We start from the raw sequence: 72,089 nt of genomic DNA on the forward strand, positions 1-72,089 counted from the left end.
GAGACTCAATATAATGCTGGCATGTTAAGTCTGCAACACAAGAAAGCGAGTGAGGAGGAAGGAATTTGTCAGAAGTCCATAAGCACATGAACGAGATCCTGATGCCAGCATTATAAGTGAGTAGAACTTTCTGGAGCCTTCAAGACGCAGGGAAGGTGGGGGTGAGAGTTAGCAGAGCTCCTGGGTTTTACAGGAAGGCCAGCCAAGCAACAATGACACAGTAGGCTACACTAGGAGAGAGGCAGAGAAAGACAGAGTGAGAGAACAAAAAATGAAAGAGAGAGCAAGAAGGAGAGATGGATAGATTAAGTTTGTAGTGGGATAATTTGTTCGCATTTTATATGCATATCATATATGTTATGTATGTGACAGTGGGTAGCAACCAGTTAAGGAAATATATGGAGGTACAGTAGAGAGAGAGGAATTAATGGAAGACCATGCCCGATAAGGTTTTCCAGTGTATCTGCCAGAGGGGAAAAAAAGAGGTCAGTCCAGATGCTCACTGTTAACATGTGGTCCGTCTTTTCTTCGGAAGACAGGGGAGGGAAAGGGGGAGGGGTGTTCATGATGAAGATAAAAGGGGAGATATGAGAGAGAGGTGAGGAAGGAGCTAGCTGGGTGCTCCCTTACTGACTTGGGCAGGGTGAGTGATGGGGAGAAAATCTGATTTTGGTTCCCAGATGTTGGACAGGTGGGAACTTTTTACTGGGGTGGGTGTGAGGAGGTTGGGGATCACTAAGTTACACTACATAATAATAATAATATGCCATTTAGCAGACGCTTTTATCCAAAGCGACTTACAGTCATGTGTGCATACATTTTTACGTATGGGTGGTCCCGGGGATCGAACCCACTACCCTGGCGTTACAAGCGCCATGCTCTACCAATTGAGCTACAGAGGACCAAAAGATTGTTGAATATCTCATTCCAAAATCATGGGCATTAATATGGAGTTGGTCCCCCCTTTGCTGCTATAACAGCCTCCACTCTTCTGGGAAGGCTTTCAAAAAGATGTTGAAACATTGCTGCGGAGACTTGCTTCCATTCAGCCTCGGGCTGTGGCGGTCACTAAATTTCGTCAGCCGGTGATTGTCAACCAAATAACTGTCGGTCTCACAGTAATTGACCGTTAATTAACATAAACACATGTAGCATCTCCTGGCTTCCACACATAGCCTACAAGCCATTTTAAACATTCTAATAAATCCATGTAATATGCCCTACACCTTCACAATAAATCCATAATTTATTTTAGACAGGTCTAAAGAAACATGATATGAAGTATATGTAGTCTATTTCAGAAGAAAAGAATAGCATAATCTGAGTTGTCCATACGTAAAAATGTATGCGCACATGACTGTAAATCGCTTTGGATAAAAGCGTCTGCTAAATGGCATATTATTATTATTATTATTATTATTATTAAGGTCTGGAGACTGGCTAGGCCACTCCAGGACCTTAATGTGCTTCTTCTTGAGCCACTCCTTTGTTGCCTTGGCCGTGTGTTTTGGGTCATTGTCATGCTGGAATTCCCATCCACGACCCATTTTCAATGCCCTGGCTGAGGGAAGGAGGTTCTCACCCAAGATTTGACGGTACATGGCGCCATCCATCGTCCCTTTGATGCGGTGAAGTTGTCCTGTCCCCTTAGCAGAAAAACACCCCCAAAGCATAATATTTCCACCTCCATGTTTGACGGTTATTTTGTGTTTCTTCCATTTGCGAATAATCACACCAACTGTTGTCACCTTCTCACCAAGCTGCTTGGCGATGGTCTTGTAGCCCATTCCAGCCTTGTGTAGGTCTACAATCTTGTCCCTGACATCCTTGGAAAGCTCTTTGGTCTTGGCCATGGTGGAGAGTTTGGAATCTGATTGATTGATTGATTGCTTCTGTGGACAGGTGTCTTTTATACAGGTAACAAGCTGAGATTAGGAGCATTCCCTTTAAGAGTGTGCTCCTAATCTCAGCTCGTTACCTGTATAAAAGATACCTGGGAGGTCAAATACTTATTTCCCTCATTGAAATGCAAATCAATTTATAACATTTTTGACATGCCTTTTTCTGTCTCTCACTGTTCAAATAAACCTACCATTAAAATTATAGACTGATCATTTCTTTGTCAGTGGGCAAACGTACAAAATCAGCAGGGGATCAAATACTTTTTCCCCTCACTGTATATATTTTGATTTTTAATACATTGTAAGGCTGCATGATGAGACTAATGATGATTTGAAAAAAGTCGCTTGAAAAGGCATGAGCTCTGCATTGTTTTTTGCGCAGGCTGTACACACTCCAATAGTCTCTCATTCACAATTTGACAAGCACTTGATAATGCCTCGAATTTCATTAATGCACCCTAAAAGAATCCCGGGGTGCTGCGTTGTGCCCTTCTCCCTGAGTGTGCTGCGCAATCCGAAGCGTCTATCACTCACACCGCTCTCCGTCACGTGATCGGGTCTTTCACGTGATCGGGTCTGCAAGTTAAGACAGCCACATCCAGGACGCAACTGCGCGCGTCCTTATCCAATTCCAAGGTGCATATTGAAGATATTGGAAGAACTGTCCACATTTACTTTTCGTCAGCAAACAAGATGAGTAGGCCTAACGAACAGCAAAAGCACTAGCCTATGTCAATCTACTTTCCCCCATTGTATAAAAGTCGAGCTATTCTATTCTGTGCGAGTGATTAGAGGGACAATAGAGTGCTGAGTACCAGGCAGTTAGCAAGTTTGGTAGGCTACTAATGACCAGCAACAGCATCAGAGCTTGGAGAAGCCTAATTACCGTGACTAAACGGTCATGTGGAATTTGACTGCCTTCATGACTCGTGACCGCCGGTGTGGCGTTAATACGGTCACCGCAACAGCCCTAATTCAGCCACAAGAGCATTAGTGAGGTCGGGCACTGATGTTGGGCCATTATGCCTGGCTCGCAGTTGGTGTTCCAATTCATCCCAAAGGTGTTCGATGGGGTTGATGTCAGGGCTCTGTGCAGGCCAGTCAAGTTCTTCCACACCGATCTCGACAAACCATTTCTGTATGGACCTCGTTTTGTGCATGGGGGCATTGTCATGCTGAAACAGGAAAGGGCCTTCCTCAAACTGTTGCCACAAAGTTAAAAGCACAGAATTGTCTAGAATGTCATTGTATGCTGTAGCGTTAAGATTTCCCTTCATTGGAACTAAGGGGCCTAGCCCGAACCATGAAAAACAGCCCCAGACCATTATTCCTCCTCCACCAAACTTTACAGTTGGCACTATGCATTGGGGCAGGTAGTGTTCTTTTGGCATCTGCCAAACCCAGATTTGTCCGTTGGACTGCCAGATGGTGAAGCGTGATTAATCACCCCAGAGAATGCATTTCCACTGCTCCAGAGTCCAATGGCGACGAGCTTTACACCACTCCAGCCAATACTTGGCATTGCGCATGGTGATCTTAGTCTTGTGTGCGGCTGCTCGGCCATGGAAACCCATTTTACAAAGCTCCCGACAAACGGTTCTTGTGCTGACTGCTTCCAAAGGCAGTTTGGAACTCGGTAGTGAGTGTTGCAACCGAGGACAGACAATTCTTAATGCGCTACGTGTTTCAGCACTCGGCGGTACCGTTCTGTGAGCTTGTGTGGCCTACCACTTCGCGGCTGAGCCGTTTGTTGCTCCTAGATGTTTCCACTTGAAAATAACAGCACTTACAGTTGACTGGAGCAGCTCTAGCAGGGCAGAAATGTGACGAACTGACTTGTTGGAAAGGTGGCATCCTATCACGGTGCCACGTTGAAAGTCACTGAGCTCTTCAGTAAGGCCATTCTACTGCCAAATGTTTGTCTATGGAAATTGCATGGCTGTGTGCTCGATTTTATACAACTGTCATCAACGCGTGTGGCTGAAATAGCCGAATCCACTCATTTGAAGGGGTGTCCACATACTTTTGTATATATAGTGTAAGTTACTAAATACAGTAGCTTGACTTACTAAAGCATGGTTAAAAAAAGCAAGAGCATTAGGATTCAATTAGGGGAAAATCAAGACACTACTCTAGACTATGAGCCAAAGAAAGACAAAGAAGGCCAAGGCTTTCGACTCTGTCAACCACCGCATTCTTATTGGCAGACTAAATAGCCTTGGTTTCTCAAATGACTGCCTCGCCTGGTTCACCAACTACTTCTCAGATAGAGTTCAATGTGTCTAATCGGAGGGCCTGTTGTCTGGACCTATGGCAGTCTCTATGGGGGTGCCACAGGGTTCAATTCTTGGGCCGACTCTTTTCTCCGTGTATATCAATGATGTCGCTCTTGCTGCTGGTGACTCTCAGATCCACCTCTATGCAGACGACACCATTTTGTATACATCTGGCCCTTCATTGGACACTGTGTTAACAAACCTCCAAACGAGCTTCAATGCCATACAACACTCCTTCAGTAGCCTCCAACTGCTCTTAAACACTAGTAAAACTAAATGCATGCTCTTCAATCGAACGCTGCTGGCACCCGCCCACCCGACTAGAATCACCACTCTCGACGGGTCTGACCTAGAGTATGTGGACAACTACAAATACCTAGGTGTCTGGTTAGACTGTAAACTCTCCTTCCAGACTCACATTAAGAATCTCCAATCCAAAGTTAAATCTAGAATCGGCTTCCTATTTCGCAACAAAGCCTCCTTCACTCATGCTGCCAAACATGCCCTCGTAAAACTGACTATCCTACCGATCTTTGACTTCGGCGATGTCATTTACAAAATAGCCTCCAACACTCTACTCAGCAAATTGGATGTAGTCTATCACAGTGCCATCCGTTTTGTCTCCAAAGCCCCATACACTACCCACCACTGTGACCTGTACGCTCTTGTTGGCTGGTCCTCACTACATGTTCGTCGTCAAACCCACTGGCTCCAGGCCATCTATAAATCACTGCTAGGCAAATCCCCGCCTTATCTTAGCTCATTGGTCACCATAGCAGCACCCACCCGTAGTCTGCGCTCCAGCAGGTATATCTCACTGGTCATTCCCAAAGCCAACACCTCCTTTGGCCGCCATTCCTTCCAGTTCTCTGCTGCCAATGACTGGAACGAATTGCAAAAATTTCCCTCACTATCTTTAAGCATCAGTTGTCAGAGCACCTTACCGATCACTGCACCTGTACACAGCCCATCTGAAATTAGCCCACCCAACTACCTCATCCCTATATTGTTATTTATTTTGCTATTTTGCACCCCAGTATCTCTATTTGCACATAATCTCTTGCACATCTAGCATTCCAGTGTTAATACTAATTGTAATTATTTTGCACTATAGCCTATTTATTGCCTTACCTCCATAACTTGCTACATTTGCACACACTGTATATATATTTTCTGTTGTATTTTTTGACTTTATGTTTTTTTACCCCATATGTAACTCTGTGTTGTTGTTTTTATCGCACTGCTTTGCTTTATCTTGGCCAGGTCGCAGTTGTAAATGAGAACTTGTTCTCAACTGGCATACCTGCTTAAATAAAAGGTGAAATAAAAATAATAAAATAAAATAAAATAAAAGTTGTTGAATATCTTTCACCACTAACAGTTTTTCAAATAAAATTTGGTGGATAGGCTACTATCCCTGTAGTCCCTGCACTGTCTTCTTTCTCTAGATGACGGTTGTGATTCGATAGACCAGTTGTTCTTGGCTTGGGCTGGGGCTTCAGTTTGGCTCAGAGAGGAGAGGCGCAGCTTATAGCTGCTGGGCCGGCCCTCTCAGCACAGCCACTGGGAGGAGGTGATCTCTGGAACGGGTATAAAATACTGTCTGCGGATATACAGTATTTCTGGTATGAAATGGATTGGAGCCTGTGCGCCTGGATGAGGTGAGCGGGAGGTCACAGCTCACATCGCCGCCACAGACTTGGCGGCAGTCCAATGCTGGAGACGCAGCAGCAGGTCTCTCCCTTCCCCCTACTGTTATCGCCTTCCTAGTACTGTAGGCCTGGTTGCGTGCAGATGACATGCGAGAGCCATTTGGTGTGTATCTGTGTTGAGCGCTGGACTTGGCACTCTGTGCAGGGAGAAAAGTTTAGCTATAAGCTTGATAAGTGAAGGAAATGAAAAACGTAAGTGGTTCAGGAATGAGGAGTCGGAGCAACAAGAGGGTGTTTCATTATTATGTTTAATTGGCATTAATGGAAGCATAGTTCATCTCTCAGAATCAGAAACCTCAGCACCATTCTACAAAGTTGATAGGAATGTGTACTCAGAAAGACACTAGACTGACTAGAGTACCAAAAGTATAGGATAGAGACAGTCACACCAGGGCACATAGTTTTTAGGTCACGAAAGGCCAGGGAGTGCAATTTAGAGATATACAGCTAGTCATATTAGCCTGGGTACCAGTCTGTTTAGGTAACAGTCCACTCCCTGTACTCCATGTCATTTCCAAAAATGTTTTGACACAAGCTTCTTATCTAATCGAGCTACACAATTGTTTGGCAATGTCACAGAGTATAAGGAGTTAAATGTTAGGTAAACATACTGGTACCTAGGGCTATAGTCATATATACTGAGTATACCTTTACAGATAAGTCCTCTATCTATCTCTATGGAACTGCCTCAACTCCTATCTGACTACAGACTCCATCACTCTCCATGTTATTATCATCTGAAGTTGTGCAAGCAATCATCCAAGAATCTGTCAGATCACCTTGAATTAGTGTTTTTGTTTTAAAGGGGAACTGCACCCTCTGATTTGGCCTAGTTTTTTGGCTTTCTCCTCAAGAAATGCTGGTGGCCATGACAGAAGCTGCACGTGAGTTGGCTTTGGGGTGTGGTTTGATGTGAGTGTTTTTTGGGTGTGTCCTTGCCACCACCAAGACACACTCATATGTCAAAATCTTGCCCTGTTTGCCCCCACTCAATCACAACAAACAAACCTCCTGCAGGTTGAGTTCAATAACTACAGGCAGATGTATGGTGAAATGCCGGAGGAAGCTTTGAATAGGTCACCACTTGACTTTCTCCCACATTTTGTTGTGTTACAAAGTGGAATTAAAATGGATTTAATTGTCAACGATCTACACAAAATACTATGTCAAAGTGGATGAAAAATTCATTTTTTTATTTGTATCATTATGGAAAATATAATACATCTTGATTAGATAAGTATTCAAGCCCCTGAGTCAATACATGTTAGAATCACCTTTGGCAACAATTACAGCTGTAATTGTCTCTAAGAGCTTTGCACACCTGGATTGTACAATATTTGCCCATTATTCTTTAAAGAACTCTTCAAGCTCCATCAAGTTGGTTGTTGATCACTGCTAGAAAGCCATTTTCAAGTCTAGCCATAGATTTTCAAGCCGGTTTAAGTCAAAACTGTAACTAGGCCACTCAGGAACATTCAATGTCATCTTGGTAAGCAATTACAGTGTATATGTTGCCTTTGTTTTAGATAATTGTCCTGCTGACAGGTGAATTTGTCTCCCAGTGTCTGTTGGAAAGCAGACTGAACCAAGTTTTCCTCTAGGACAGTGGTATCAAACTCATTCCATGGAGGGCCTAGTATCTGCTGGGTTTTGGTTTTTCCTTTCAATTAAGACCTAGACAACCAGGTGAGGGGAGTTCCTTACTAATTAGTGACCTTAATTCATCAGTCAAGTACAAGAGAGGAGCAAAAACCTGCAGACACATGGCCCTCCATGGAATGAGTTTGACACTTCTGCTCTAGGATTTTGCCTGTTCTTAGCTCTATTCCGTTTCTTTTTATTTAAAAAAAACTCCCTAGTCCTTGCCAATGACAAGCATACCCATAACATGAAGCAGCCACCACCATGCTTGAAAATATGAAGAGTGCTACTCAGTGATGTGTTGTGTTGGATTTGACCCAAACATAACGCTTTGTATTCAGGACAAAAAGTTAACTTCTTTGCCACATTTTTTGCAGTATTACTTTATTGCCCTATTGCAAACAGGATGCATGTTTTGAAATATTTTATTCTGTACAGGCTTCCTTCTTTTCACTCTGTCATTTATGTTAGTATTGTGGAGTAACTACAATGTTGTTGATCCATCCTCAGTTCTCCTATCACAGCCATTAAACTCTGTAGCTGTTTTAAAATCACCATTGGCATGGTGAAATCCCTGAGCAGCTTCCTTCTTCTCCGGCAACGGAGTTAGGAAGGCCGCCTGTATCTTTGTAGTGACTGGGTGTATTAATACACCATCCAAAGTGTAATTAATACCTGCACTATGCTCAAAGGGATATTCAATGTCTGTTTGTTTTTTTACCAATAGGTGCCCTTCTTTGCGAACCATTGGAAAAACTCCCTGGTCTTTGTGGTTTAATCAGTGCTTGATATTCACTACTTGACTGAGGGACCTTACAGATAATTGTATGTGTGGGGTACAGAGATGGGGTAGTCATTCAAAAATCATGTTAAACACTTATTGCACACAGTGATTCCATGCAACGTATGTGACTTGTTAAGCACATTTTTACTCCTGAACTTATTTAGGGTTGCCATAACAAAAGGGGTTGAATACTTATTGACTCAAGACATTTTAATTAATTTGTAAACATTTCTAAAAACATAATTCCACTTTGACATTATAGAGTGTTGTGTGTAGATCAGTGACACAAATTCAGGCTGTAACACAACAAAATGTGGAAAAAGTCAAGGGTTGTGAATACTTTCTAAAGGCACTGTACTATGTTTGAAGTTTGAACAAGTCCGACTAAACCTACCTAATTCTGTTCTCCCCATCGACGACCGTTGGTGAGCAGGCAAGAGGTGAGGCTGGAGGTGAGGTCTTTGCCAGAGCCCCATTGATGTCCATAGCAGCGTAGATCAGCTCCTGGCCCCTCAAAGTTACTGGTCGGTTACACACAAACACAGCACTGATTACATTATCAATAGTGGTTATGATTAGCCTAGTGGAACCAAGCTGATCGCTGCATTCACTTTTCTATTTCACTTCAGATTGTAGAAGTGAAATAGAATGGTGAACACAGGGTTCAGGCTGGTTCCACCAGGCTAGGTTATACCCGGACATTATATGCATCTAAGAAGTAGAAAATAAGTAACAAATAATGTCAGCTTACATAAATTATGTTTCACAATTGGGTTATCAAAGTAATGAAGTGGGTTACCTTCTGTATTTGTACAAATAATGAGCCGCTGACAGGTGAAGGTTGCTGGCCGGATACTTGCCAACATGTGGCTGACTGTTCCATTCATAGGAATGCTCACAGCGAGGGCATGTCTGCATGATGCTGATGAGGGCCCCCTTGCTGGTCTTCTCTATGCTCCATGTTCGGCTGCAAACTGGACAGCTCCCTAACAACTACAGAAGGCAATCTTATGAGGTGGTGTTGACTGGGAGGGCCTGTGACAGGGTGATATAATAGACAGCCAAGTGGTAAATTGCATTTTGTTCTAAAGAAAGGACAAAGCTTACTTCACAACCAAAATTACTACTAGTTGTATCTGCTTGGCTGGGGAATTAGCCTACTAGTTTATCAAGCCTGGTATTTTTTAATACAACTTTTCACATAACACACATTACCTGTTGTTGTTGTTGATGAAGCCGTCTGTGTCAGGGCAGTAACTCGGTTCACAATCAGAGGCCTCATGATGGCGTGTCCTTTTCATAGGAGTCAAAGGAGACTGGCAACAACGGAGGTGTCACAAGGATACTTATGTCGCATGACACACTTTTATTCTGAGGTCTTGCCTGACAAGCTGTGAAAATAGCAAGTGAACAGTAAATGAAATTCTTTTTGGAGATCACTAAACCTAACTTCTAAACTTAACCCTAACTTTAGCCACCTAGCTAGAATTCGTAACACATACGTTTTGCAAATGTATAACATATTGTACGTTTTGCAAATTCTTAACATATAATACGAATTGTAATTCGTGACATATCATACGAAATGGGTGATGGACATCCACAAATTAATATATACCATACGAAATGTAACATATCATACTACATGGAGTGTCTCAGATTAACATACAAATCATACCAAACGCTCCGAGATCAGGTTGGGTGACGCCGTTACACTATGCAACCAACTAACATGTTTTGCTATCGCCCTGGGTTGGGTTTGTTGCTGCTAGTTAATACAATGTTGTAGTCAGACGTGAGATAGCTAATACCACCCTAAGTGCATGCAATATTTATTTGTGCCCTGAACCAGTACCTGGGTTTAAGGAGACGAGATCTCCTCTGACGCCCAGGATCCTTAAATTCAAAGTACGTTCGGTACTCACCAAAATATGGAGTTTCGCAGAGCAACTATCGTCATTACTGCCGTTTCGCACTACCTCATTCCAGTAGTGTCTTGTTCCAGCTCAGGATTCCACAACTTATTGGAAATTCCCAGAGCGCCTTGTGGTATTTGTGGCTGAAGGCTGAAGCTTTTAAGGGCCTGAGGCAGGTTTACAAGTGAACTTGATGTTGGCATTGGTATTGTTATAAAAGCAGAGCTTGAGTCTCAGCAGCACATTTGATGGAGATCTGCCTGCAGCAAGGTGCTGCTAAGAATCACTGATCTAAAATTCACCTTAAATGCCAACTAACCGCTCATTATGTGATCAAGATAAGCAAATCTGTGCAGCACCTTACGCAGGGCAATCACCTCAAACATACTGTTGGAGAGGGATTGTGAGAGCTTTGTGCATGTTCAGGTATTATGTTGAGGTCTGTTGAGGTTTTGCAACAGGTTCAAGCTTTTGAGTCACACCCTGCAAGCCTACAGAATGCTTCCTGTCTTCCTGTACTTGCTTGCTCACCCTCTCTCCCGGTCTCTCTCTCTGGGCGAGCTTCAATTATTTTTAAGTCGGGTAGATAACTGGAAACTGATAACCCACATGCTATTTATACTTTATTTCAAGGAACAAATACTGAACGATCGGGCCGTGCTTGCGTCTCCAGCCAGCTACTGGTAGGCCCTGGTGGGTAGGCTCAGGCTAGCCCTGGGTGGGCCGGACCAGAACAGAGCAGCAGCCAGTCCTGGGAGGAAGGGGTGGGAGCAGGGATAGAATACAGAGAGGGGGGCGATACATGCAGTGCTCTCCGGCTAAACGGAGTGGGCTGGCTCCAAAAACTCCTACTGATCCCCGTGTCCCCTGCTCACTAGCTAGCTAGGCTAACTCAAGTCCAACAGTCAGACTCCCCAAACCAAATCTTGCATACCCTCATTTAAGTTTCAAGGTAAACTTGACTAGACTACTTTAAAATGTTAGGAAATGTTCAACTAATTGTCTAATTTGAGTGAATTATCCCTTTAAGGTAGATCAAATGGTGAGAGGTAAGACTACTTTAAAAGGTTAGGAAATGTTCAACTAATTGTCTAATTTGAGTGAATTATCCCTTTAAGGTAGATCAAATGGTCCTCTGTAGCTCAACTGGTAGAGCACGGCGCTTGTAACGCCAAGGTAGTGGGTTCGATCCCCGGGACCACCCATACACAAAAATGTATGCACGCATGACTGTAAGTCGCTTTGGATAAAAAGCGTCTGCTAAATGGCATATTATATTATTATTATAATATGCAGGACAGGGAGAAAGAGACAGAAGAACGAGAGACCTGGAATCAAACAAAGCCCAATGTGGATTACACTTAACAGTTTTATTTGGAATATTAAGACAATGAAGCATAAGCCAAGCACCAAGAGTGACAGCTACAAGTGTCGCATCATACGGTTCTTTAAAATGAACAGGTTATACTGGAAATAAACAACTGTCTGAATGGTGAAGCAGATACACAGAACAACAAAGACTGAAATGTGAACATGATTACATCACTTACACTCTCCAAATCCTTCCTGACAGCAGTAAAAAAAAAAGAAGAGAAAATGGAAAGGCGATATTCGTCTGACCCAAGTTTGGTAAGCCCGTGGCAGTGGCTGCGCCCCCAGATTTAAGAGGACTCTTGTGATTGGTCAGAACGAATAAGGCAGTCTGGGAACACAACGGTGCTGTAGAATGACAACCATTAGTCCCAATCATTGTCAAGTCCTGTCGCCATGGCACCCACATCCACACAGCAACCAATGTGTACATACAGCATTAAAGTTACAGAGGATTGCAACCATTGTTACAGTACACTCATTTGCATATTAGGGAGAAGAATAATAAAAAATAATAAACTTTAGTCATACATCTTTTTATTTATTTTGCATATAGCATTTTTACCCAGCTTTCCTAAAAAATAGGGGAAAGATGAGAATAAAACTGTATTTTTCCTCTAAGAGCTGAAAACTTGAGCCGTACCAGGGACGTCCAGTACTAGATCCAAGCCAGGGGTCATGATGTGGTCAAACAGGGACAGCTGGTGATGACCTGCCGGTCTCAGATTTATAACAAGACCCAGTGGTTTCTTTCCACAAAAATTTTATAGTGCAGCTAATAGTGTCTTTCTACCACTGATAGTTTTTCAAAATAGTAAATTCACGGCGTCTTTTTTAAATTATATATATATTTTTTTACATACAGAATATACATGTAAACACCTTTCTTTGTTTTCCCGTTCTGGGGCCACAGACAGAGGTGGTGCTGGCAAAATGTGGTCCTTCTTTAGACATCCCTGGTATTGGGCAAGTGTGTATTTCAATGTGGGTGTGGGTGTGTGAGAGTGTGTGTGTGTGTGTGTGTGTGTGTGTGTGTGTGGGGGGGGGGGGGGGGTGTATGTATATGCAAAAATGAGTGCATGTGTTCCAGACATTTTATGCACCACAGGTTAAACAAAAAAATATATTCAATTTATCCTTAATAATCCAAGGGGGTTTCTTCTACAGGCCATATGGCAAACATGTGCTAGTAGTGTAACTGTCACAGATATTTCCCATGGGGAAAACTGGGGTGGAGAATAGATCCTGGAACTAGCCTGCCTGAGAATAGGGGGGCAAGAACCATTGTTCATAGGGGTTCACCCCTCACAGCAGACTCCACATACCCTCCACCAGACCCCTCTATGTGGCTCTGTCCATGCACACACACCTGCGAGTCTGCAGGTCAACAGAACAGAAATCTGCATGTCCTTCAACATTGCTTATAATGTACGAACACAAATGAAATACACCAGGACCACCACCTTCTCCTGACACACCCACATTCACACATCCCTCACCATGAACAAATAAACAAAACGCACACACAATTAAAGTGCAATTACTTCAACAAATCCGTAGACCTCCCCCCATTAGCACAGCAGGAAACTGGGCATTCAATGGTACATTGTGTGACTGAGGCGCTACTCTTTTAATGCCAACTTTAGCCTGGCTCCCAAACAGGGATGGGGCTGCAGCAGCATCTGGAAGGGAAGCAGACCGCAGCACAAACAGGCCCCAAGTTCCCACCACATATCCCAGCAGCATCTGCAGGGTGATGTTGATGATGTGGTCTGAGAGAGGCAGGGGGAGAAAAATGTCACAGCACCCATTAGGAAACACACAGTGGCCCTTTTAGCACCCTGTAAATTTAGCCAGTGATTAGCGCCCACGGGTGGGATGTGGTAGTGCCAGTGGGCCATAGCCGTAGCATGATAGACAGGTGGCAAGGTGTAGGCATGTGCGAGTGTGCGCAGGAGAGTGAGTTAACAGATATCCCATACAATATGTCAGGGTGATAGAAAGACAATGTGGATATAGAACATAAAAGTGCACATGCAAGTGACTTATATGCCAACATATTTCTTTCAAACAGTCCCCCACAGCCCTTATGTAGTGGTCATAGATCATACAAATGGGTCATTTTAACATGCAATCTTCAAGCTTTCTGAAAACAAAGTGCAGGGGGGAAATGTTACTGACTCACTGTAGTAAGTTGTCTGATTTTTAGGAGACAGGGTTTAGGAGACAGGGTTTAGGAGACAGGAGAGAGAGGGTGGGGATATGAAAAAAAGCATTTAGTTGATTGAATCATTATACTATCAACCCTTGACAATTAAACACTTTCCTGCCCTTCTGCCTCCAAACCATAACCACACAACACATTACCTTTCATTAGTACACTGTGATAGTAGCGCAAAGGGCTTGGCAGAGGCCAGAGGGGAGTTAGTCATTAAAAGCAGTTCCAAGACTGAGGTGTGAGGCGTTGGGGGCTCGTCTCTGTTTCTACCTAGTAACATCGCCTGTCCTGTAGACTTCAGCCAATCATCATATGGGCAATTCCACGGAAACTGAATTATGGTGAAACTCACTTTAAAATGTATGCCAAAGAAAAACCATTGATTTAACAAACCATACAACTCTATGCACAATGACTCCTTTGAACAATTTACACAGTAAAAAAATATGAAAACATTTACTGGAAGAACTGTGCAGATGCAAAGTTTGGTAACATAACGGTAAAATCTCCATCAGTTTTAATCTGTTACCAAACTTTGTATCGGCACAGTTCTTCCTACAAATGTGTTTTTGTAACATTTTCTGTGGAAATTGTTAAAAGTAGTCATTTTGCATAGAGTTATATGGTTTGTTAAACTTTGAAATCAATAGTTTTTGTTTGGTATACATTTTATAGTGAGAAATCTGAGTCTCAGCTTAATTCTGTTACCATGAAATTGCCGTATCCATCCCAAGCTTCGATTGCCTGCCATTGAAATGTTTGTTCAGTTTCGTAATTTTAAAAAGAGCCCTAGACAACAATACAGGTTGTGTGCAACACCGTTCAATAACAGCGCTTTGGTCACAGACACAGAGATGCTCATGAATAAGCTAATCATATGCATTCATTCCACATTTTCATTCACTATCCTTCCTCTCGGATAACCCTCCACACACACACCTGATTTGTGTCTGGTAGTTAAAATATCTTCCCTGCAAATCAGAGATGGGATTCGAGAGTTGCCTTTCCGACCAGGATAAAAAGAATCACTGATATCACACCGATAATTCGTTAGAGTTATATTAGTATACATTGTCAGATAGTATTTCCAAAGTGTTACATTGATTTTATAGACTGGTGCCTATGCAGGTCTCTGTGTGCAGTTCTAAAACATGTCCAGTGTCGAAGTCCTCCAGGACCTGACGCTGCCTTGCCCCACACTTCTAGTCACACCTATTAAACCCAATGAGTTTTATAAGTGAAGCCCACTAATTATTCTAGCTAACAGATTGACAAAATGTTCTTGATGAAATGAAATTGAAAAATATATTTTTTAATCAAATGTGCACCAATGAACATTAGAGAGCAAGCTTGGAGCTCACACATCATCAAATGCTCTTCATCATTTGTTTTCCTCCTCGTCCTCATTTAAAAAGGGCTACATGAATGGGAAGTGCTGCTGGAGTATTCCATGCACCAGGCTCAAGAGTTTAAAGTAGATCAAAAGACCCTAAAAAGCATGGATTCAAACAGGAGGCTCTATGAAAGGCACACTGGTTACGCTTTGTTGTATTTGTCTTCCTGATGCCAGCTCTCACAACATGCTGGGTTATTATAGGACATGGCTAGCAGTGACAATGTGAAGCAGGCCCGGTCCTGGCCATTATGCCGCCCTAGATGAGACAAAAATAAAAATTGCCGCCCTCCCCTACAGTGTTGGCCCGCAATGTAATTTAATGAATGCCCATCCATGTTAGGCCCATCGTTTGTAAAACAGGCAGTTGCATTGTCTTTATTAGTCCTGATTCCTGTGACTAATCATTTTGGCTATTTAAGCTCTGAATAAAATACCCAACTTTATCAGGAGGTATCCTGAGCATACTTGCAATGAGAATCCATGTGTTTACACAGCGGGAAATGCAGAAGTCTTTCCTTTTTCGCTATGATGCAGCTCGTAAAAAAATGGATGAATACACCACTTGAAATCACTGATTATCATGACAATTTAGCCCACGGGGTGAAACTCCCAGACAGTAGTTGTGAGGAGCCTGATTTCCCATTCCAGATATTGTCCATTTTACTTTGACCTGTCCTGTTTTTGGATATATTGATTGTTAACATGTCATATTCACATCAAAGCAAATTTTTGATTTGATTGGTCGCCATTTAGGTTAGGCTATTTGATCGGAGAAACCTGCATAAAGTAAAGTGTCTGTCTCATGACATTGACATACATTTGATCTCCAGCACGTAGGCTACAGAAAACAGCACTTTCTACTGTAGGCTATAGGCTACATGATTTATGTTAGATAATATTTTGACTGAACATTGGTGGAGTGATGCACCGGTGAGGCGCACTGGGTATGGACAATATTTTGCACCCCTGCCTTTGATAAAGTGGGTAGGCCTACTGCTTATCATGGGGTGGCATCAGCGCTTACCTAAATAGCCCATATGCCACTGGGTGAGAAACATTTTCATTGTTTTTGGGAAGAATTATGTAAGGTAGGTATGTGTATATATATATACACACACACACACACACACACACACACACACACACACACATATATATATATACACACACTACCGTTCAAAAGTTTGGGACAAGTATTTGATACACTGCCGATTTTGCAGGTTTTCCTACTTACAAAGCATGTAGAGGTCTGTAATTTTGATCATAGGTACACTTCAACTGTGAGAGACGGAATCTAAAACAAAAATCCAGAAAATCACATTGTATGATTTTTAAGTAATTAATTTGCATTTTATTGCATGACATAAGTATTTGATACATCAGAAAAGCAGAACTTAATATTTGGTACAGAAACCTTTGTTTGCAATTACAGAGATCATACGTTTCCTGTAGGTCTTGACCAGGTTTGCACACACTGCAGCAGGGATTTTGGCCCACTCCTCCATACAGACCTTCTCCAGATCCTTCAGGTTTCGGGGCTGTCGCTGGGCAATACGGACTTTCAGCTCCCTCCAAAGATGTTCTATTGGGTTCAGGTCTGGAGACTGGCTAGGCCACTCCAGGACCTTGAGATGCTTCTTACGGAGCCACTCCTTAGTTGCCCTGGCTGTGTGTTTCGGGTCGTTGTCATGCTGGAAGACCCAGCCACGACCCATCTTCAATGCTCTTACTGAGGGAAGGAGGTTGTTGGCCAAGCTCTCGCGATACATGGCCCCATCCATCCTCCCCTCAATACGGTGCAGTCGTCCTGTTCCCTTTGCAGAAAAGCATCCCCAAAGAATGATGTTTCCACCTCCATGCTTCACGGTTGGGATGGTGTTCTTGGGGTTGTACTCATGCTTCTTCTTCCTCCAAACACGTGAGTGGAGTTTAGACCAAAAAGCTCTATTTTTGTCTCATCAGACCACATGACCTTCTCCCATTCCTCCTCTGGATCATCCAGATGGTCATTGGCAAGCTTCAGACGGGCCTGGACATGCGCTGGCTTGAGCAAGGGGACCTTGCGTGCGCTGCAGGATTTTAATCCATGACGGCGTAGTGTGTTACTAATGGTTTTCTTTGAGACTGTGGTCCCAGCTCTCTTCAGGTCAATGACCAGGTCCTGCTGTGTAGTTCTGGGCTGATCCCTCACCTTCCTCATGATCATTGATGCCCCACGAGGTGAGATCTTGCATGGAGCCCCAGACCGAGAGTGATTGACCGTCATCTTGAACTTCTTCCATTTTCTAATGATTGCGCCAACAGTTGTTGCCTTCTCACCAAGCTGCTTGCCTATTGTCCTGTAGCCCATCCCAGCCTTGTGCAGGTCTACAATTTTATCCCTGATGTCCTTACACAGCTCTCTGTTCTTGGCCATTGTGGAGAGGTTGGAGTCTGTTTGATTGAGTGTGTGGACAGGTGTCTTTTATACAGGTAACGAGTTCAAACAGGTGCAGTTAATACAGGTAATGAGTGGAGAACAGGAGGGCTTCTTAAAGAAAAACTAACAGGTCTGTGAGAGCCGGAATTCTTACTGGTTGGTAGGTGATCAAATACTTATGTCATGCAATAAAATGCAAATTAATTACTTAAAAATCATACAATGTGATTTTCTGGATTTTTGTTTTAGATTCAGTCTCTCACAGTTGAAGTGTACCTATGATAAAAATTACAGACCTCTACATGCTTTGTAAGTAGGAAAACCTGCAAAATCGTCAGTGTATCAAATACTTGTTCTCCCCACTGTATATGTTGTTGGCGGAGCGTCTTGGCCTGCCTAATGAGCGGACCGGCCCTGATGCGAAGAGTAGCTCATATCAAATGTAGCTCCTTCAGGTGCTGATAATATAAAGCCAGGACTGTGGCTGTAATGTTACGGGGTGGGGGGGGATCAAGTTAAGCTGGGCGTACACTACACGATTTTGGCCCCAATTTAGCTGTCCCAGACAGGTTTTTGAGATCAAAGACAAAATCCCCATGTCGTTGCCTACTTGGGGCGCACGGCTGTCACCAACGCACGTTTAATGTGAGCGGGTCAAAGATGCAATCTGAGGGCTACCGATCCTGTCTTTGAGCCGTCCCAGACATCCCAATATTTTTCAAACCGTTCTGATTTTATTGGCACTAAATCTTCAATGCTCTTGTAGTGTGAGATGTGCAAGTTGAGAACGCTGATCAGCAATAGCTGAGATGATGACGTTGTATAGCACATAGAAATCCTCTTAAATTACTAGCATTCCTAATTCTATGATATCACATCACCTAGAATGTAGACTCTCGATCAGGAGCGATGACTACTACTAATATGCGTTTGTCCTTGTCTTTTTAGACAAAACCAAATCGTTACAGCACTGAAGTTCACAAGCAACATTATTCAATTCAAAATGTAGCCTATTCCCTAGATATTTCAACTCTGTATGGCAAGCATGAATGCCTGACTGAAACGTTTATGAGGCTGCTTTGAGCCACAGCTCGTTGTAGCTAATCTAATCACATCATCACTGTATCACATCATTGTTTTTGTGACACGGCGTGGTATCGAAAATCCTCACGACCAAGTGGAGAACCTTGTAGTGTGTGACCCCTGTACTGTGCCACATCATTTAGTGTGCACACCACTACATTGTCAAGACATAAAACTACAGGAAAGTCTGTCGTCTATTGTGAGAGGCTCAGTGATGTTAGGATTTTGAAAGTCGTGTAGTGTACGCCTGGCATTAACTGTAAAATATCAATGGGATGTGGAGGGTGCAGACAACTGACTCCACAAATAGTGCTATGAAAAAGTCTTTGCCCCCTTTCTAATTTTCTCTACTTTTGCATATTTGTGATACTGAATGTTATCAGATCTTCAACCAAAACCTAATATTAGATAAAGGGAACATAAGTGAACAAATAACACAACAATTACATATTTATTTCATAAACAAAGTTATGCAACACCCAATTCCCCTGTGTGAAAAAGTAATTGCCCCCTTACACTCAATAACTGGTTGTGCCACCTTTAGCTGCAATGACTCCAACCAAATGCTTCCTGTAGTTGTTGATCAGTCTCTCACGTCGCTGTGGAGGAATTTTGGCCCACTCTTCCATGCAGAACTGCTTTAACTCAGTGACGTGTCGGTTTTCAAGCATGAACTGCTCGTTTCAAGTCCTGCCACAACATCTCAATTGGGATTAGGTCTGGACTTTGACTAGGCCATTCCAAAACTTCCAATTTGTTGCTTTTTAGCAATTTTCATGTAGACTTGATTGTGTGTTTTGGATCATTGTTTTGCTGCTTGACCCAGCTGCGCTTCAGCTTCAGCTCACAGACGGATGGTCTGACATTCTCCTGTAGAATTCTCTGATACAGAGCAGAATTCACGGTTCCTTCTATTAAGGAAAGTCGTCCAGGTCCTGAGGCAGCAAAGCATCCCCAAACCATCACACCACCACCACCATGCTTGACCTTTGGTATGATGTTCTTACTGTGGAATGCAGAGTTTGGTTTTCGCCAGGCATTACTGGAACAAAAAGTTATACTTTTGAATCGTCTGTCCATAGAACGTTCTTCCAAGAGTCTTGATGATCATCCAGGTGCTTTTTGGCAAACTTGAGTCAACTTTTTGGACGAGATGGGTCCCATTATGCCTGGCGAAAACCAAACACTGCATTCCACAGTAAGAACATCATACCAAAGGTCAAGCATGGTGGTGGTGGTGTGATGGTTTGGGGATGCTTTGCTGCCTCAGGACCTGGACGACTTTCCTTAATAGAAGGAACCGTGAATTCTGCTCTGTATCAGAGAATTCTACAGGAGAATGTTAGACCATCCGTCTGTGAGCTGAAGCTGAAGCGCAGCTGGGTCATGCAGCAAGACAATGATCCAAAACACACAATCAAGTCTACATGAAAATTGCTAAAAATCAACAAATTTGAAGTTTTGGATTGGCCTAGTCAAAGTCCAGACCTTATCCCATTTGAGATGTTGTGGCAGGACTTGAAACGAGCAGTTCATGCTTGAAAACCGACACGTCACTGAGTTAAAGCAGTTCTGCATGGAAGAGTGGGCCAAAATTCCTCCACAGCGACGTGAGAGACTGATCAACAACTACAGGAAGCATTTGGTTGGAGTCATTGCAGCTAAAGGTGGCACAACCAGTTATTGAGTGTAAGGGGGCAATTACTTTTTCACACAGGGGAATTGGGTGTTGCATAACTTTGTTTATGAAATAAATATGTAATTGTTGTGTTATTTGTTCACTTATGTTCCCTTTATCTAATATTAGGTTTTGGTTGAAGATCTGATAACATTCAGTATCACAAATATGCAAAAGCTGAGAAAATTAGAAAAGGGGCAAATACTTTTTCATAGCACTGTATACACACATACACCCCCATGCAATGAACAAAGTAGAGCTTTTAGTCATCACTCACTGGGCTCAATCGTTGACCTAACAATGGGCACGAATGATAATAAGTTAACCCTGAGAACACAGAGGATGCCACAGTGTGACACCATGAAGGCAGAACGCAGGTCCAGAAACAAACCAGACCAAGTTAAAGTGCCTGTTCTGTTGCCAGTTTGAGCCACTGACAGACGTGAGAAAACAACAAACAGGACAAATATTGTTAGTATTGTTCCATTAGAAGAACCACACTCCTGTGCCAACACAGTAGTGGTGGGAGACAATGATTATGCTTCGAGAAATCACAGTGAGGATATCTAAAAGCCCAGGAGTCGCTGTAACCACACACACACACACAATCCTGTGTATCCCTATAGGTGTACGGAAGCAGGATGTAGTAGCAGCACCTTTGGACATGGCCGCGTTCCGCATTGCCCTTGGGGTGAAGACCTACAGGAAAGCACCTCTAAACAGCACCTTTGGACATGGCCGCGTTCCGCATTGCCCTTGGGGTGAAGACCTACAGCACAGCACCTCTAAACTACACCTTTGGACATGGCCGCGTTCCGCATTGCCCTTGGGGTGAAGACCTACAGGAAAGCACCTCTAAACAGCACCTTTGGACATGGCCGCGTTCCGCATTGCCCTTGGGGTGAAGACCTACAGGACAGCACCTCTAAACAGCACCTTTGGACATGGCCGCGTTCCGCATTGCCCTTGGGGTGAAGACCTACAGCACAGCACCTCTAAACAGCACCTTTGGACATGGCCGCATTCCGCATTTCCCTTGGGCTGAAGACCTACAGGACAGCACCTCTTTTATTTTAGACATAGGCCTACTCAATGATGCATGATGATGTCTGGGTGTGTGTCTGTATGACACTGTCCACCAAACGGGCCCTAACGTACTGCAGTAGGAGTTGTAGTCGTAGCAACCCCCCCTTCCAGGAGAGCGATGATTAACCTTACACCTGAGGCCTAACGATGCCCGCCAGGCAGTATAGTCGCTTGATCAAGCAAATGGAAAAGAAGGAAGGTTAGAAAGTATGAGTGAACTGTACAACATAGCTAACTAGCTAATAGCTAGCTAACCATGTGAGCCTAGATAGAGACTGGGGGGATGAGGGGGGGCATGCAGGCAGCTCATGCTGTGAGATCAGGCAGACAGAATGAAAGAGGAGCGAGAGAGACAAAGTATGAAGGCTTGTGCTCTCCCTTCCAGAACCTGTTCAACATTAAAAACATGTGCTTGCCAGACAGCATTATACTGAATATAATCATACATATGTATCCCAAGTGATGTAAATGATAACTAAAACAAAGAGATTAGAATGAATCTTGGATAGCTCACTTCACCTAACTCCTCTTCTCCTGTTTCCCCTCCCTGCCTGACTGAGTAGTGCTATGTTCATTCAGTGTGGCCTCTCCCGATTGGCAGGGATTTTTCTGTTTCGACTCCGTCCGCGGCACACAGGCCGCTATTTGACCTTGAGTGGCGGCTCCCTCTCCAGCCAGCGCACGCGCACTTTCTGTTTGTAGTGATACTCCTTGAGGAAGTCCTGCAGGGCCGGGGGCAGCGGCAGGGCGCCGATGCCGTCGTACGTGGTCTGGCGGCAGATGGCGGCGCGGGCCAGGTGCTGCAAGCCGAAGGGGAAGGTCCGGTGGAGCTGCGCCGTGAGCAGCGGCTCAAAGAACATGCAGGCGCTGGGGTCTTTGTAGTGCTCCAGCAGGCCCGTGACGGTGGATGAGTGGAACACGCAGGGGTCATGGGCGTCGAAGCTGAAGTTGTGGTTCCACTGCTCGATGCGGGCGTGCAGCGAGCGGTTGTAGCGACGGAAGCTGACCGAGAACAGGTAGTCCTCCTGGGCCGAGTCGCGCAACAGGAAGGTGCCCTCGGGCCGGCCGTCCAGCAGCGCCTCTGCCTCGTAGCGGTCCATCACGCCCCAGTAGCAGGGCAGCGCAGTGATCTGTAGCAGGTCCGGCACCAGGCAGTGGATGTAGTCGATCTGGGTGTGCACCTTCCAGGGCCCAGGCTGGTTCCGGTTCAGATGGCCATCCCCGGACGCGTGCCGCTGCTTAGGCCTCCGGGCCTGCAGGCAGAGGGTGGTGGAGTCCTCCTCCGAGTCGCAGTCAGCCAGCTGGGCTGTAGCCCCTCCGAGCACCTGCACCGACGAGCCCAACGACCCAGCCACCCCTCCTGAGCAGCTGGCCGTTGTGCCCCGGGCCTCCCCAGAGGCCTCTGCAATGCCGGGGGCCATCTTTGGTCCCAGTTTGTACAGAGAGGAGCACTGCGCCAAGGCCTCCAAGGTGTGGATCTGGGCGTTGGGTGGGGGGTCCACTCCCTCCTCAATGCTGAGCCTGCGACGTTCGCGCAGACGCTCCTCCTCGTCCTCGGGGGAGGGGTGGGCCGGGTCAAAGGCGTCTAGCAGAGCCGTGGAGGAATGCGGGCTGATGGGCGCTGTGTGCTGCTTAATCAGGTGCCACTTGTTGGCCAGGTCCGAGCCCTGTGGGAAGGGACAGGTCTCCAGCATCAGCTCTGTGAGGTGGATCTTGCGCTTGGAGATGGTTGGGGTTTGGGAGGAGAGCGAGCGGCGGCGGGGGGGCAGGGGGAGACACAGGCCCACTGTGTCGCTAAGCCGCTGGCGCAGGGAGCGGACGCTCAGACTGCGCCCCCCGTCTCCAGAGTCATCCATCTCCTGGATGGAGCTGACCCCGTAGCGACGCTCCCTTTGCCCAGCGGCCCTGTGTGTGCATCCCGACCGCCTGTCTGTATCCATGGAGCTCTGGGTCTTAGTAGAACATGAGTGTTTTTTCTTGCCCCCCCAAGGTGCATGGCGCGAGTACGAGTCTCTCCGGGCCATAGGGACTCCCCCAGGAACCCCCCTCGCTTCCTCACTGTCTTTTCTGTCTATGGTTCTCTCTACTATCTGGGGGATGTCCGACACACAGTTGTGACGTCGTCCTCCAGTAACCATGGGAAGCGGCAAGAGGCTTCGGGACAGGCTGGAGGCCCGAGATGCCTGGGCCTCGCCTGAAGTGCCTCCCCGTCCCAGGTCCACCACACAGTGCATACTGTCCACCTCCACCACGCTGTTCTCTGTACTGGGTCCCGCGCCGTCGCTGTGGAAGAGGGTCTGGCATCGGCTCCTCAGGTTGCTCCACATCCTGCCCACTTTCTCCATAGATAGTGACCAAGCCCTGCCAGACATGGATAGATATCAGATTAGACCAATCGTAGGGTACAGGAATCTCACACAATCCATGACCTACATTACTATACAATTGCAGAATGAAACATAAAAAACCCTTAACATTTTGTTAGGCCTAGACAATGCAGCAATTCTGCTAATTCAATGGTAGTGATCCTCGAGACAAAAGCCGGGTGTGGGGGGAAATTGGGTGATTCTTGCGTGTGTGTGTGTGTATGATAAAGTGTGTGTGTGTGTATGAGAGAGCGAGCGGGTAGTTGGAGTAGTACAGTGAGTGAGGAGTTGCCAGGCAGACATGCAGAGACACAAGGCCATGGCTATAAATGAACCCAGGGATCTGCCTGCTCCCAGCTGATCTGCTGGTATGTACTGTATTACAGAGCCAGTCTGGACCTGACCAAGAACTTTCCCTGTCACAAAAGTGTAGACAGCAGACAGAAAGCCAGCCCACACACACAAACCAATTAAATCAGTGTGCATGAGTTATACTAGGTTCTTGAGAGCAGTAACCCCAAACTGCCTCCAAAATAGTTTGCTTCTCCAAGATCATGTTTAGGCTAATAGAATCAACTTGTGGCAGGCAGCTCTCTTCCCTCCTTATCAAAGGTAATGGATATGTTTAACATTACATTTCCTTCAACTGAACCCATTGATTGACTTTAAACCTCTAGTAGTGGGAGATCTCGTCTGCTCTCCAAACTGCCATGTTGTACTCCCTGTCTCCCTCCCACATTTGCTGAGATAACATAGTTGCCCCAGTTACATAACATAGTTGGCCCAGTTAGATGAGCCAAGCAGAGCAGGCTCTACAGTCTGTCCTAGCGTCAATAACTAGGCCTAGCTAGCTACAACAGTGAAATACACAGAGTGAAACCTCTGTTTCAATAGACATACAGGGATCAGTTGCAACTGAGGTAAAGGGCAACTATACCACTTTTCAACCTCATTTTCATTATCTCCAGCGCAATGCTAGTGTCTACATGTGTGAAAACGGCACATTTCTACATTTTGTAGAAAAAAAATACATGAAAAAAATGTTTCTACCGAATGAAATCAAGATTTCTAACAATACTTTTTTAAAACCTGCTACGAGTTTCTAGCCAAAGGGAGGGTATTTTCTTGCTCCCCACGTCACAGCGAATCTCAGTGTTTGAAAATCACAGTTTTTCTTACTTTTAATCCTACCCTGTGATGTCACAGAATCATTTTTTAAGACCTGATCATAGAGAAACATAATTTTCACATACACTGAGTGTACAAAACATTAGGAACACTTGCTCTTTCTATGATCCCTTATTGATGTCACCTGTTAAATCCACTTCAAATCAGTGTAGATGAAGGGGAGGAGACAGGTTAAAGAATGATTTTTAAGCCTTGAGACATGGATTGTGTGTGTGCCATTCTCTCTCAGCTCCATGGCAAAACGTATAGAATTCCAGAACATTAGCTTTAAACTTCAACATTTTCTTTCAGCTCCTTGGTAGGATGTGTGGAATTGCAGGAGATTAGCTTTGAAACTTCTAAATGTTCTCTCCGCTGCCAAGATAATATTTTTTACTTATTCTTTGGTCTGTGTTTTTTCACCGCTCAACCCTTATCGTGGGTCACAACTCAAAAGACACCTCAACTGGTGGGTCACGAAGCGAACCCCTGATCTAAAACGCAGCATAACTCATAAGGCTGCTCATGGAAGGCTAAAGGCGCCAGCATGCTTCAGTTCGGCTGTCACCTAGACAAACTGAGTGTGCTCGCATGCGCCCTAAAAAGACATTTGCTTGAAAAAAAACCTGGCAATATTACCCCGGGACAGTAGAGGACGTAATTGCCATCTACGGCCAAACAAGGAAGTGACGACACACCCAAACAAGGAAGGCACCCGCGGGAGAATAAAATAGTGTACACAGAGACACACTTGACTGGCGAGGAAATTAAATTTGTGCGAATTGCCCAGGATCTACTAGATTTGATGTACACCACATGACCAAAAGTATGTGGACACCTGCTAGTCGAACATCTCATTCCAAAATCATGGGCATTAATATGTAGTTGGTCCCCCCTTTACTGCAATAACAACCTCCACTCTTCTGGGAAGGCTTTCCACTAGATGTTGGAACATTGCTGTGGGGATTTGCTTCCATTCAGCCACAAGAGCATTAGTGAGGTCAGGCACTGATTTTGGGCGATTAGGCCTGGCTCACAGTCGGCGTTCCAATTCATCCCAAAGGTGTTTGATGGGGTTGAGGTCAGGGCTCTGTGCAGGCCAGTCAAGTTCTTCCACACTGATCGACAAAACTTTTCTGTATGGACCTCGCTTTGTGCACAGGGACATTATTATGCTGAAACAGGAAAGGGCCTTCCCCAAGCTGTTTCCACAAAGTTGGAAGCACAGAATTGTCTAGAATGTCATTGTATGCTGTAGCGTCAAGATTTCCCTTCACTGGAACTAAGGGGCCTAGCCGAACAATGAAAAACAGCCTCAGACCATATTCCTCCTCCACCAAACTTGGCACTATGCATTGGGGCAGGTAGCCTTCTCCTGGCATCCGCCATACCCAGATTTGTCCGTCGGACTGCCAGATGGTGAAGCGTGATTCATCACTCCAAAGTGCAAATTTGTGCACCAAATCTTTGAGAAATAAGCTTTTTGTGCATATGGAAAATGTCTGGGATCTTTTATTTTCTCTCATGAAACATGGGACCAACACTTTACATGTTGAATTTATATTTTTGTTCGGTATATATGCATTGAGGTTGTCTGATGCTTTAAGCTTACTTTTTGATATAATAAGATAGCCAGAAGAAAAAAAAACTCCCTCTCTCCTGAAGTTGCCGGTAATAGGCTACACAAGGAGTCGGCAACCTTTCTCATGTGAAATGCCAATTTATCTGACAATTTCTAACTATCTGTGTGCCAGTTATGGTTTTCATATTTCATTTATAATAATTTCTTCATCTCAAAATCATTGTCATGTGGTTAATCAAAATTCTATCCAAATCTAAATTAAAATTATACAAACCTCAAAAGTAACTTCTATTGCCATCTATGTAAAAATAGCCTACATAAGGCCAACAAATAAAAACATTGCAGCCTGCAGGTAGAACATATCCTGATAAAAATAAATATCCTATAAATGACATTGACTACACATGGCCTGTCTGCAACAAACTTAAAACATTGTATCAACTATTAACTTGGGTCTGGCCCTAAGCTTGAGCTAGCGAAGTTGCAACATTGTATAAAATATTCTGTGCCCTCAAGAGTTTCCCGTGCCAGTGAACTCTGGACAGATACAGCTGTAGGCTATTTGTGCAAGGGATAAGAAGCAGTGCTTGACTTGGGCAGGAGCTCACTGGAGCTGAGTACCGACACCTCAAATTTTCTAGTGCTTGAGCTCCTGTTCCTCTTTTAGAATATTAGCTCAAAAGTATTGTGGCGCTACTGCACCTAAATGTGACTTGTTTCAGGAAACGGTGTAATTCGCGCATCACTACTTCACAGGAGAAAACTTTTTTTGTGCCTTGATAACAAACTTCTATGCCATCTGTAAATACGAATTAAATTGTTAAATTACGAGCCTAGTTGGTTTAGCCACAGAAAAAGACAGCAACCTTCCCGCTAGCCATGATTGGCTGAGATGAGTGGGCTGGACATGCCGAGAGATGAGTTTGGATTGGTCTGCCATGTAGCACGCTTCTGTCTATTTGAGCTGGTCAGTATGTGTAGGTAATCTTGTCTAACGTGGCTTTTGAAAAAATATCACGTAGCAGAACTGCATAAGTGTTGCTCTCCACTTTCTGGAGGACCGAGTTTTGAAATTTACATTTTTCATTTACATTTTCATCATTTTGCAGACGCTCTTATCCAGAGCGACTTACAGTTAGTGAGTGCATACATTTTTTTATTTCATACTGGTCCCCCGTGGGAAACGAACCCACAACCCTGGCGTTGCAAACGCCATGCTCTACCAACTGAGTTACATGGGACTACATCAGAGGAATTAGAGTATGATAGCTAAGGAGATGGAGAAAACACCTGTCTCCAGATTACATCTTCAAACTAAGGGCAAACATGGCATCTGTGACAGTGAGGGAGAAGCGTTCATCCATGTATACGGGTAAGGTAGTCTAGCTAGCTACATTTTCAGTTATTATACGTTTCTAATTTTGTCAAAGTTGTTTTGATTTCAAGTTAAAGTGTGCTGTTAGCTAGCTAGCTAACGTTACGTGTATGATCTGTGTAGTAATATTATTCGTATCTCAGTCATTTGCTTTGCTAGTTATAGCCTAATGTTAACTAGCTAACATTGAACCTGGTTGGTTCGCTACCTGCAGATCAGTGTTGCCAACTTAGCCAACTTGAGTTTTCAGACCCCGCTTCAAAAAAGCGACTAGCGACAAATCTAGCGACTTTTTCTGGTGTTATTGGAGACTCTGACGAGCAACGGGTGCTTTGTTACCCCCGTCCCAAAGCACTCACAGGCGGCCCAGTCCTCGCGCAGCAGTCCCTCCAGGCTGCTGTCAGAGCAGGAGATGTTCACCCCTCCGCGTCCAGACTGCAAATGAATCGCGCATGCGGGAAGCTGCCGCTGGCTGATCCCGCCCTGGCCAACATTATTCCTCTCTCCTACAGCGTCCATCACAATTACATGCGCATCGCCAATTATGCAAATTAGTCAATGACGTCATTTAGCGACTTCTAGCGACTTTTAGGACAGCCAATAGCTACTTTCCTTACTGAAGAGTTGGCAATACTGCTGCAGATTCATGCAGGGTAGTAACGTCATGAGTTGGGATTATGGTTAATTGTTTAGCTAGCTAGCTACATGTCTTAACAAAAGACTCCACTATGCAAGTATCCATTTCAATAGAATGTTCATGATGATGTCACTGCAACAGCTGTTGATAGACGTAGCTGGTAAATTCGCTCTGGCTATCTACTCCGACTTCAGAGCACTCTCGTCAGTGTGCAGAATAACTGACGCATTTACGAACGCTCAACACCCGTTGAATATGGCCGGTGTCAGTAAACGTTGGCAAAAAAGCGTAATTAAATTGTTGCCAGCAGCACAGTTGCAGTCACCAGTGCTCTGGATAACATAAAAACAGCCTAACCAGCTCTGATAGGGCGAGTAAAATGGTCAGAGTGAGCTGTTCTCTCATTTGTGTCTGGAAGTAGCTAGCCAACGTTAGCCAGTTAGCTTGGGTGCTTGACTGCTGTTAGGTCAGCTAGCTGACGTTACGTGTATGATCTGTGTAGTAATATTAGGTTTAGGTTTAATATAAAGAGTACCAGTACCCAAATTGAGCACTGAAACCAATTTCAGTCCAAGTCAAGCACTGATAAGAAGTAATCAGGTAGGCCTTTTTATGACGTTTCCACTGGATCCGAGCATTCAAGTTTTTCCTTTCACGCCGAGTGGTTATCGAAAGGGAGAGAACTGGAAATATTTTTCAAATATATTGAGGAACTATTGTCATTCTCAATGGATGTAAAAACAGACTTTGTTTGCTTGCTGTTTGAGGTGAAGAAAACATTACTTTGAGAAGCTCCACAGCTCATTAGTAGTGGTGCATTAAGCCAATCAGAAATACTAATCAGATCCCCAAATGGGCACATTTATATGCCTTTTCTACATTGTAGAATAATAGTGAAGACATCAAAACTATGAAATACCACATATGGAATCATGTAGTAACCAAGAAAGTGTTAAACAAATCAAAATATATATATTTGAGATTCTTCAAATAGCCACCCTTTGCCTTGATGACAGCTTTGCACACTCTTGCCATTCTCTCAACCAGCTTCAGCTGGAATGCTTTTCCAACAGCCCTGAAGGAGTTCCCACATATGCTGAGCACTTGTTGGCTGCTTTTCCTTCACTCTGCCGTCTGACTCATCCCAAACCATCTCAATTGGGTTGAGGTCAGGGGATTGTGGAGGCCAGGTCATCTGATGCAGCACTCCATCACTCTCCTTCTTGGTAAAATAGCCCTTACACAGCCTGGAGGTGTGTTGGGTCATTGTCCTGTTGAAAAACAAATGATAGTCCCACTGAGCCCAAACCAGATGGGATGGCGTATCGCTGCAGAATGCTGTGGTAGCCATGCTGGTTAAGTGTGCCTTGAATTCTAAATAAATCACAGACAGTGTCACCAGCAAAGCACCCCCACACCATAACACCTCCTCCTCCATTCCTTACGGTGGGAACTACACATGCGGAGATCATCCCTTCACCCACACCGCGTCTCACAAAGACACGGCGGTTGGAACCAAAAATCTCCAATTTGGACTCCAGACCAAAGGACAAATTTCCACCGGTCTAATGTACATTGCTCGTGTTTCTTGGCCCAACAGGTCTCTTCTTCTTATTGGTGTCCTTTAGTAGTGGTTTCTTTGCAGCAATTCGACCATGAAGGCCTGATTCACACAGTCCCCTCTGAACAGTTGATGTTGAGATGTGTCTGTGACTTGAACTCTGTGAAGCATTTATTTGGGCTGCAATTTATGAGGCTGGTAACTCTAATGAACTTATCCTCTGCAGCAGAGGTAACTCTGGCTCTTCCATTCCTGTGGCGGTCCTCATGAGAGCCAATTTCATCATAGCGCTTGTTGGTTTTTGCGACTGCACTTGAAGAAATTGACTGACCTTCATGTTTTAAAGTAATGATGTACTGTCATTTCGATTAGCTTATTTGAGCTGTTCTTGCCATAATATGGACCATCTTCTGTATACCCCCCTACCTTGTCACAACACAACTGATTGGCTCAAACGCATTAAGGAAAGAAATTCCACACATTTTTGAGAAGGCACACCTGTTAATTTAAATGCATTCCAGGTGACTACCTCATGAAGCTGGTTGAGAGAATGCCAAGAGTGTGCAAAGCTGTCAACAAGGCAAAGGGTGGCTTTTTGATTTGTTTAACACTTTTTTGGTTACTACATGATTCCATGTGTGTTATTTCATAGTTTTGATGTCTTAACTATTATTCTACAATGTAGAAAATAGTAAAAATAAAGCAAGCACGATAGCTACATTTATCTGTCTTTGATTAGAATTATTTTTTTCCTCAGATGAGTTTATTGAAATATTTCCAGCCACAGCAGCGAAAGAGAAAGGGGGAGCAGGGACAAGTGTGTCAGGTAACGTTAACTTGGCTAGCTAACGTCAAATCAGCCTGAATTAAATGAAACTTTATTTAGTTAGCTAACTCTTTAAAAGCTGTTGTTTTTATAACAAGTATATGGCTTACTTTACTAGACAGAGAAGAGGCAGAATCCCGGGAGTGAGGTAGGGATGCATAAGGGACAGAATGGAGCAGAGGAGAGTGTCAGGAGGGGAGATGGAAGGAGAAAAGGAGAGAGGAGAGCAGAGAGGAGGAGTAGATAAAAGCAGAGGAGAGGAGGAGAGAGGAGTAAGGCCAAGTGCGCACCACCGGCAATCCGGATGGGACCCGAAGTGGCTTATAATTGACAGACTGAAGCCGTGGCTATATAATACGCCACATGGTTATTCAAATGTCCTTTAAATTAGGCTAAGGGCAAAAGATGTTTGTGCATATTTAGTCTGTACTAGTCTACAGCATTATGTGTTTATTTCTGAGCCAACTCCACCAGGACCTCGCTGACCCAATGGGTCTGGGCGCATTCAACATCAAGGAGGAGGAGGAGAGAGGGAGAGGCCAGGTGGAGAAGACTAAGACCAGGGAGCAGTTCTGGGCTCGGTTCAGAGAGGAGGTAAAAACATTTGTTTTCAAATGCTGTGATGAAACCAATGTTACATCATGTGTTTTGGACAAACTATAACAAACAGCTATTAATCACTTATTTTCTGTTTTGTACTGTAATTAGGTCATGGATCCATATCTTGTTGGCCTCCAGGACAGCCTAGACCGGAGGTTCCAACACCTGGAGATTCTGGGGGCCTTCAGTGTGTTGGGCCCTCAGGCTGCATTCTCTATTGAGAGGATAAACACCTTCAACGTGACCCTCCTCTCCAGGCAGTTCTTGCAAGCGCCAGAGGCTGCTGTGCTGCAAGAGTGGCCCTCTTACAAGCAACATGTGCTAGTTGGAGCATTCAAGGTATGGCATGAGTGTGACAATCTTTTGAAGAGAACATTTTAGGCCAGTGTTGCCCAACCCTTTTTCCTGTTAAACTACCACTCTGTTGGCTCTTCTTTAAAATGTTGTACATCTTTTTGTTTTTCATGCATTTTAGGGGTTGGACCAGCTGACGGCAATGACAAAGCTGGCCTCGCAGTTTGAAGAGTGGGGGCAGTCTACCCCTACCTTAGCCAGCTGGCAGAAATTGCACTAACTATACCAGTGTCTTCTGTTAATTGTGAGAGGGACTTCTCTGCAATGAAACGAGTAAGAACATTTAAATGTGAAAGTAGATCCTCTTTGTCCCTCTCCCTTCTCTTATTATTATCATTATTATTATTATCATCATAATCTCTGTTATTGCAGGTCAAAACAGACTTGAGGAACAGACTGCAGGGAGAGCATCTAGCCGCCTGCATGCGGCTCTCCATCAACGGCCCCCCATCAAGGAGCTCAATTACAGGAGGGCGTTGGAAATCTTTTTCCAAAAGCCCAGAAGAATAAAAGTGGTCTGACAAAGGCTGTAAACCATGTCAGAACTAGGTTTTTTGTCAGATCCTGGAAAGAGATTTCCAACGCCCTGAACATGAATGAGTGGCCTCTAATTCATGTACAGTCAAATGTTCCTCTTAATTTTGTCAAGATCACATTTTTTATTTCAGAAAGGAGGTCTCTGTTGTTTCTTTAGATAGCTGCAGCACTCAATCTTCAATTGCATCCCGTATACTATAATAATTTTACCAAAACGTCATTGAGCTCATTTCTGGGGGTGGAAATTATATTTTAGATGGTTTGAGTTTTTTCCTTTTAAAAAGTCACCAGAACCAAGCTTTACAGTACTTATATTTTGTCAGAGGAAACACTGATATGCACGAACTGTACCAAACTGTTTCGTTTGAGAAGCATGCGGCCGCCTTAAATAGTGAGAGGGAGGAAGGAACGAGCGTTTCAAAACAGCCAAGAATGGAGCAGTGTGACATCACTCACTCACTTAATCTAGTGTTACAGTCAGTCTCCCGTCCCCGAGTAACACCTCGATCAAACCGACAGCGTCACTGCATCAATGCTGCGTAATAAATTCTGCAGTCAAACTTCATTACAGTGCATTAGGAAAGTATTCAGACCCCTTGACTTTTTCCACATTTTGTTACGTTACAGCCATATTTTAAAATGGATTCAATTATTTGTTCCCATCAATCTACACACAATACCCCATAATGACAAAACGAAAACAGGTTTAGAAAATGTTTGCACATTTATTAAAAATAAAAAACAGAAATACCTTATTTACATAAGTATATTATCTGCTTTGATTAATGTTCTTGTGAAGTCCAAGATGAACTCCTTTCTCTCAGTTGTGAAGGGGGTTTTTGCCAGACAGGAGGCCAGGGTCTGTGTTCTTGTTTGGACTGAAAAAATAAAAATAAAGAACAATGGTTACATTTGGTAAATTAAGAATTTTCAGGTTGAGTTCAATAGCAGGCCTACAGTAGATCTCAAGCTTTGAAGCTAAGCACACACTCTCCTGAAGATTTTCAAACAATGATTGTTAACTAAAAAAGTCACTAAATAGGTCTGTGACTTGCTGCTTTTGTAATTCCTAACTTGTCACTTGTTTTGATAGCCAAAGTGACGTTGTGGAGCTAACTTGTTAGCTAGCTAACATTTCCTCAGCTAAGTTAGCTAGCAAGCCTAAATGACGTGATGGAGCTGAAGTGACAACGTGGGAAGCGTGCCAGCCTAATGTTAGCTAGCTAGCTAACTTGCCACTATGTAGATACAGACAAAAATGTAATTGTCAAGAACAGATATTAGCTAGCTAGAGCAAACCTACTAGCTAGCTAAAGCATCAGAATGCTTACCTGGTCCACAAGCCCCTCTTTTTATTTCGGAGTGACCTCAGGTGCTCCACCGCTGTTTGATGCCATATGTAGTCGATTGAATGCTGACAGACTTGCAGAAAAGTACTCCTCCATCCTCGTACAGTTCAGATGTAAACAACCTGGCCCTGTCCATTATTCTGGTCGCTAAGTGTTTATGCCTCAGCTCCTCTGCTGTAAATCAGGGCATTTTTTGCTAGATCCTTCTCTCCTCAGACAGCTGTCATTCACTCACCGTGCTGTATGCACCCTGCACCTCTCACACAGGGGAGGGGCTACACATCTGGCTACACTTTTCGGTGATTCAAATACATAAATGAAAACAGAGGAAAATAAGTAAATTCTACAAGTACATTTAACTTTGCTATCAGTTGGCCGCTTATTTTTAGCTTTAGAATCCTATGCATTCTATTTGAAATTCTTCAGATTTTTGGCAAAATTCTGCGTGCGCAGATTACGTGCATGTCTGGTTATGATAAGGCATTTGCAATTACACGAAACTATCCATCACGGTTGTCATGAGCCTTATGGAAAAACTCACTATCTTATAAAAAGTGTACGGTTAAAATTACTTAAATATTTTGTCCAGCTTTGACACACTTGATATAAGGATTAAGGCTAATCCAATTCAAACAGCAAAGTCATTCACTTACACACCTTAGGTTCTGATACGCACAGACATTCCCCCACACAGTAGTTTCAGACAGGGGTGGCCTCTACTACCTCCATTATAACAGTCCCACGCACAGCTGTCCCACCAAGGCAAGCGTCATCCCACTCACAGCAAGACTAACTATGAACATACTGTACGTGCATGGCTAATCTTTTGTGTGAGCTAATTGATGCAGAGTACTCGGCTTGAACGTATAGTTCAATTCCATTCACAGACTGACTGGGAACAGTTTTCTGAATTAGGCCTTTCACACACACAAGCAAGGTGGTGGTGAAATAAATGACTCTAGTTCACTGGACAATGCAGCTTTCAGAAAATGCACTTAATAGGAGAAAGGTGCATGAGAATTAGCATAACATTTGTTATTTTCTTTTGTTCACACCCTCCTTTTCCTTTCGTATTTCCCTCCATATGGACTGGTTGGTAATGTGAAGTAATATCAAAACCATCTAAAAGGAGGCCATGTTTTTCCATGTGGGTTGGCGGATTTGATCCTTACGAAGGCTAATCACGTCCACGAAAACAAACAAAGAGAAAAGTTAGTTTACAAGAGAAGAGCATTCGAGGATTTACTTTCCAAAACCAGCTTTAAATTGTGCCCAAGAATAGCTAACCCATGTGGTGTTTTACACAGAAATAGATATTGTGATTGTGCAACTTCAACAGTGGTTATGTTGGGCCGGTGACGAATCTGAATTTTGGTGAGCGCCTGCCCGCACTGCCTGGCACATAGCCTACATTTGATTGAGATTTAAAGGCTACGTTTTCCAAAACATCAGAAGGACAACAGCCCATCCATTCTTGCAACATATCAGAGGTGTAACATGTAACATGGGGTGTTTCAGAATGATAAGGCGGTAGGCACTAGGATATGGGATGTAGCATAGGCTACATGCACTGCCACAATGCTGTAATGCGGTAGAATAGTTTTCCAGGCCTATAAGCTACTGTGGTTAGGCCGTCCATCCTGTGTCCTCATTAGCATGGCTGCATTCTGATTAGGCATCAAAGGGACTTGGGGGAGCGTTCCAAATGCAGCACCCAAAATAATTTGGCAGATGTGAATCTGGTATAGAAAGAACACTAGTAGACAAGTAGTAGGCCTACAGTGCATTCGGAAAGTATTCAGACCTCTTCACTTTTTCCAAATTTTGTTAAGTTACAGCCTTATTCTAAAATGGATTAAATTGTTTTGTTCTCCTCATCAATCTACACACAATACCCCATAATGACAAAGCAAAAACAGGTTTTTAGAAATTTCTGCAAATTTAAAAATAAAAAACTGAAATAAAACATTTACATAACTATTCAGACCCTTTACTCAGTACTTTGCTGAAGCACCTTTGGCAGCGACTACAGCCTTGAGTTGTCTTGGGTATGACGCTACAAGCTTGGCACACCTGTATTTGGGGAGTTTCTCCCATTCTTCTCTGCAGATCCTCTCAAGCTCTGTCAGGTTGGATGGGGAGCGTCGGTGCACAGCTATTTTCAGGTCTCTCCAGAGACGTTCCATCGGGTTCAAGTCCGGGCTCTGGCTGGGCCACTCAAGGACATTCATAGACTTGTCCCAAAGCCACTCCTGAGTTGTCTTGGCTGTGTGCTTAGGGTCGTTCTCCTGTTGGAAGGTGACCCTTCGCCCCAGTCTGAGGTCCTGGAGCAGGTTTTCATCAAGGATCTCTGTACTTTGCTCCGTTCAGCTTTCCCTCGATCCTGACTAGTCTCCTAGTCCCTGCCTGCTGAAAAACATCCCCACAGCATGATGCTGCCACCACCATGCTTCACCGTAGGGATGGCGCCAGGTTTCCTCCTGACGTGACGCTTGGCATTCAGGCCAAAGAGTTCAATCTTGGTTTCATCAGACCAGAGAATCTTGTTTCTCATGGTCTGAGAGTCCTTTAGGTGCCTTTTGGCAAACTCCAAGCATGCTTTTATGTGCCTTTTACTGAGGAGTGGCTTCCGTCTGGCCACTCCACAACAAAGGCCTGATTGGTGGAGTGCTGCAGAGATGGTTGTCCTTCTGGAAGGTTCTCCAATCTCCACAGAGGAACTCTGGTGCTTTGCCATTATGGGGTATTGTGTGTAGATTGATGAGGGAAAAAAATAAATTGTATCCATTTTAGAATATGGCTGTAACGTAACAAAATGTGGAAAAAGTCAAGGGGTCTGAATACTTTCCAAATGCACTGTATATGCACACCTCCCTGTGCAGCATCTCAGTGCATTCAATGCAAAGCTACGAAGACAAGCCTAAGTCGTGCAAGAGACAGATGAGAAAGTTAGAGAGGGTTGCAGAGATCAACCTATTGGAGAGGTGACGACAAACTGACAACAATCAACACCACAACAAACACCCTCTTAAAACAACTAATACTGCAGCAATCTGCAATTCCAGCTTTGCCAAATGTAATTGAGAACCCCAATTTCACATAATACACACCAACAACAGCCCATATAAGACCATTATGGATGGGTCATGTTACTTCAGATATAGCAGTAAGCAGGCATACAAATTTGCCAGCCAACCAGCATCCAGGACCGAAACTGCCCATTGAATAATGTGCCAATAATGTGCCTTTCAGTGATGTCTGACCGATCTTGACCTGTGCTACAATTAGTGTAGATAGGCTATCAAATAAATAAATGAACAAAGCTAGAAGTAATTATTAATATCAGTCAAAGTGCGTCTAGCAAGTGGGGCCTAACAGATGCTATGGTAGTGCACTGTGCTGATCTAGTTACTACAATTTACTACACGTATCATCAACTAGCCTAAACTGACAATAAGTGCAACTCTAGCCCATAGAAAACCCTGGCTGCATTAAAACAGGACTGGGCTACTTCTGCTTCTCAACAGCCTAACACACCAATTCTCTGGGGATCCTATTGATCTAAGAGAGGGTTGGAGAGTGGACAAGATTAAGGGAGGAAGCCTTCACTCTACCCAGACCAGAGTAAATTAGATATTTGTGGTTGAGAAGCAAAAAGAATGGTGTGTGGGATGGCCGAGAGCCATGGAGGGTCTGTTCTGTTCAAGGCACTCACATAAGACCTTTCGGTTTTCCATCATTTCCATCTAGCCAGACAAGGGGCTAATAATAAAAGGCTAGTTAGGCCTACTTGTTTCTCCAGAGTTATGAGAAAGGCTTAAAATCAGATGCATCTATAGTGGGCATCCTATGTGGGCATTTCAAGTGCTCAATCATGATGCAGTAGGCCTAGGGCTGGGCGATATGGACAAAATATCATATCACAATATTTGTCAAATCTTATGTTTTTGAATAATAAATGTTCTAAATATGCTTTCTGAGTAGTTCATGGCCCTAGGGTTGCAACACATAAATAAGTGATTTCAATGGGGCTTTCTCCATTTATACTGTTCAATCCAACTCAACAAAAATAATTCAGCATTTGCATAAATTTTATTTTCATTTATCATTTCCACACTGTGCCACGCAGCATGATATGGGCAAAAAAAATCTAGGCCTAGTTAATTGGTGAACTGTTGGAACCATGAAAATATAATGATTATTCTAATTCTATAGTTGGAATATAGTGGGCAGCACCTAGAATACATTGTTGTTTGACATGACAATGAATGAATAAGCCATTGAGGAATTATTGACAGGGTAGGAACCAAAGTGTTGGTCAGTGTTTCCAGGTGACCCTAATTAGATGTTACATGACATGTAGATAAGCATGTCATGTAACATGCTTATCTACATGACGTATCTTACGTCATGTAGCTAGATAGCTAGCCAACATATTCATACTTCGCCTATTCCTCTCCGATAAGATAACGTTGCACAAACATGCTCATCTAGGCCTACATCAGCACTGGTACCAGGCAGTATTAGCTAACTAGCTACCTTTGCTCTGACTCTTAGTACATTTAGCAAGCTAGCCAGCTAACTAGCGATTAGCATTAGTGGCAAAAAATATATTTTAGCAACACCACATCACCAAGGACTTTTCATGGACCAACAACACCACCACTCGTCAAGAGGGCGCAACAGCGTCTCTACTTCTTCAGACGACTGAATAAATCTGGCATGCCACCCCCGGTCCTCGCCAAATACTACCGCTAAACCATCGAGAGCGTCCTCACCGGTTGCATCTCGGCCTGGTACAGGAATTACTCTGTCCATGACCACAAGGCCCTCCAGCGGGTGGTGAAGAAGGCTGATACATCACTGGGACTGTGCTTCCACCCATCCAGGACATCTAAACGGTGCCTGAGGAAGGCACACAGCATCATCAAGTACCCCTTGCTAAGAAAAGACAAACTAGCAAACAATAGTTTGCAGACAGTAAGATACACAAACAAATAGTGTAATTATAGAACGCTTGTGGAAAGCAGCATGTCACCAACATTGTTGCATCCATCTTACCATGCAGAGTGAACGGCAAGAAAGTGCTTGTGACTCCGTGGTTGAACAACTGCTCTCTCCTTGGTGTGGATAGCGGCATGCAGCAGCAGCAGGAGGAGAGCAATGACTCAAGTAGCAAACGGCGTAAACTATAAAAACTGATATTATACGAGTTGCTTATCACATTTAACAAACCAAACATTGAAATATCGTTATAGAAGGTGAAGTAAAAACAAACCGGGTCCGTGCATCAATATACCGCCCAGCCCTAAGTAGGCCTAAATTGGTCAACCCTCCTCCTGGTTCCAGGAGAGCTACCTGGTATGCAGGCTTTCGCTACAGCCCTGCTGAAATAGCCTAGCCTACACCTAATTCTGCTACTCATCAGGACCTTCATTTGCTGAATCGGGTGCATTAGAGTAGGGAGAGTAGGGTTGGAGCAAAGCCTGCATACCCAGTCACTCTCCAGTCTGAGGAAGATTGGTCACCCCTGCATTACAGTAATGCGTAGGTCTACATGTCTCATACAACATTTAAATTATGAAAACAAATTAGCCTTGACAAAGCCAACATGTCTAAATCTTATTCACGGACTTCTCCTCAGCCTTTAATATAGTGCAACCACACTTGCTACTTAAAAGCCTTTGTGACCTAAATGTCAACTCGGACCTAGTGCTGTGGATCCGAAAGTCCCTGAGGGAACCCCAGAGGGTCAGTGTTAAAGGCACCGTAGTCCAGGGCTATACAGTGCGGCCATTTTACTTGCATTTGCACCTAAAAATAGATGTGTGCGAACTGAAAAAGTCAAGTATGAGCACATGTGCGAGGTGTGATTTTATTAGCCCATTCTCAGCCTATTGAGTCCACTGGCCCCACTCTCACAGAACTACCCTACCCCTTGACCCCTTTCTCGCCTCTCTCTCCAGATGAAATCCTGCGACTAATGACGTCTGGCCGCCCGACCCCATCCCCTCCTCCAGACCATCTCTGGAGACCTCCCATTCCTAACTTCCCTCATCAACTCATCCCTGACCACTGGCTGTGTCCCTCTGACTAAACAATGACCAGAGTCGCAAATATGTGGACGATATGACTCTGGTTGCTTGCCTGGAGGGCAAGTCTAGCTCAAGCTACTCCCAGTTCATTGACTGCCTTGTGACAATAGCTTCATTGACCTTAATGTCACCCAGACTAAAGAATTGTGTCTTGGAGGTAAGCTGGGGAATTTCGGCATGTCACTATGAAAGCCCAGGACGTGTACAAAGTCACACATTTTAAATACTTGTGGACAATTTTAGACCACAAACTTAACCTGGAGGTAAACAATTACCTAATTTACAAAAAGGCAGTGTCTTCCTACTTAAGAAGCTAAGACGTTTTAAAGCAAGCAAACACACACACCGACTTTGGTTTACAGATCCCTGATCAAGAGTGTTCTGACTTTCACCAGCTCCTCCTGGTATGGGAACTTCTCAGTCAGGAAGAGGAGTAAACTGGCACAAGTCATCAATCAGGTCAGCAAAAGTAGGCAGGAAACAGCCACAATTCCAATAAGTGTACAGACAGAACATCGCCAGGAAAGCACTCCAGGTCTTCAACAACAAAGCCCACCTACTGCACGCAATACTGCTGTCAGGTCGGAGACTAAAGGTGCCACTCGCAAGGAAGAATGGCCTAATGAAATCCTTTATCACCTCTGCCGTGACAATCCTAAATAAGACTGATTAACTGACATTTAAATGTTTAATGTGTATGTTTAATGTCCGGTTTATCATTTTACTGTAGGCCAGAGTGCCAAAGACATCTCCATTCTGTGCAAACTTAATGGACAATAAAATTGTCTTAAATAATATGCCAGTATAGCCTTGGGATAGGCTAGCCCTACATTAATCAGTCGCATGACAATGACAACGTGGAAGACAAACCTGGGACACAGATAAGGAAACAATTAGCAAGGCTATTCTTCTTGGATTGAGTCCATTCATTGTTATTATATAAGGACGAAGTTAAATACTTCATAATTACATTAATTAGAATATGGTGCATGCACAGAACGACAACAGCTATAACGTTACTATAATTTGGACCATTCATTGCATTGGTGAGGTAGCTAGCTAGGCTATAACCTAGCTAACTTTAACTACCAACATTACTGCTGAATATTTTCAAGACAATATTCATGAGTTAGATTGAGAGATTAGTATTGGACATGCTAATATTTAGGCAATAAACTAATATTTTAGCATTGCATGCGAGATAGAAGAGATAGGGCCATTTAAAACGATGTAGTAGTGCCAAATCGAGGCCTATCCTCGGTCAAGACAGCACTAGTAGCTAGCTAACTCAACTAAGCTAAACTAGCTAGCCAGCTGCTACTACTACCACTGGACATTGACAATAGTTAGCATTACATCATGACCTGTAAGGATCTGTCTAATGCGAATTGGTTTTAGACATGTGGGGGAGTTGTGATAATATACATCGCTAGATCAATGGTTACGTTAACGCCATTATGCAAAAAACCTTCACCGACAGATCATCCCCCCTCTTCCCAAAAAAACGCTGTATTTCGCAAATAATGGTGGCTAGCTAACTAGCTGGCATGATGCTAATGTGAGCTTCAACATCGAGTTGGTCTGCTTGCATGCTAGCTAGCTAGTTAATTAGTTAGCTAGCATGAACAAATCTGACACGAAATTACACAGACAGACGTATCTACACAATACAGTTATCTAGCGATAGAAACTAGCTAAATAGCTAACATGTATTCGGTAATTAATCATGGTTATAAGTATTCTCAACTTACCCTTTTGTCTTTTATAACCACTACTCAGCAGCTCTCTTTGTCTGCAAAAAATGGCTATAAGTCAGGCACATACCCCCTTGAGCTCCACGGTGTCGACGAAACACAAAAACGTATGCGGCCAGTTTTCAATTTCATTCCGAATGGTCTTTCTAATCAAATATCTAAGACAATGTATATGTTAATTAAAAATTATAAAATGTATCTTGGCCGACACTTCTATTCGGCCGTGGTGGTCGTTCCTGTTAACGCCGAGAAAAGAAGAGGCGTTCAGTAGCTTGCAGGCGGGTAGAGAATGGCAAGTTTGGAACTCCAATGAGTAAAGGCAGAACCGGAGAGAGCTTCAGATGGTGGATAGGGAAAGTCCATGCTAGTGGCCTAGCATGACAGGCACTGCATATCGCCAATGACAGTAGAGTAGACGATCAAGTGGCCTGTTGGCAACAACTTGGAAACGTGGAGACTGAAGAGGATGCTGTGGGCACTGGGTGCCTCGGTTGATTCGCGTCAATTAGCTCGAGTTTGTATATTAATTTTAATTGTAAAAAATCTTACATTTTCAATCCGGCGTCGTTTTGTGTATCAGTTCATAAACCATGTGCCATCGAATCGGTACATCGAAAATCTCTTCCCAACTATTTTGCAATCTACTTAAATGATTAACCTTCATTACTAATTGTTGTCAAGTGTAAGTAGTTCTGATGAGTATATTTCAGTGGTCATGTCCTAATGTTTAACTTTGTTTTATGTAATTGACTATTTGAACCCACCTTAGCATACATTGTTGAGCACAGTGCTCATTCCAGTAGGCATCTGTCATAATGTTTCAAGCAGACCACCATAGTCCCTGTGCCCAAGAACACTAAGGTAACCTGCCTAAATGACTAACGACCCCTAGCACTCACGTCTGTAGCCATGAAGTGCTTTGAAAGGCTGGTCATGGCTCACATCAACACCATTATCGCAGGAACCCTAGACCCACTCAAATTTGCATACCGCCCCAACAGATCCACAGATGATGCAATCTCTTTTGCTCTCCACACTGCCCTTTCACACCTGGACAAAAGGAAGACCTATGTGAGAACGCTATTCATTGACTACAGCTCAGCGTTCAACACCATAGTGCCCTCAAAGCTCATCACTAAGCTAAGGACCCTGGGACTAAACACCTCCCTCTGCAACTGGATCCTGGACTTCCTGACGGGCTGCCCCAAGGTGGTAAGGGTAGGTAACAACACATCCGCCACGCTGATCCTCAACACGGGGGCCCCTCAGGGGTGTGTGCTCAGTCCCCTCCTGTACTCCCTGTTCACTCATGACTGCATGGCCAGGCACGACTCCAACACCATCATTAAGTTTGCCGATGACACAACAGTGGTAGGCCTGATCACCAACAACGACGAGACAGCCTATAGGTAGGAGGTCAGAGACATGGCCGTGTGGTGCCAGGACAACAACCTCTCCCTCAACATGATCAAGACAAAGGAGATGATTGTGGACTACAGGAAAAAGAAGAGGACCGAGCATGCCCCCATTCTCATCAACGGGGCTGTAGTGGAGCAGGTTGAGAGTTTCAAGTTCCTTGGTGTCCACATCACCAACAAGCTAACATGGTCCAAGCACACCAAGACAGTCGTGGATAGGGCACGTCAAAACCTATTCCCCCTAAGGAGACTGAAAAGATTTGGCATGGGTCCTCAGATCCTCTAAAGGTTCTACAGCTGCACCATCGAGAGCATCCTGACTGGTTACATCACCGCCTGGTATGGCAACTGCTCGGCCTCCGACTGCAAGGCACTACAGAGGGTAGTGCGTACAGCCCAGTACATCACTGGGGCCAAGCTTCCTGCCATCCAGGACCTCTATACCAGGCAGTGTCAGAGGAAGGCCCTAAAAATTGTCAAAGACTCCAGCCACCCTAGTCATAGACTGTTTTCTCTGCTACCGCATGGCAAGCGGTACCGGAGTGCCAAGTCTAGGTCCAAGAGGGAATGTCTTGTTTCATTATTGAACGTCAATTTGCTTGACGGTTTTGATATCCATTCATCACAATCAATTACACCTCATAGCACAACAAACTGCTTAATACTATTTTAGAAATATACTTTTCTTTCTTCAAACATGCATTGTGTCTACAAATGTTGAATTACCCACAATCCTCTAAAAACAGAGTCACCTGGCACTATTAAGTATAACTTGCAAAAATGTAATAACTCTATATCAGCACAACACAGATAAATCAAGGGTTTTTTACTCAAATATCAATGTTTACTTTGTTATTTTAAGTAAAGACATAAAATATAATAGAATCAAGTAAGAACAACTTATTTCATAAATGTTAGATTGACTTTAAAATATTAAATAATCATAACTTGTAAAAACTCAACTTTAGATTAGCAGAACACAGATAAATAAAGTTATATAGTTGAAGTCGGAAGTTTACATACACTTAGGTTGGAGTCATTAAAACTAGTTTTTCAACCACTCCACAAATGTCTTGTTAACAAACTATAGTTTTGGAAAGTCGGTTAGGACATCTACTTTGCATGACACAAGTAATTTTTACAACAATTGTTTACAGACAGATTGTTTCACTTATAATTCACTGTATCACAATTCCAGTGGGTCAGAAGTTTACATACACTAAGTTGACTGTGCCTTTAAACAGCTTGGAAAATTCCAGAAAATGATGTCATGGCTTTAGAAGCTTCTGATAGGTTAATTGACATCATTTGAGTCAATTGGAGGTGTACCTGGGGATGTATTTCAAGGCCTACCTTCAAACTCAGTGCCTCTTTGCTTGACATCATGAGAAAATCAAAATAAATCAGCCAAGACCTCAGAACATTTTTTGTAGACCTCCAGAAGTCTGGTTCATCCTTGGGAGCAATTTCCAAATGCCTGAAGGTATCACGTTAATCTATTCAAACAATAGTACGCAAGTATAAACACCATGGGACCACGCAGTTGTCATACCGCTCAGGAAGGAGACGTGTTTTGTCTCCTAGAGATGAATGTACTTTGGTGCGAAAAGTGCAAATCAATCCCAGAACAACAGCAAAGGACCTTGTGAAGATGCTGGAGGAAACAGGTACAAAAGTATCTATATTCACAGTAAAACAAGTCCTATATTGACATAACCTGAAAGGCCGCTCAGCAAGGAAAAAGCCACTGCTCCAAAACCGCCATAAAAAAGCCAGACTATGGTTTGCAACTGCACATGGGGACAAAGATCGTACTTTTTGGAGAAATGTCCTCTGGTCTGATGAAACAAAAATAGAACTGTTTGGCCATAATGACCATCGTTATGTTTGGAGGAAAAAGGGGGACGCTTGCAAGCCGAAGAACACCATCCCAACCGTGAAGCACGGGGGTGGCAGCATCATGCTGTGGGGGTGGCAGCATCATGCTGTGGGGGTGCTTTGCTGCAGGAGGGACTGATGCACTTCACAAAATAGATGGCATCATGAGGAAGGAAAATGATGTGGATATATTGAAGCAACATCTCAAGACATCAATCAGGAAGTTAAAGCTTGGTCGCAAATGGGTCTTCCAAATGGACAATGACCCCAAGCATACTTCCAATGTTGTGGCAAAATGGCTTAAGGACAACAAAGTCAAGGTATTGGAGTGGCCATCACAAAGCCCTGACCTCAATCCTATAGACAATTTGTGGGCAGAACTGAAAAAGCGTGTGCGAGCAAGGAGGCCTACAAACCTGACTGTTACACCAGCTCTGTCAGGCGGAATGGTCCAAAATTCACCCAACTTATTGTGGGAAGCTTGTGAAGGCTACCCAAAACGTTTGACCCAAGTTAAACAATTTAAAGGCAATGCTACCAAATACTAATTGAGTGTTTGTAAACTTCTGACCCACTGGGAATGTGATGAAAGAAATAATAGCTGAAATAAATCATTCTCTCTACTATTATTCTGACATTTCACATTCTTAAAATAAAGTTGTGATCCTAACTGACCTAAAATAGGGAATTTGTACTAGGATTAAATGTCAGGAGTTTAAATGTATTTGGCTAAGGTGTATGTAAACTTCCGACTTCAACTGTATTTACTCAATAACCTAATGTTTGTTTACAGTACCAGAAACATTAAGTGATAAGAACATCTAATTGACATCTGAGTGAGTACCACTTCTATAATTTGAGTTCCACAGGTAGTTAGAGATGTTTGAGTGACCACTACTCAATTACTTTAATGAGTAAGGCCAGGGATGGGCAACTTTGATGGGGATTGGGGCCACATATTTAGAGTTAATTTCATGCAATTCTACACATTTTGCCATGGGGTGTTGAGAAAATGCTGTATTTTTAAAGCAAGTTTGCTGCAATTCTACACATTTTGCCATGGGACGGCGAAAAGAGTTTGCAATTTTTTAACTAATTTCATGCAATTCTACTCATTTTGCCATGGGGTGGAGAGGGAAATTAGCTGTTTTAATATGATATCTGAGTGAGACTGACTAACAAAATCAATGGGGTCCCCCCGGCCGGTAAATCGACCATGATAACAAGTTTAGATAGCTGGCCACTAAACTAATTTAGCAATCTGAAAAATGTTAGCTGACATGGGCTAATTGACTGACTACCAGTGACTGACATAACGAGAAAAACTGCTGATGCACAACCAAATATCTAAATTGCACCTTGTGTATTCTACTATTCTAACTTGCAATAGTAAGTTGAGACCCCAACCAACTGAATTCCTACAAAAAATTGATCTGAGGACCTTCAAAAGGGGGGCATGCAGTCCGCGGCCTGCCAGTTGCCCATCCGCGAGTTAGGCAATTACTTTTTACAGTGTATCAGTAAAATCACAATAACTAATTGGTAGGTATACCATTATTTGTTACTTCTGTGAACTTTCACTATCCTCCCTCATGAGGGAGAGAAATTAGAAAATATCTTGAAGATATGTGGGTTTTTGCTAACGGAATTACTAGGCACAAGGTAATACATATTAAACTTACAGAAGGTAAACAATTTGTCCAAAACTAAATATTTGTGTTTATATTAGTTGGCAGGTGTCTTTACGTCAACATTATTGTGTGTTGATGTATTTCTGATACCTTTTAAAACTTTTTCTGGTAGATGTTTTCTAAGACCCCTTTTCCATCTGCATATCCAGAAATCAAAGCCTTTAATTATGCCTAATTTTAAATATGGACAATGGGTGAAAAATGTATATATGCCTTAATTTCCCCCAAATATAGACTCTTAGCTTTCATTTGACACCCAATTTCATATGCTCCTATGAACTTCACATGTTGGTGCTCATTATTCACAATTCATTCATGATTATCCATAATCATGGTAGCATCCATATTAATGTAGAAGTGTTCAGAATCATATTCTATTCTTCTTTACAATAAAATGGATTCCAAAATGACACAATACATTATTTACCATTCATTTCTATTGGGCATGAATTAATCCAAAACAAAAACAAAGTGCAAATATATCCAACAAGTTTGTAGAGTCATAAGCTTGATGTAGTCATTGCATGCTATATATGGGACCAAATATTACACTTTTGACAAAATGTAATACACTATAAGTGAATTTGTCCACATACTTATGACACCTTCAAATGGAGGGACTAGATACAGTGGGGGAAAAAAGTATTTAGTCAGCCACTATTTGTGCAAGTTCTCCCACTTAAAAAGATGAGAGAGGCCTGTAATTTTCATCATAGGTACACGTCAACTATGAAAGACAAATTGAGGAAAAAAAATCCAGAAAATCACATTGTAGGATTTTTAATGAATTTATTTGCAAATTATGGTGGAAAATAAGTATTTGGTCACCTACAAACAAGCAAGATTTCTGGCTCTCACAGACCTATAACTTCTTCTTTAAGAGGCTCCTCTGTCCTCCACTCGTTACCTGTATTAATGGCATCTGTTTGAACTTGTTATCAGTATAAAAGACACCTGTCCACAACCTCAAACAGTCACACTCCAAACTCCACTATGGCCAAGACCAAAGAGCTGACAAAGGACACCAGAAACAAAATTGTAGACCTGCACCAGGCTGGGAAGACTGAATCTGCAATAGGTAAGCAGCTTGGTTTGAAGAAATCAACTGTGGGAGCAATTATTAGGAAATGGAAGACATACAAGACCACTGATAATCTCCCTCGATCTGGGGCTCCACGCAAGAGCTCACCCCGTAGGGTCAAAATGATCACAAGAACGGTGAGCAAAAATCCCAGAACCACACGGGGGGACCTAGTGAATGACCTGCAGAGAGCTGGGACCAAAGTAACAAAGCCTACCATCAGTAACACACTACGCCGCCAGGGACTCAAATCCTGCAGTGCCAGACGTGTCCGCCTGCTTAAGCCAGTACATGTCCAGGCCTGTCTGAAGTTTGCTAGAGTGCATTTGGATGATCCAGAAGAGGATAGGGAGAATGTCATATGGTCAGATGAAACCAAAATAGAACTTTTTGGTAAAAACTCAACTCGTCGTGTTTGGAGGACAAAGAATGCTGAGTTGCATCCAAAGAACACCATACCTACTGTGAAGTATGGGGGTGGAAACATCATGCTTTGGGGCTGTTTTTCTGCAAAGGGACCAGGACGACTGATCCGTGTAAAGGAACGAATGAATGGGGCCATGTATCGTGAGATTTTGAGTGAAAACTTCCTTCCATCAGCAAGGGCGTTGAAGATGAAACGTGGCTGGGTCTTTCAGCATGACAATGATCCCAAACACACCGCCCGGGCAATGAAGGAGTGGCTTCGTAAGAAGCATTTCAAGGTCCTGGAGTGGCCTAGCCAGTCTCCTGATCTCAACCCCATAGAAAATCTTTGGAGGGAGTTGAAAGTCTGTGTTGCCCAGCGACAGCCCCAAAACATCACTGCTCTAGAGGAGATCTGCATGGAGGAATGGGCCAAAATACCAGCAACAGTGTGTGAAAACCTTGTGAAGACTTACAGAAAACGTTTGACCTGTGTCATTGCCAACAAAGGGTATATAACAAAGTATTGAGAAACTTTTGTTATTGACCAAATACTTATTTTCCACCATAATTTGCAAATAAATTCATTAAAAATCCTACAATGTGATTTTCTGGATTTTTTTTCTCATTTTGTCTGTCATAGTTGACGTGTACCTATGATGAAAATTACAGGCCTCTCTCATCTTTTTAAGTGGGAGAACTTAAACAATTGGGAGAACCACAATTGGTGGCTGACTAAATACTTTTTTTCCCCACTGTACATAATGTGCATTCATTTCTAAACGATAAAACAGATGAAAATACCCTGAAATAAAAGGTGACATTCTCTACTGTCGTCTCATATTAAACATTTGATCTCAAATCCACAATGCTGGAGTATAGAGCCAAATTAAAAGCTTTAGCTTCACTGTCCAAATAAATACGTAAGGACCATAAGTGTTTCCAATGACATCATCTGGTATGTATCATGTAATTTCAACCAATTATGAGTAGACATGTCTGCTCATAGATTGTTAAAATCACATTATACACATGATACACACATGCGATGATACAAACATCTCATGGGGGTCGTTTCACGAATAGTGCCTCTATCTTTTTATTTTTTATTTGTAACCACCATTATACAGTATGGCAAAAGCTTATAGATGATTTGTGAAGCATTTATGTTGTGCTTATGAAGACTGTGTATGCTATATTAAGCCTTTAGAAGTTGTAGTTTGTTTAAAGTGGGACCACATTATTTCCTTTTGCCACTGGATGGCAGGCACACCAAGTACATGTGATCATGAATTGAGTCAGCTTTGGAACTCACTTATGCAAACATAGTTGTGCATGTGAAGAATAGTTGTGTATTTGAAAACTAGTTGTGCATTTGAACATTAGTTGTGCATGTGCAACAAGCTGGCGATCAGGCTAACATGTGACATCAACGATCCTCCTGCAAGTCATTCACAAAGTCACACATAAAGAAAGTTAAAGAAAAGGTTGAAGATGAGATTGTTTTGTGGATTTAATCTCTAATAGTACTTATTTCACTTTGAAGAGCGTCTGCTAAATGACATAAATGTAAATGTAAATGTGATATTCACTTGGGTTTTACAGATAATGTGCCTGCTTGCCAGCCAAATAGACTAGAGCAACCTGATTTTAGACTGGTCGTAGGTCTGAGAACCAATGTAAACACAGCAAAAAGTACTGTCCATCCTTGAATAGTTAATAATGTATGTTATTAGGGAGGGCTTCTTGGGATTTTCTTCATCAAACGGCATACCACAGTTGTTCTGCACGGATCATGAGATGTTGCGAATCATAGATGAGATAATAATCCAATCTATACATTCCTTAAAGCCCTCATGCAGTCTTTGTAATTTTATTTTGAAATCATCACTGTATGTCTAATAAATCACTGTCTTTATTACATTTTTTATTTTTTTATTTAACATTTAATTTATCAGGGAGTCATACTGAGACCAAGGTCTCTTTTACAGATAAACCCTGAATTACATAAATTACAGAAAATACACACATACATATACATAATGAAAATAACTCAATATATTTGTTATCATTTATTTCCCTTATATTTACATACACAGCCCTGATTGGCTAATAGGATCATCTAGAGCCCACCCCCTTACCCAGATGTACAGTCATTGGTCCACTCTATTATAATCAGATCACATTGTGACGTCATGATGTTGACGAAAAGTTCCTCCCACCTGATCAGGCTGAAATTCCAGAAATTTTTTCTCAAACAGCTCTTACACAAAAAAGGGCATTATCGTAATTTTCACAATTTCAGAATGTTATTTCAACCTCATAGTGTAGATTATTTTTTTTGTACTGCACTGCCTCTTAAAGAAACATGCTATGCTAAGGCTGTTAACTAAGTTAAATTCATGTATTTGTCCACTACTTTTTGTCCCTCATTCATTATTCATTAATAAATATGTCACATCACTATGAGCTATTGTTCACTTCACTAAAGGAACATGCTATGCTAAGGCTGTTAAGTTAACTAAGTTAAATTCATGTATGTGTCCACTACCCTTTGTCCCTCATTCATTATTCATTAATAAATATGTCACATCACTATGAGCCATTGTTCACTTCACAATATTCTTTCTCTTTTTTTGTGGGTCTCACATTGCGTCCAGTGGCTTACTGAGTATGGACACAACTTTGCAGACTGCTCACAGGCAATAATTTGTGCCACAATGCTCACCACACATTGGGCTATCACAATGAAGTAGTGAGAATAAGAGCTTTCTAAGACTTCATCATTAGTAAATAATTATCTTTTGAATACCGGGAAAGATGCAGTAGCATATCATTTGGCCTGGCTGGCACGGTGTGCATGTTCCTCTATTGGACACTGGTGAGACGTGAGACAGACAGCTGATGGGTAGGGTGGATCACCAAGTTAGCTAGCTGAATAAACTAAGTTAGAGTCTATTCCTAGAAAACATTGAACCGCTGTAGTTTACAACAATTATAATTTCTAAAGTGGAAGTTGGGAGAGTTATATTTGAGTGTTTCAGTGAAACGTAAGTGAGGGAGGCCCCGCTCTCTCGCTTTCCCAGATGTTTAGTTCATTTCATTCCGATCTCCTTTGCATTATTGTAGCCTTTTTCTGTAGCCTGTCAACTATGTGTCTGTCTATCCCTGTTCTCTCCTCTCTGCACAGGCCATACAAATGCTTCACACCGCGTGGCTGCTGCCACTCTAATCTGGTGGTCCCTGCGCGCACGACCCACGTGGAGTTCCAGGTCTCTGGCAGCCTCTGGAACTGCCGTTCTGCGGCCAACAACGCAGAGTTCATCTCAGCCTATGCTACCCTCCAGTCCCTCGACTTCTTGGCGCTGACGGAAACATGGATTACCACAGACAACACTGCTACTCCTACTGCGCTTTCCTCGTCTGACCATGTGTTCTCGCATACCCCGAGAGCATCTGGTCAGCGCGGCGTTGCACAGGAATCCTCATCTCTCCCAAGTGGACATTCTCTCTTTTTCCCCTGACCCATCTTTCTATCACCTCATTTGAATTCCATGCTGTCACAGTCACTAGCCCATTCAAGCTTAACATCCTTGTCATTTATCGCCCTCCAGGTTCCCTTGGAGAGTTCATCAATGAGCTTGACGCCTTGATAAGTTCCTTTCCTGAGAATGGCTCACCACTCACAGTTCTGGGTGACTTTAACCTCCCTACGTCTGCCTTTGACTCATTTCTCTTTGCCTCCTTCTTTCCACTCCTTTCCTCTTTTGACCTCACCCTCTCACCGTCCCCCCATACTCACAAGGCAGGCAATACGCTTGACCTCATCTTTACTAGACGCTGTTCTTCTACTAATCTCACTGCAACTCCCCTCCAAGAGTCCAACCACTACTTTGTATCCTTTTCTCTCTCGCTCTCCTCCAACACTACTCACTCTGCCCCTACTCAGATGGTAATGTGCCGTCGCAACCTTCGTTCTCTCGCTACTCTCTCCTCTTCCATCCTATAATCTCTTCCCTCTGCTAAATCCTTCTCCCTCCGATCTCCTGATTCTGCCTCCTCAACCCTCCTCTCTTCCCTTTCTGCATCTTTTGACTCTCTATGTCCCCTATCCTCCCGGCCGGCTCGGTCCTCCCCTCCTGCTTCGTGGCTTGACGACTCACTGCGAGCTCACAGAAGAGGGCTCCGGGCAGCCGAGCGGAAATGGAGGAAAACTAAACTCCCTGCGGACCTGTCATCTTTTCACTCCCTCCTCTCTACATTCTCTTCCTCTGTTTCCGCTGCTAAAGCCACTTTCTACAACTCTAAATTTCAAGCCTCTGCCTCTAACCCTAGGAAGCTCTTTGCCACCTCCTCCTCCCCCTCCCTCCTCCCTCTCTGTGGATGACTTCGTCAACCATTTTGAAAAGAAGGTTGACGACATCCGATCCTCATTTATTAAGTCAAATGACACCGCTGGTCCTGCTCACACTGCCCTACTCTATGCTTTGACTTCTTTCTCCCCTCTCTCTCCAGATGAAATCTTGCGACTTGTGACGGCCGGCCGCCCAACAACCTGCCCGCTTGACCCTATCCCCTCCTCTCTTCTCCAGACCATTTCCAGAGACCTTCTCCCTTACCTCACCTCGCTCATCAACTCATCCTTGACCGCTGGCCATGTCCCTTCCGTCTTCAAGAGAGCGAGAGTTGCACCCCTCCTCAAAAAACCTACACTCGATCCCTATGATGTCAACAACTACAGACCAGTATCCCTTCTTTCTTTTCTCTCCAAAACTCTTGAGTGTGCCGTCTCTAGCCAACTCTCCTGCTATCTCTCTCAGAATGACCTTCTTGATCCAAACCAGTCAGGTTTCAAGACTGGTCATTCAACTGAGACTGCTCTTCTCTGTGTCACGGAGGCTCTCCGCACTGCTAAAGCTAACTCTCTCTCCTCTGCTCTTATCCTTCTAGACCTATACGCTGCCTTTGATACTGTGAACCATTAGATCCTCCTCTCCACCCTCTCCGAGTTGGGCATCTCCGGCGCTGCTCACTCTTGGATTGCGTCCTACCTGACAGGTCGCTCCTACCAGGTGGCGTGGCGAGAATCTGTCTCCGCACCACGTGCTCTCACCACTGGTGTCCCCCAGGGCTCAGTTCTAGGCCCTCTCCTATTCTCTCTATACACCAAGTCACTTGGCTCTGTCATATCCTCACATGGTCTCTCCTATCATTGCTACGCAGACGACACACAATTAATTTTCTGCTTTCCCCCTTCTGATAACCAGGTGGCGAATCGCATCTCTGCATGTCTGGCAGACATATCAGTGTGGATGTCGGATCACCACCTCAAGCTGAACCTCAGCAAGACGGAGCTGCTCTTCTTCCCGGGGAAGGACTGCCTGCTCCATGATCTTGCCATCACGGTTGACAACTCCATTGTGTCCTCCTCCCAGAGTGCAAAGAATCTTGGCGTGACCCTGGACAACACACTGTCGTTCTCCGCTAACATCAAAGCAGTGACCCGATCCTGCAGGTTCATGCTCTACAACATTCGCAGAGTACGACCTTACCTTACACAGAAAGCGGCACAGGTCCTAATCCAGGCACTTGTCATCTCCCGTCTGGATTACTGCAACTCGCTGTTGGCTGGGCTCCCTGCCTGTGCCATTAAACCCCTACAACTTATCCAGAACACTGCAGCCCGTCTGGTGTTCAACCTTCCCAAGTTCTCTCATGTCACCCCGCTCCTCCGCACACTCCACTGGCTTCCAGTTGAGGCTCGCATCTACTACAAGACCATGGTGCTTGCCTATGGAGCTGTGAGCGGAACGACACCTCCTTACCTTCAGGCTCTGATCAGTCCCTACACCCAAACGAGGGCCCTACGTTCATCCACCTCTGGCCTGCTAGCTCCCTTACCTCTACGGAAGCACAGTTCCCGCTCAGCCCAGTCAAAGCTATTCGCTGCTCTGGCACCCCAATGGTGGAACAAGCTCCCCCACGACGCCAGGACAGCGGAGTCACTGACCACCTTCCGGAGACACTTGAAACCCTACCTCTTTAAGGAATACCTGGAATAGTATAAAGTAATCCTTCTTCCCCCACCCCCCATAAAAAAAAGGTGGTTGTCCCACTGGCTATCACAAGTTGAATGCACCAATTTGTAAGTCGCTCTGGATAAGAGCGTCTGCTAAATGATGTAAATGTAAATGTAAAATCACTGTCTATACTATCAGCTTCTGACACTCATGTGACTCACTCAGCATAGATAAAGCTTTTCATTTGCTGCCCCCCACCACCACCCTCCGCCCCCACAGAGAGGAGATGCCTTTTGAGGAGGGCTTTATTAACCTCTGACTCTAACTCTGAGAATTCGTGAGGAAAAAAGCAAACAGAGTGAAGTGAACCAAGCGCTCACTTTCAAGTGTGCTGTCTTACCTGTGTTTTCTACAACTTAAAAGTGTACATTTTACATTTAGCAGATGTTCTTATGCAGAGCGACATACAGGAGCAATTACAGTGAAGTGCCTTACTCAAATGCACATCAACAGATTTTTTACTGAGTCGGCTTGGAGACTCGAACCAGCGACCTTTCGGTTACTGGCCCCCCGTTAGGCTACCTGCCTGTAAGAGTGATTTGGGCAGACAAAGTGGAGAACTAGAAATTCTGTTGAAATAATTAGTCCATACCATTTCAGAACCTTAGACCTATGGAATATTTGGCATCATGCATAACTCCTGAACATTGTAGTTCTTTTGGTGTTACATATTCATTATCAAAGGGCGAGGCGAGACATTCTGATTAAGATTAGTGGTATCAGACCTGACCTGCTTGGCCATTCACTTCCCCTTAAACACGGGACAGTCTGATGGTAGTCAAACCTTGTTACCAAACACATGACCGCCAACATCTACATAACAGCACTCGGGTCAATTGCACTATAGTTCAACTCCTTTTTCAGTTACGTTCCCATCATTTACCCAGAAGATAATGTGTATTAAAGGGTCATTATTATTATATCAGCATTCCTAACTAGTATAATTTTGCCCTTTGTGGAGGGATATTGGGTTCACTGGGGTTACCATCATGACATACCGCACTGCATGTCCAATCTGGGACATGCAGAATAATTGAAATTCACTGTTGACAGATAAACTGTGCACTGATTAATTAGAACAGAGAAGTCTGCACGAGGCAGATATATGAGGGTAATGCTTGTAAGCAATTTGCTTGAAAGGATCAATTTAATCCAGTGGTTGTTAAAGCTGTGCAAAATGGATCATGTGTGTATGGTTTCTTTGAATTGTCTGTTCAATGACATGAACCTAAACCATGTTAGGTAACAGCAGATCAGGTCTTAAAGGGGCAATCTGGCATTTAAAAAAATATTTTAATGAGCACCTCGCCATTTTTTTGGTAAACAGACACTATATAGCTTCAAAGCATCATTATAGCTATCATTTTGATCTCACGGATAGTCAGCCATGAGATCAAAATGTTAGCTTTAACCATATACTTTGAAGCTATACACAAACAATGGAGTAAAATAAGTTTATATTTTGGGTTCTGAGAGTGTAAGACAGTGAAACTAAGCTTATGAGGCATTTATAAGCTCTTCAAGAATCAATAGCTATATCATTGATTTAAAAGTCCCAAAATAGAAGTAACAATCTAAGATTGCACCTTTAAATCAGATGGATGAACGTAAACCGAGAACTAATCTCTTGTGGACAGATTCAACAGACAACTTTCACGAAGATTTTACTTCTGTGTAACCGAGATTGAGCGAGAACTGATTACATCAGATACTGTGACATGATTTTACTTGACTTTGCACTGAAGTTGTACATATTTTAGTGGTATGAGTGTGCAGTTATACTCACATTTATCCTAGCTCCTCTGAGGAGCCCCCACCTGTTCCTGATGGGTAGCCTCCATGGCTCGCTCCACTGGGGCTCCGCCAGCCTCCTCCCCAGCCTACCCCTGCCTTCCAGGCCCTAACAGACTCTGTTTGATAATCCCTACTGGGTCTTCAATCACAACCCTTCACAGTACAGTATTAGGATGCTCTAGGAACTGAGGCACCCAGGACCAGCTCTAGCGATGATTTGGTTGGGGGGCCCCCCACCTCGCGGCAAAACATTTGGTGGAGAGAAATCGACGTTTTAAAGTTCATTTCTTGTCTCTCCCCCTAAGCAAAATGGGTACAATTGCAGGAAATTAGCTGTAAAACTGCCCTTTTCTTTTCTTTGGTCCTAGGCAAAATGAGTACAATTGCATGAAATATGTCATAAAATTGTAAACCTTTCTCTCCGCCCCATGGCAAAATGTGTAGAATTGCAGAAAACTTGCTTTAAAACTGCAAAAAGCTAATATCCTGCAATTCTACACATATTGTAATCAAATCAAATTTTATTTGTCACATACACGTGTTTAGCAGAGGTTATAGCGGGTGTAACGAAATGCTTGTGCTTCTAGCTCCGACAGTGCAGTAATATCTAACAATTTCACAACATATACTCAATACACACATAAAATTAAGGAATGGGATTTAAGAATATATACATCTACAGTGGGGAGAACAAGTATTTGATACACTGCCGATTTTGCAGGTTTTCCTACTTACAAAGCATGTAGAGGTCTGTCATTTTTATCATAGGTACACTTCAACTGTGAGAGACGGAATCTAAAACAAAAATCCAGAAAATCGAATTGTATGATTTTTAAGTAATTCATTTGCATTTTATTGCATGACATAGGTATTTGATACATCAGAAAAGCAGAACTTAATATTTGGTACAGAAACCTTTGTTTGCAATTACAGAGATCATACGTTTCCTGTAGGTCTTGACCAGGTTTGCACACACTGCAGCAGGGATTTTGGCCCACTCCTCCATACAGACCTTCTCCAGATCCTTCAGGTTTCGGGGCTGTCGCTGGGCAATACGGACTTTCAGCTCCCTCCAAAGATTTTCTATTGGGTTCAGGTCTGGAGACTGGCTAGGCCACTCCAGGACCTTGAGATGCTTCTTACGGAGCCAATCCTTAGTTGCCCTGGCTGTGTGTTTCGGGTCGTTGTCATGCTGGAAGACCAAGCCACGACCCATCTTCAATGCTCTTACTGAGGGAAGGAGGTTGTTGGCCAAGATCTCGCGATACATGGCCCCATCCATCCTCCCCTCAATACGGTGCAGTCGTCCTGTCCCGTGTGCAGAAAAGCATCCCCAAAGAATGATGTTTCCACCTCCATGCTTCACGGTTGGGATGGTTTTCTTGGGGTTGTACTCATCCTTCTTCTTCCTCCAAACACGGCGAGTGGAGTTTAGACCAAAAAGCTCTATTTTTGTCTCATCAGACCACTTGACTTTCTCCCATTCCTCCTCTGGATCATCCAGATGGTCATTGGCAAACTTCAGACGGGCCTGGACATGCGCTGGCTTGAGCAGGGGGACCTTGCGTGCGCTGCAGGCTTTTAATCCATGACGGCGTAGTGTGTTACTAATGGTTTTCTTTGAGACTGTGGTCCCAGCTCTCTTCAGGTCATTGACCAGGTCCTGCCGTGTAGTTCTGGGCTGATCCCTCACCTTCCTCATGATCATTGATGCCCACGAGGTGAGATCTTGCATGGAGCCCCAGACTGAGGGTGATTGACCGTCATCTTGAACTTCTTCCATTTTCTAATAATTGCGCCAACAGTTGTTGCCTTCTCACCAAGCTGCTTGCCTATTGTCCTGTAGCCCATCCCAGCCTTGTGCAGGTCTACAATTGTATCCCTGATGTCCTTACACAGCTCTCTGGTCTTGGCCATTGTGGAGAGGTTGGAGTCTGTTTGATTGAGTGTGTGGACAGGTGTCTTTTATACAGGTAACGAGTTCAAACAGGTGTAGTTAATACAGGTAATGAGTGGAAAACAGGAGGGCTTCTTAAAGAAAAACTAACAGGTCTGTGAGAGCCGGAATTCTTACTGGTTGGTAGGTGATCAAATACTTATGTCATGCAATAAAATGCATATTAATTACTTAAAAATCATACAATGTAATTTTCTGGATTTTTGTTTTAGATTCCGTCTCTCACAGTTGAAGTGTACCTATGATAAAAATTACAGACCTCTACATGCTTTGTAAGTAGGAAAACCTGCAAAATCTGCAGTGTATCAAATACTTGTTCTCCCCACTGTATGTACAAGCAATGACAGAGCGGCATGGACTAAGATACAGAAGATTATTATAGAATAGAATGCAGTATATACATATGAGATGAGTAGTGCAAGATATGTAAACATTATTAAAGTGACTAGTGTTCCATTTCTTAAAGTGGCCAGTGATTTCAATAGGCAGCAGCAGCCTCTATTGTCCTAGTGATGGCCTTGAGATAGAAGCTGTTTTTCATTCTCTCGGTCCCAGCTTTGATGCACCTGTACTGACCTCGCCTTCTAGATGATAGCGGGGTGAACAGGCAGTGACTCAGGTGGTTGATGTCCTTGATGATCTTTTTGGCCTTCCTGTGACATCGGGTGCTGTATGTGTCTTGGAGGGCGGGTAGTTTGCCCCCGGTAATGCGTTAAGCAGACCGCACCACCCTCTGGAGAGCCCTGCGGTTGTGGGCAGTGCAGTTGCCATACCAGGCAGTGATACAGAGCCCTCACCTCCTCCCTGGAGGCGGTCTCGTCATTGTTGGTAATCAAGCCTACTACTGTTGTGTCGTCTGCAAACTTGATGATTGAGTTGGAGGCGTGCTTGGCCACGCAGTCATGGGTGAACAGGGAGTACAGGAGGGGGCTGAGCATGCACCCTTGTGGGGATCCAGTGTTGAGGATCAGAGAAGTGGAGATGCTGTTTCCTACCTTCACCACCTGGGGGCGGCCCGTCAGGAAGTCCAGGACCCAGTTGCACAGGGCGGGGTTCAGACCCAGGGCCTCGAGCTTAATGATGAGCTTGGAGGGTACTATGGTGTTGAATGCTGAGCTATAGTCAATGAACATCATTCTTACATAGGTATTCCTCTTGTCCAGATGGGATAGGGCAGTGTGCAGTGTGATGGCGATTGCATCGTCTGTGGATCTATTGGGGCGGTAAGCAAATTGAAGTGGGTCTAGGGTGACAGGTAAGGTAGAGGTGATATGATCCTTGACTAGTCTCTCAAAGCACTTAATGATGCCAGAGGTGAGTGCTACAGGGCGATGGTCATTTAGTTCAGTTACTTTTGCTTTCTTGGGTACAGGAACAATGGTGGCCCTCTTGAAGCATGTGGGAACAGCAGACTGGGAAAGGGAGAGATTGAATATGTCCATGAACACACCAGCCAGCTGGTCTGCGCATGCTCTGAGAACGCGGCTAGGGATGCCGTCTGGGCCGGAATCCCTGCGGGGGTTAACATGCTTAAATGTCTTAATCATGTCGGCCATGGAGAAGGAGAGGCCACAGTCCTTGGTAGTGGGCCTCGTCAGTGGCACTGTGTTATCCTCAAAGCAGGCGAAGAAGGTGTTTAGCTTGTCTGGAAGTGAGACGTCGGTGTCCACGACGTGGCTGGTTTTCTTTTTGTAGTCCGTGATTGTCTGTAGACCCTGCCACATACGTCTCGTGTCTGAGCCGTTGAATTGTGACTCCACTTTGTCTCTATACTGATGTTTTGCCAGTTTAATTGCCTTGCGGAGTGAGTAGCTACACTGTTTGTATTCTGCCATATTCCCAGTCACCTTGCCATGGTTGAATGCGGTGGTTCGCGCTTTCAGATTTGCTCGAATGCTGCCGTCTATCCACGGTTTCTGGTTAGGGTATGTTTTAATAGTCACAGTGGGCACAACATCACCTATACACTTTCTGATAAACTCAGTCACTGTTTCAGTGTATATGTCTAAATTATTTTCAGAAGCTACCCGGAACATATCCCAGTCCGCGTGATCAAAACAATCTTGAAGCGTGGATTCCGATTGGTCAGATCAGCGTTGAATAGTCCTTAGCACAGGTACTTCCTGTTTGAGTTTCTGCCTATAGGAAGGGAGAAGCAAAATGGAGTCGTGGTCAGATTTGCCGAAAGGAGGGCGGGGGAGGGCCTTATAACCATCCCGGAAGTTTGAATAGCAATGGTCGAGGATTTTAGCAGCGCGAGTACAACAGTCGATATGTTGATAGAACTTCGGCAGCCTAGTCCTCAAATTTGCTTTGCTAAAATCCCTGTCTACAATAAATGCAGCCTCAGGATATGTGGTTTCCAGTTTGCATAAGGTCCAGTGAAGTTCTTTGAGGGCCGTCGTGGTATCTGCTTGAGGGGGGATATACACGTCCGTGACTATAACCGAAGAAAATTATCTTGGGAGATAATACGGTCGGCATTTGGTTGTGAGATATTCTAGGTCGGGTGAACAGAAGGACTCGAGTTCCTCTATGTTACTACAATTACACCATGAGTCGTTAATCATGAAACACACACCTCCGCCCTTCTGCTTCCTGGAGAGATATTTATTCCTGTCTGCGCGATGAACTGAGAACCCATCTGGCTGGACCGATTCCGAACAGAATATCCCAAGAGAGCCATGTTTCCGTGAAACAGAGTATGTTACAGGCCTTGATGTCTCTCTGGAAAGAAATCCTTGCCCGTAGTTCGTCAACTTTGTTAACCAAAGATTGAACATCAGCGAGTAGAATACTTGGAAGTGGTGGGTGGTGTGTGCGCCTCCTAAGTCGGACCAGCAGGCCGCTCCGAGTGCCTCTCCTTCGCCGGCGATGTTTTGGGTCAGCCGCTGGAATCAGTTCAGTTGCCCGAGGGGAGAGCAAACAAAGGATCTGCTTCGGGAAAGTCGTATTCCTGGTCGTAATGCTGGTGAGTTACCGCCGCTCTGATATCCAATAGTTTTCCCGGCTGTATGTAACGATGCAAAACACTTTCTGAGCTAATAATGTAAAAAATAATACATCAAAAAAACTAAATACTGCAAAGTTTCCTAAGAGCTAGTCGCGAGGCCGCCATCTTAATTGGGGAGAACGGGCTCATGGTAATGACTGGAATAAGTGGAATGGTATCAAATACATCAAACACATGGTCTCCAGGTGTTTGATGCCATTCCATTTGGTTCGTTCCGGCCATTTATTATGAGCCGTTCTCCCCTCAGCAGCCTCCTGTGCCCAACACACACATACACACCTCAACACACACATACACTTTTTTGCACTAACTCTCCTGCACTGACTCTATGCACACACACTGGACTCTACCCACACACTCACACATACTTACACTGACACCCCAACACAAACATACACACACACATAACATGCCGTGCGCACACATGCATACTGACGCCATACACACACTCACCACATACGCTGCTGTTACTGTCTACTATTTATCCTGTTGCCTAGTCACTTTACCCCTACCTATATGTACATACAGTAGCTACCTCAATTACCTCGTACCCCTGCACATTGACTCAGTACTGGTACTCCCTGTATATCAGTGGAGGCTGCTGAGGGGAGGACGGTTCATAATAATTGCTGGAACAGAGCAAATGGAATGGCATCAAATCATGTGTTTGATGTATTTGATACCATTCCAGTAACTCCGCTCCAGCTATTACCATGAGCCTGTCCTCTCCAATTAAGGTGCCACCAACCTCCTGTGCTGTATACTTCCTGTATATAGCCATGTTATTTTTACTCATTATTGTTATTTTTTATTCACTGTGTATTTATTCCTTGTGTCACTATTTCTATTTTGGTTTTTGTCTTTAACTCTGCATTGTTGGAAAAGGACCCGTAAGTAAGCATTTCACTGTTAGTCTACACCTGTTGTTTACGAAGCATTGATTTGATTAGATTTTCTGTCCCAATTGTATTTTCCAGTTCAAATAGTATTTCACACATGTATTTGGCCCAGGTCTGGTCCCAACTGCCTTTCCCTTGCCAGTCACTGTCCATTATTGTTTAATTATTTCCGCATTTACACCTGTCTGTCTTTCCTGTTGTACATAATATATTTATTATGTAATTTTAGAACCATATAGGCCTACAGTGAGTGTATACACTGTACCTTACTAGTCATACAGTGAAGCTTGCAGTATCCCACATTTCAGAGCTGAACGCCTGACTATTGGGACTTCCACTCACGCGGTCTCACACTTTTCTAACACTTGTGCTGGGTTATAGTTGTTACAAAACGGTTTATTGTCCCACTAAAATCGATTTTTAGCGTAGATGATAAGAAGCCTTACTCAATTGGTGCCGCGTTATCTAGCAAGCAAGCTGATCGTGTCTGGTGGTTACAGACGAAAAAGTCACACTTTCTCCTGAGAAGCCATGTGCCTACTCCGTAACGAATGGAGGAACGGGCATGCCAGTTATAGGCGCACCCATAAATAAGTCCTCCAGTTACCACCCAAGCCACGACAACAGTCTACTGTCATCTCTTACCACAACTTAGTCAACAAGCAGTGGCTTTATACACAGGGCATTGAATCAAGTTATTTCAGTTTTATTAGAATGGAGTACCAAAAAGCATCAGAGATTAACGGCGTCTGCAATGGAAAAATTGTTACAGAATATCTCAACGGGTTCAGTGAAACATCCATAGAGGCAAAAAAAGCTGAATTGATGGGCAAGGAGGAGAAGTCCCACAAGGAGTCAGAGGATGTGTGCAAGATATCTGCCATTGAAGGAGCCTACGGCATCGTGCTTCGAGAACTGGGAGAAGACGTGGAACGTGAGGGTCTACTGCGCACACCATTACGCGCGGCCAAAGCAATGCAGTTCCTCACCAAAGGTTATCACGAGACAGTAAATGGTGAGAGCATTGACTGTCCTGCATAAATAGTTGTAAATGTGTTTAATTTATTCTAAAAGATATGATAGATAATGAGGGAGATTGTTCTCCTTGTCGTTAGAACATCACAATCTTAAAATGTTCTGTTCTTTACAGTTGTATTATGCATTTAATGTGTGGTCTTATATATTTACACTAGCCTATTTCAAACTAATTTAGCCTTGCTCATTCCTCAGGCTGTACTGACAACACAGCTACAGTGAAAGTTGATATGTGTGTACAATTCATTTAGCTTTGGAGATATCAGACCTCCACTGTTATTTTAAACATTACTGGAAACAACCATAGACACATACATCATTGGAAGCAAAAAAGTGTAATTCAGATTTTGACTAGCTATTCATTTTGAGTTTTCATTGTATTCTATAGGGTCCATCATCAGGTCACATTCTATTTGCTGCAATGAGCGTGGTCCATTACTTTAGATTTTCCTTATGACACTCTGCTAATTGAGATCGCAAGTAGCGAAAACTCTTTATGGATACAAAGCTGCAATCTGGAGTTGGGTAAAACAATTGTTGCACTTGTCTCTCTTACCTCTTCTTCCTCAGACATCCTGAACAATGCCATTTTTGACGAGAACCACAACGAGATGGTGATCGTGAAGGACATTGAAATGTTCTCTCTCTGTGAGCACCATCTCGTGCCCTTCTTTGGCAAGGTGAAAACCAATGAAGTATAATGAAGCCACGAAGCCGTACATGTGTATTATTTGGACTTACATAGCAGCAGTTTGGATAATTTGATACATATAACACTCAGAACATCCCTTGTTGAATTATTTTGTTGAAATCCTGCTAATGTCAATGATAAATGGTTAAAAAAATCAATAATTCAGAAATTATTGATTATTGAATTTGCTACTGTATGCTTTGTTTCACCACAACAGGTTCACATTGGATATCTTCCAAACAATAAAGTGGTTGGTCTGAGCAAGCTGGCAAGGTCAGTGATCATATTCATTTGCTATGATATTCACAAAGATATGCACACATGCACGCACACACACACAGACATGCGCACGCACGCATGCACACAGACACAGACACATGCGCAGACATGCACATTCTGAGTTACTTGGTACTGTACTAACTTCCCCTTTTATTGCTTCATTTATTTCAGGATTGTTGAAATCTTCAGCAGGAGGCTTCAAGGCAAGTATCCTTTGGTCTTTTGGCAGATCATTCGGTATTACTATCTCTGAGCAGCTTGCTGAGAGAGTCTGTGGGTTTGAATGTATCTAGAGTATTAACCTCTGTTCCTTGTTTGTTGTTCCCTCTACAGTGCAGGAACGCCTGACCAAGCAGATCGCTACAGCAATCTCAGAGGCCTTAGAGCCTGCAGGCGTAGCAGTCGTCATTGAGGCAGCGTGAGTGTCTTTTTACTATGTGTCTTGTACATGTGTATTACATGTGAACTACATTGTATTGCTCCATATATTTATATGCAGAACTAATGCAAACCTATGCTACACCAACTGTGTCAAGTATTATGTCATGGCTGACAGGATGTTGTTAAGCCCACCTATGTTAGATCAATTCATTCAATTAATCAAAGAGTTGTTTTTAAGAGTGCACCAGTTTATTTATCTGTTTTTATTATAACAACTGAGTTTGGACCATTGTATTGTGTGTTTCAGTCATATGTGCATGGTGATGAGGGGTGTGCAGAAGATGAACAGCAAGACTGTGACAAGCGCCATGCTGGGACTCTTCCAAGAGGATCCCAAGACCCGGGAAGAGTTCCTGGCTCTGATAAAAAACAACTGACCCACTTGGGCCATTGTTACCTCACCCTGTCTTTCCAAGCAAAAACAGCAATCTCTCCAGCTATTGCCAAACAATGCATTTCATTCTTTCATTGATCTTAGCTAAGTATGTTCTGTGTCAGGTAGGGGCAGTTATCTTAGTTCATTCCAATACGGGTGCAAGGGGGGGGGGGCAACTCTTCATGGCAGGTAGCACCGCATTTGAAGGAATATTTTCCAACTATCTGTGAAAGTACCAAACCTGGGTTGAAATACTATTTGAAATCTTTTGAGCACTTTTCTCTAGTGTGCCTGGAGTGCGAGATGCGGTGTTTGCAGTTTGGGACAATCGCTAAAACTGATATATCAGGGAGTCATGATCAGGGATTAAAAACCCTAAGGACCTTGATAACTTTATAAGTTATGTGTAGTCCTTGGATCATTTCATATTACAGTGGGGGGAAAAAGTATTTAGTCAGCCACCAATTGTGCAAGTTCTCCTAATAATTGCTCCCACAGTTGATTTCTTCAAACCAAGCTGCTTACCTATTGCAGATTCAGTCTTCCCAGCCTGGTGCAGGTCTACAATTTTGTTTCTGGTGTCCTTTGACAGCACTTTGGTCTTGGCCATAGTGGAGTTTGGAGTGTGACTGTTTGAGGTTGTGGACAGGTGTCTTTTATACTGATAACAAGTTCAAACAGGTGCCATTAATACAGGTAACGAGTGGAGGACAGAGGAGCCTCTTAAAGAAGAAGTTACAGGTCTGTGAGAGCCAGAAATCTTGCTTGTTTGTAGGTGACCAAATACTTATTTTCCACCATAATTTGCAAATAAATTCATTAAAAATCCTACAATGTGATTTTCTGGATTTTCTTTTCTCAATTTGTCTGTCATAGTTGACGTGTACCTATGATGAAAATTACAGGCCTCTCTCATCTTTTTAAGTGGGAGAACTTGCACAATTGGTGGCTGACTAAATACTTTTTTTCCCCACTGTAAGTGCTGCTGACAAAGGCCTCGCTGTACACACCTTCAGAGGGAACACCTCACTGTTACTGTATCACAAGTGCTTACATTGTTTCGATTTTTTCTAGTATTTTGGCTGTATATTATGTACATGGTATTCTTATAAACTTGAAGCTGAAATATGACCCTCATAACATTGACATTTGTTCTGTTTGGACTTAACTCTTGTGCTAGTAAGGGGTGTTAATATCTAGTTGTGCAATGGCTCAAGGTAATAATGATATAGGAGCATAACAATAACAAAGGAAATGTTCTGTAAATGCCTCTAACCCAAATGTTTTATCACGAGCATGATGATGCTCATGGTTAATTGTCGTGTTTGGAAAAAGTTTCCCCTTCTAGTTAATGTTAAACATTTTGATTTGTCATTCTTATGAGATTAAACATTACATTTACAAATAAATAAATATTTAACCTGCTATAAAGTTGCTTTCTTGGTTTTGTAATTAAGATATTTGCTTTAGGAAAAGAGTTGCCTCGATTTCCCGGATTCTACAAGCTGAATTAGTGCGGAGTGTGTTCATATTCATTAAAAGCATTTTTATATGTATTAAATATTAACCTGGATGAACAGGTATTCTTTGTTGAATAAGATACAGGTAACTGTCAAAATAAAGGAAATCCTTGAGTACAAAGCATGATGGGATAAAAAGTACTGCATACTGAAAGAAGGCACTTCCATACAGGTGTGATTCCTTAGTTAATTAAGCAATTAACATCCCATCATGCTTTGTAAATAAGGACGGTAAAATGATGTCACACAAGCAATTAACAAAGGTGTATGGAGATGTATGCTCAATACAAAAGTGTAACCCACTCATTGCAAAAATGGAAGAGGCAATTAACCAAAAGAGAAAGGAATTAATTGGTTTGTCTGCCACCAATGAAAAACCATGCATGACTTAATAAAATGACTAGTAAAAATAGTATCATATATCAGTTTCACTTAAAGTTGAGAGGTTTGACAACTGCCACGTAAAATTCAAGATAGTTGGGAACAGATTTTATGTCCAAATACCATTGCATCAGGTTTATGTGTCACGTCTCCTTCCGTTGCTCCCCTCCGGCGCTCTGATTCGCCGGTCTACTGAGCCACGGGTCTGAGCGCACCACCTCGACAACACCGGAATGGAAACCCAACGCACCCTAATCACCTCCAGCGCACCTGCACCTCATCACCACCCCTATTTAGCCCTGGACTGTATTGTGTTGTGTGTGATTGTTAAGCGTTGTGTTGTTTACGCGCTCCTTGTTATTCTCTTTCTCGTGATTAAATAAACCTTGACCTTGTTTATTCCTGCGTCTGCGTCCTGCCTCTTCGTATACTCAGTTCTCGTCACATTATAAACTGATATTCAAAACAACAATTGACGTATCAATCCGTTCTTTTCAATTTAAACTATTGTATAAAATTCTAGCCACAAAATGAATGCTCAATATATGGGGCATTGAACAGTCAGCACTGTGCAGACTGCCACTAGGAAACAGAATCAACAAATCATCTCTTTTGGTACTGTCCTTGAGTGGCTCGCTCTTTTGGAGTCAGGTCCAGGAATGATTGTTAACCCCCTAAGGTCGATGTCCGCGCCTCCGCGGAAATCAAATTAAGCTAGAGATCTGTTTTTTTTATTGGATGCGGCTAGGGCTGTGGCAGTTATGACATTTTGTCAGCCAGTGATTGTCCAGCAAATAACTGCCGGTCTCACAGTAATTGACCATTAATTAACATACACACATTTAGCATCTCCTGGCTTCCACACATAGCCTACAAGCCACAGATGCAGACCTTTAGAACATCTACATTTTAAAAAGTCTAATAAATACATGTAATATACCCTACACCTTCACAATAAATCCATTATTTATTTTAGACAGGTCTAAAGAAGCATGATATGAAGAAAATGTAGTCTATTTCAGAAAAACAGAATAGCATACTCTGAGTTGTCCTTATGTTAGGCCCTGATCTGGCTATGCCATATGGTTGTGGGCTACACTAATAATAGATTTGCTTAGAATTCCGTGGCATTTTTTTATATAATTTTGAACATAGCTGAATAAAATAGAAATTACATTTTCTTCAAACGATTTGAGGGAGTGTGCACAAGCGGCTATTCTGTGTTGAGTGGTTAACAAAGAAACAGGTACTCCAATATGCTTAATTTAGAGTTATTTATGTAACTTTAGTTGTGATACAAATGTTGGGCTATATGTTTCAAATTCTTATACGTTCTAAGGCTGCATGATGCAAAAAAGTCACATAAAAAGGCATGAGCTCCGCTTTGTTTTTTGCACAGGCTGTACATACATCAGTCTCTCATTCACAATTTGACAAGCACTTAATAATGCCTAGATTTCCCCGGCAACATCCCCTCTGTGTGGCCGTAATGCCCCCTAAAAAAATCCACGCCTTTTGTGGCCAGTGGCTGTTGTGCCCTTGGGCTGACTATAATAATTATAATTCCCTTCTCCTGGCTGCGTGCTCCTTAGCACATCTCACTCACATGGCTCTCCATCTTTCTCACAGGCTACAAATAATAATATGCCATTTAGCAGACGCTTTTATCCAAAGCGACTTACAGTCATGCGTGCATACATTTTTGTGTATTGGTGGTCCCGGGGATCGAACCCACTACCTTGGCGTTACAAGCGCCGTGCTCTACCAGCTGAGCTACAGAGGACCACAAATGAACACAGACACATCAGGGACGCAACTGCGAGTGTCCTTGTACAATTCCGAAGTGCATATTGAAGATATTGGAAGAACTGTCCACATTTACTTTTCGTCAGCCAACAAGATGAGTAGGCCTAACGAACAGCAAAAGTACTAGCCTATGTCAATCTACTATCCCCCATAGTACAGAAGTTTACCTATTCTATTCTGGTCAACTTTTGTGGGATGCGATAGATCCCAAATAAATAAAAAATTTATGCAATGAGGCTGATGCAACAGATCAGAATGTTGATACACTATTTGTCTATTTCTTCACATTATAAGAGCAGCAATGTACACACGGCAGTAGGCTATAAGCGTGAATGTTCCATTAGCAGGAAAACACCGTTCTCAAAGGTGACTGCAAAAGCGATTATGCATGTAATGCTTTTATTATAAAGGTGCATTTTTATGGTGAAAATTATCTTCCTCAAACTTGAAACTCACGCGCTGCGTGTGCATGCCAGTTAGGCTCTAGACCAGTTGTAAAGCGGATTAATGTCCTTAATTTTAAGAAGTTATTTGACCTTCTCTCATTCCTCACTTTCCTCATCCCTGACCACTAGCTGCGTCCCCTCTGACTTCAAAATGGTCAGAGTCGCTCCCCTCCTCAAGAAACCAACACTCGACTCATCTGACATCAAAAACTATAGACCTTTCTTTTCTTTCCAAAACACTTGAGCGTGCTGTCTCTAATCAACTCTCTCGTTATCTCAGAATGATCTTCTTGACCCTAACCAGTCAGGCTTCAAGACGGGTCACTCAACCGAGACTGCTCTTCTCTGTCACGGAGGCTGTCCGCACTGCAGATTTCTCAGCTTGGATGTCGGCCCACCACCTCAAGCTCAACCTCGACAAGACGGAGCTGCTCTTCGTCCCGGGAAAGGCCTGCCCGCTCAAAGACCCCTCCATCACGGTTGACAACTCCACAGTGTCGCCCTCCCAGAGTGCAAAGAACCTTGGTGTGACCCTGGACAACACCCTGTCATTCTCTGCAAACATCAAAGCAGTGACTCACTCCTGCAGGTTCATGCTCTACCACATCCATAGAGTACGACCATACTTCACACAGGAAGTGGCGCAGATCCTAATCCAGGAACTTGTCATATCCCATCTGGACTACTGTAATCCGCTGTTGGCTGGGCTCCCCCCTTGCGCCATCAAACCCCTGCAACTTATCCAGAACATTGCAGCCCACCTGGTTTTCAACCTTCCCAAGTTATCCCATGTCACTCCGCTCCGCCGCACACTCCACTGGCTTCCAGTCGAAGCTTGCATCCACTACAAGACCATGGTGCTTGCCTACTGAGCAGCAAGAGGAACTGCCCTACCTTCAGGCTATTCTCAAACCCTACACACCAACCCAAGCACTCCATTCTGTAATTTTGGTCTCTTGGCCCTCCCACCCCGCTCAGCCCAGCCCCTTCTCTGTCCTGGCAGGCTGGCACCCAAATGGTGGAACTAGCTTCCCCCTAAAGCTAGGACAGCAGAGTCCCTGCCCATCTTCCGAAAGCACCTGAAACCCTACCTCTTCAAAGAATATCTTAAATAATCGCTCGACCCCCCCAAAAACAAATCATTCCTGAACCAATACTTGCACTTAACTCCCCCTCTCCCAGCTCAGACTTTGCTGGTAGTTACTTTATAGAGGAAAATTATATTTACTATGCCTGTGATATGTGATTGTCCCAACTAGCTATCTTAAGATGAATGCCTTAACTGTTAGTCGCTCTGGATAAGAATGTCTGCTAAATGACTCAAATGTAAAAATGTAAAATTAAGTTGCTTTTACGGGTGAGTAGCCAGTCTAGCCTAGTCTGGCTCAAGACCCCCTAAATCCCTCGTGTACCACGAGGGTCGTGTCAACCAGGCTCGGTCTAGCCACATTCAGTTAATAGAAACAGTAGTGTCGAATGTTATTTGGCCTTACTGCTATTAGCCCATACAAACACATTGAATAACAGATTCACTACATGGAACAACAGATAGTCCCCAAAAGAAAATCAAAAGGAAGTTTGTTCTGAAGTGTCTGTCCTATATCTAATATAATAATATGCCATTTAGCAGACGCTTTTATCCAAAGCGACTTACAGTCATGTGCGCATACATTTTTACGTATGGGTGGTCCCGGGGATCGAACCCACTACCCTGGCGTTACAAGTGCCATGCTCTACCAATTGAGCTACAGAGGACCATAGAGAGATATAAGAAAGATCAGGAAACATTCATAATTTTTTTGACATGTATTTAACCCCTTATTTTTGGCACTAAACAGTCTCCATATATACTGTACTTCCATTAATTTTTTCAACTGGTACTGGGGGACCTTCAGATGAGTCTTGTGAGGCCAGTGGGCGTCCTAGAGCAAAACAACCGACATGTACAGTACCAGTCAAAAGTTTGGACACACCGATTAATTCAAGGGTTTTTCTTTATTTTTTAAAACTATTTTCTACCTTGTAGAATAAAAGTGAAGAGAGCCTCAATTCGTCGGGGCATGGACTCTACAAGGTGTCGAATGCGTTCCACAGGGATGCTGGCCCATGTTGACTCCAATGCTTCCCACAGTTGTGTCAAGTTGGCTGGATGTCCTTTGGGTGGTGGACCATTCTTGATACACATGGGAGACTGTTGAACGTGAAAAACCCAGCAGCGTTGCAGTTCTTGACACAAACCGGTACGCCTGGCACCTACTACCATACCCCGTTCAAAGGCACTTAAATATTTTGTCTTGCCCATTCACACTCTGAATGGCACACATACACAATCCATGTCTCAATTGTCTCTCTCTATCTTTCTTTAAAAACTACTTCCCCTTAATCTACACTGATTTAAGTGGATTTAACAGGTGACATCAATAATGGATCATAGCTTTCACCTGGATTCACCTGGTCAGTCTGTCATGGAAAGAGCAAGGATTCCTAATGTTTTTTACTAGCGTATAAACCACTAAATAATTTTTTTGAAAACATACAACTCACTTTAAACACGTACGACATCCCACATGTTTAATATGAGTTCAGTTGTTGATGTGCAGGACAGAGATGACATTGTTGCTGGATGGAGGAGACTGCAAGAAGAGTGTGACCCGACCAGCCAAGAGGATGTGAAGATGTGAAGCCCCATAGTAACTGGGCAATAGTGTCCAGCGTTATAGATGTGAAAGGGAAGTTTGTCTCTAAAGCCGTGGATAACCTTGCATTAACATGTGGTAGTAGTCATCCAATGAAGATGATCCAATCACTATCTGATCGATATTTATTGCGCCTACACATTGTAATAAAATGGTTCTCGTCTGCCCACTGTGTCCGGATTGTGACCAGATTCACTGGTCCCTCCTTGTATGCAAATTAATCCAACCTGCCTTGGACCTCCCCTTATGATACAAGCTGTATAATCGACAAAAGACGGCACACTTTTATTGTCAATTGTTTTATGCTTTCATCAGTGGTGCCGGAGGGGATGGCTGCCGTTTTACGGGCTCCTAACCAACTGTGCTATTTTGTGTGTTTTTTTGCATTGTTTGTAACTTATTCTGTACATAATGTTGCTGCTACCGTCTCTTATGACCTACAGTGGGGGGGAAAAGTATTTAGTCAGCCACCAATTGTGCAAGTTCTCCCACTTAAAAAGATGAGAGAGGCCTGTAAT

The 72,089-nt window shown here is 43.4% G+C and overlaps 2 protein-coding genes across 2 annotated transcripts; one reads left to right on the top strand and one right to left on the bottom strand.

Moving 5' to 3' along the window:
• Positions 1 to 20,595: 20,595 nt before the first annotated feature.
• Positions 20,596 to 41,943, bottom strand: LOC311128859 (suppressor of cytokine signaling 5-like). The gene is made up of 2 exons (XM_084161077.1): positions 41,682 to 41,943; positions 20,596 to 23,842 (listed from the first exon to the last, which is right to left on the bottom strand). Exon 2 carries the CDS (start codon positions 23,824 to 23,826, stop codon positions 22,123 to 22,125), a length of 1,704 nt encoding a protein of 567 aa, XP_084017203.1. The 5' UTR covers positions 23,827 to 23,842; positions 41,682 to 41,943; the 3' UTR covers positions 20,596 to 22,122.
• Positions 41,944 to 62,614: 20,671 nt separating this feature from the next.
• On the top strand, positions 62,615 to 65,398 carry LOC311127146 (GTP cyclohydrolase 1-like; the record flags this gene model as incomplete). Its single annotated transcript, XM_084158922.1, has 6 exons — positions 62,615 to 62,915; positions 63,506 to 63,615; positions 63,844 to 63,899; positions 64,077 to 64,108; positions 64,239 to 64,323; positions 64,594 to 65,398. 6 exons carry the CDS (start codon positions 62,615 to 62,617, stop codon positions 64,721 to 64,723), a joined length of 714 nt encoding a protein of 237 aa, XP_084015048.1. The 3' UTR covers positions 64,724 to 65,398.
• Between the last annotated feature and the right edge of the window lie 6,691 nt (positions 65,399 to 72,089).

This window comes from Coregonus lavaretus (assembly GCF_964263955.1).
Source record: "Coregonus lavaretus genome assembly, chromosome: 1".
Classification (NCBI taxonomy): domain Eukaryota; kingdom Metazoa; phylum Chordata; class Actinopteri; order Salmoniformes; family Salmonidae; genus Coregonus; species Coregonus lavaretus.

Coding starts and splice junctions, on each gene's coding strand:
- LOC311128859 (XM_084161077.1), bottom strand. CDS start 23,826: ATGGAGAAAGTGGGCAGGATGTGGAGCAACCTGAGGAGCCGATGCCAG.